Source organism: Homalodisca vitripennis, chromosome 1 (assembly GCF_021130785.1).
Source record: "Homalodisca vitripennis isolate AUS2020 chromosome 1, UT_GWSS_2.1, whole genome shotgun sequence".
In the NCBI taxonomy this organism is placed as follows: domain Eukaryota; kingdom Metazoa; phylum Arthropoda; class Insecta; order Hemiptera; family Cicadellidae; genus Homalodisca; species Homalodisca vitripennis.
The window spans coordinates 43,062,137-43,134,225 of record NC_060207.1 but is presented as its reverse complement, the minus strand read 5'-3'; the positions used below and the strand labels follow the sequence as shown (position 1 = coordinate 43,134,225).

At 33.2% G+C, this 72,089-nt stretch overlaps 1 protein-coding gene across 1 annotated transcript; it reads right to left on the bottom strand.

Annotated features, from left to right (window-relative positions):
* Positions 1-45,106: 45,106 nt before the first annotated feature.
* LOC124360382 (juvenile hormone esterase-like) lies at positions 45,107-66,665 on the bottom strand. The gene is made up of 10 exons (XM_046813965.1): positions 66,502-66,665; positions 65,320-65,466; positions 62,450-62,606; positions 60,718-60,903; positions 60,338-60,540; positions 57,990-58,155; positions 54,925-55,103; positions 51,410-51,578; positions 45,639-45,774; positions 45,107-45,417 (listed from the first exon to the last, which is right to left on the bottom strand). The coding sequence occupies exons 1-10, from the start codon at positions 66,640-66,642 to the stop codon at positions 45,240-45,242; spliced, it is 1,662 nt and encodes a 553-aa protein (XP_046669921.1). The 5' UTR covers positions 66,643-66,665; the 3' UTR covers positions 45,107-45,239.
* Between the last annotated feature and the right edge of the window lie 5,424 nt (positions 66,666-72,089).

Below are 72,089 nucleotides of genomic sequence, written 5' to 3'. Positions count from 1 at the left end.
AGTAAATTAAACAATTTAATTAAACAAATAATATATTTAAATCACATTAAATACAATATCGCACATATTTCTAAAATGCTTAAATTTCCTTAAAATCAACACATAGAACACAATATGAGAAGGTGAAAATAATAAAATAAAAAGTTATGCTTATTGGTTTCCTTTAATTTAGTACCAACACTTTCAAGGGCTAGTAACCACTGTCAATCTCAAATTACAGCCTCTCTAAAACCTCTCTAAATGATCCAGTAGAGAAACGGATTGTAAATTTGTTATCATTACCTGTAAAACTTTATCGGAATTGGAACATTTAGCTGTCTAGTCGTTTCGAAGAAGTGAACTGTTCCGGGAAATAGTTACAGTTTGGGAACGTCTGTCACTACAACAGGCCCTGTGTTTCATCAGTCTGTTTTGCGTGAAATCTAATTTAAAAAAATTAACGTTGTTTGTTAGTCATATTGTGCCTTTATCACCGTACTAAAGACAAAGAGGCTGGTCGAACTATTAAGGAGGTGCTGTGTACGAGATTCTCCATATCATCAACTTCCAAATAAGAAAGGGAGTTGTATTACACTGTTTAATTACATTAGCTATCGCCAATATTAACCTGTCTGTTTTTTTAAATAGTTTTTTTATTAGCCTTGTAAACGATATGACTCTTGTTGGTTACTGTCTTATATATTTGAGAAAGAAATCACGTGAGTTGTTTGGTGCTACCTAATGCTTCCGTGACCGTTTGTCGCTTTTTGGTAAATTATATTTCTGTAGCAATAACTCGGTTCCTAAGACTCAAACTGTAAGAGTGTTTCAAAGTGTGGTCGCCTCATTAAATTAGATAATATTCCAATATTCCTAAACGTCAAATGAGAAAACGTTTCCAATGCTATGGGCTTGTCAATGAAAATACCTATCTTCTCCGTGCTCTCAACTCTTACTAGATCGAGCCATACCTCTCACTGATCATTTAAAAAAAATTTAATTTACTTCGCTTCTTGTGTATTGGGTGGTCTGAAGATGTACCATTTCACAGTGCTTTTAATGCTACCTCTTTAAACATTTTAGCAAATCCTAATTTTTATACAAGGTTATCAAAGAAGTACTTTTTCAAAAAATACTAGTTCTTATCTTCTAGATGTAGTGAAATCCGGAGCATTTTTATTGTCCTTAAGGATCATGAGTACTGATCGTTGTCTGATTCCTGCGTCGGTGGCCACCCTTCTAGATGAGTCTCGTGGATTGAGCTGAACGGCAGCCAACATATTTGGTGCCTTATCATCCCTTACAAGCCTAGTGAGCTGTTACCCTGTGTATGATTCGGTTGAAGTCTTTGGAAAACCTTTCGCGAATGATTTTAACAGCCCTGGTAACGTTGAGTGTACAGAGCAGTTTGTAGTTCTGTAAACATTTATGCTACCTAACACACCATCAACATCGAAAAAGCTTCCTCATTGATGAATGGCATATTTGACGGATATTACTACGTGTCTTCACGGACATGGCAAACTCACTGACTAAAGCACGGTGCCCACAGCGACCGAACCAGCCCCGTCCGGCCCTGAGTCAAGTGTGCTCAGTGCTCCGTGGGAGAGTCCGCCCATTTCATTGCATGCATCTGGGAAAGTTAAAAAAGAGGTTAGTGACTTAGTGTATGAATCAAAGCTCACGACTCGAGACGACATAATGCATCGAATCAGGGCTTCAGTTCAACCAATAACGGAAAGGGCCCTAGAAAGCCAGTTTCAGGGTTAAACTCTGTTTGGAAAACAGCGTATTGCAGTTCGAACATCTGTAAATAAGGTTAGTTTAATAACATAAATGTTGAGCCAAAATAGTAAGAATCTATGCAATAGTAGAAATAATAATTACAGGATGTAACAGTGGAAGAGTTTTTAATAAAGGTAACAAAATTAATTCACTGAGAACTTACTGCAAATACGGGAGTTAAAAAACGCTGCAATTAAACGAAACGTCATGAAAATTAATATTTCTAGCGCAATTTCTCAACGATTTAGGATAAAACCGAACCTCAAAAACAAAAAGTTTTTAGTTTTCAAGGGAGTTATTAACAGGTGTAATAAAAATAATACCTTCCTATTTGAATCTTTTAGATTTTACGAGTTTTAAATATCCTAAATTTCAATTAATTTGTAAAATGAGAATTGTGCTAAACAGTGACTATTAAAACACATTTTTAGAAAGAGCACTTCTTTGGTAACCTTGGATAAGCATTTGAATTTGCTAAAATCTTGAACGAGATAACAATTAAAATACTATCAAACCTAAGAATTCATAAATACTGTAAATTATTAGCAATTATAAACGATTGAAATGCTAGTTTTGATGTATTGTGCACAAGCTTGAACATATACAGGTATAAATGCGTAAATATATCTCGACTATTTAAACTGTGTAATTATACACGACATATCCAAATTCACATATCATTTAGTAAATAAAATTTAGTAATACTAGAAAAAATATACGTGTATAAATTGCACTTTTCAACGTCTAACAGGTTTATATAGTATAAAGGTTATCCAAACAAAACAAGAAACTTGATTGTAGCTTTTAATTCGTCTACCCACTGGAGAAAGTAATTAATAAATTAATTATAATTGCTTTTAATTATAAAAAGGTAAACACATAATATTTGCAACCACTTTGCAAGTTGGAACATTTATTAAATGTGATTTTTACGTTGTATACATAATTTAAATTAATATATATTTTAAATATGGTGTACTGCAAGGGAACAGTGAGACAAGGCCCGAGCCTGTATAAAGTCGCCAGTAAAGTTCAATTAGTTTCCAGCCCGCCAGGTGGCAGTGTGGGTAGTACGGATATTGTGTAGGAAGTGAAATCCGACAGAATACATATATTCCGAGGACCAAAGCATTGCTAGTGTTGGTATTCATAATAGGCCCGACCATACATTGTGACACGAATTACTATCTTACCTACCCCAACAGTTTATTGGCGAAAAGAAGGTAATGTATTGCAAAAATTTGACAAAATTAAAAAATGAATAGAGTTCAAAAAAGTTATGTTAATTAAGGTAACTACGTTCCCTTATTCCTAATAAAATGTTTTAAAGATATATAAGAATATATCACAGACTTAAATAAAACCCAAAAATCTCCTTTAGCCAAATTTAGGTTACATAAAATATATGGAAACCTAATAAATGTCTATAACACTCTTATAATGACAAACTGTATGTATTCAAGCGGTTTACGAGTATTGGATAATAATTTTATAAACAGTTCCTACTTAATGTCATCAGCTTTTTTATACATTTGTACTGTATATAAGCCGTTCAATGTTACTCGGAAATCCAACTTAAATACTGTGGTTCCGTATATAACCTCCGAAGCATTTAGGATATTCTCAAATAATATAAAGAGTTGCTTTTGGTAAAAAAAACATGACTATTACAGAGAATTATACTAACTTCACGTTTAATAAAATTAAATATTGTTGACAGTATATGGTTTGGTGAGTGATGTCTTGGATTACATGACAGAAGAAACCACATTAAAATGTTTTTCAATTCAAGGTGAAAGAACAGGAAAACGAAACACAATTTTACACAATTGCTTAATATGTTTAATATTATGCATGCATTTATAATAGCTTTTGCTATTGGGATCTTTGATTGTTGATTTTATCCTTTACTACATCGAAAGCAAGTTCAAAATATTTCAAAATGTATGTTGTAATTTATTTGAAACTGTGATGAAAATTGTTCGACTTGGTTTGAGCTAAAAAACCCTTCATACTAACTACTTACCATGTGAAAAGCTACAAAAAGCTTTATCTCAATTAAAATTCTGTTTTAATCTAGGAGGAAGATTTTCATGCTTAACGATGAAATATTCCATGCGGGCCTTAAAGAAAAACAGAAAACATATAATTTGAAACGTCAAATAAACATAAATTTAATATACTAATAATTTTAACAGAATTAACTATAGACTAGAAGAGAAACTGCCTTGCTATACATGAGGAATTAACATATGTGTAGTAAGTGTAACATGACGTTTAGTAAAGTTGTTACAAACGAAAGTACATTTACCTGAAATAGCTCGGTGTGGTAGCCTATACACTATTACGAGACGAGTATTTTAGAATGTAGCATTATCATTCAAGTAATAACGTATCTAAAACATTTAACATGAACACAAATTAGTCTTTAAGGATGGCGCATGATTTACATTTAGATAAAACAATCCCGCGCGGCCACGGGCAAAGGAGCTGAGAATAAAAGCAGACAATTTATTAAAAGGATTAACGGAAACCATTGAGCCAGAGTTTCTCTGACTAATTGTCCAAGCAATCAGGGGTAAGTAAGGCTTTTACCGATCAGTTAGTTGAAAAGATAACAGATTTAGATAAGTGGCTCTGCTCATTAGAGGTTATATACTCATTGCGCTAAGCAGGCATTCTTTGGCCAGCAACGTTTATTGGCTGAGCTTTAGCAAAGCCTATCACTCGAGGGGCTGGACAAATTATGTTTCTCTGATTAACGAGCTAACCTGTAGACTTAAAACTTTGTATTGACATTCAATTCTATAAAGGCAACATCGATTTTGATGATGGAGCATGTCACTAAATGTAATTTGGCTGAGCTTTAGTGAACATTTTTACACTGATGTTATGGGTAACCATGTTGAAAAATAAAAAAATGTGTAAAAAAACTGAGTATAATAATATAGCACTTAATCATATGATATAGGTCTAGTTAATTATCAGAATAAAACGAGCTGCAAACGTGCTACCTCAAAGAAGCCCGTTGGCCGTTATACGACACGTGAAGTGGTGGACTCCTTCGTTATAGTTATAGGGATGGAAAATGTATAAGTAAAACACTCAATTAAATTACGCCTACGTCATTGCTGTCAAGCTTTTAGAAAAAGCTAATCTACCTCGGTACCAATATTATGACTCCGTATTGTTAACTAACGCACATTAGCGCGGTATATTGATCAATAATTTATAGTAGGTAAGTCAGTTTCATAGCCAAATAAAAATGTAATTTATCGACAACCTCTCTCCTCGCGAATCCTTTACTGAAACAAATTAGTTTAAAATTTTAAATGGGGATTACCGAGACTTTTCCCTTAAATTTCATTTTCGTATTAAGTGCTAACTTTGTGATACAATGTTTGTACTTATTCATTACATGTTATATTTATCTTGATATTTTGAGTATTTTTATAGTACAGTTCACAATGGTACTAGAATAATTGGCACTGAACATGTTTTATTTCTAATACATCCTTATCCATACCAATTAATATTTAGGGAAAGTGTGTACAATTACTTAATACTAATATCATACATTTGCCTAAGAGAACACACGCATACACACACACAGACACACACACACACACACGCACGCACACGCTTACCGTTTTATAAAGTATACAATAAAATTCTGTTTTATACAAATTTTATAAGACACAAAACAGTTCTATATACCGTTTCATTTCCAAGGATACCTCTTTTGTAAAATTCGGTAGCAAGAAATAACTATCTTAAGAAAGGTTTCGTATTGCACATGCAAACTAAATTCCCATAATTTGACAGTATTTGAACAGTTGTAATTTAAATAAGTTTTTACTGTAATTAAAATGCAACATTGAAACTGACTATTGAAACTTAAACATATAATAGCTGTAAACATAGCCAAATTAACACGTTTGTAAGATCGGTTTGCAATTTATTGAAAACATGTATTCTTTTAAATATATATGCACCTGATGTATGGCCTTGCAAAATTGCAACCATGCTGATGATCGTCGTTTGTATGCAAACATAAATTTCCAAAAAGAAATTTATCAAATGGGAAAACATTTGTAAGACTTCACGATCGTCTTAGGGAGACTGGAACATTTGCACCTTTGACGCACGAGTGGGTAGGCACCTCGCTATACCACTAGAAAATTGGACGTACAAGAGCGAGTGTTGGAAGCAGTTGAGTAAGATCCTAGTGTGAACACCAGGAATCGCGTCAGTAGTGAGAGACATTGGTCACATGTCCGTTTGGCAGATTTTGAAAACTCAACAATTGCATCTATACCACATACAAAAAGTCCAAGCTCTTCTTCCGACTGATTATCCAAACAGGCTTGCTTTTAATACCCTAATATTAGAAAATGTCCTCGCAACTCTTTATTCATGTAATTAGTGATGGTTATCGGTGATAGCTGATTTCATCAGGGACCGAATTTTAGATTTTCACAATACACACAGATGGATAGTGGAAAACCCGCATACAACAATGCAATATAGGCACAGTAAAACTTCTTGTTGAATGTATGGGTAGGTGTTATTGGTGATGTGTTGATTGGTCTTGTCTATAATTTTTCTGCCACCCAAAAATGATTTTAAATATTTGAAATTTATCCAGAATGTATGAATTGAAAAAAGTGGAAACTGGAAAAATGTCTTCCTCATATTAACATTTTTTTGTTCTCTTAGGACAAGAAGCTTAGAAAATTACATCTAGCCCTATAAGGACCTTTGCGCTACTTCCGGAGTGACAGGGTATTCTGGATGGGTAAGGTTGTGGGTAAGGGCCGCCTCCGCATGAGGAAAAAAATGAGGGCACTAATCTCAAGTAATGTCCCCTCGAAAGATGGAAAAGCTAGCTCTAAACCAGCCTCTCCACTCAAAGCAAGCAGAGGGTGGCACACTCTTATGTCTGGGTTGGCAAGAACCTTTGACTCTTAAGGAATGGACCCTACCAACTCCAACAGTCATCTCCCGCAGAAGACTAGACCTATCGAATTACCCTTACGACCCATAATCTCGTCATTTGCGTTTAGTGATGTGCCGCTCCTGGACATCCAAAAGGTTGCCCAGATTTTATTTAAATATCGGTTTATGCTGTACTCAGTGTGGGTTCAACTCGAAGGTGTAAACTGACCAGAAGTGAAACCTCTGGAGATATTTACCTTTTTTTTCTCTTAGGACAAGAAGCTTATAAATTGCACTTAGTCCTGTAAGAACCTTTGCGCTGCTTCCGGAGTGATAGGATATTCAGGATGGGTAAGGTTAGGTAGTAGGGGCCGCCTCCTATCGAGATCCATAAGGAAGAATTAGAGCACTACATCTCAAAGTCATCCCGGAAGAAGGGGAGGTCAGCTCTGAACCAGCCTCTCCAGTCAAAGTAGGCGGGGGGTGCCACACCCTTGTTGAGGTTAACAAGAACCTCTGAGGTAAGGAAACAAACCCCACCAACTCCAACAGTCATCTTCCACAGTAGACTAGACCTATCGAATTGCCCATGAACCCCAGAATCTCAACATTTGCGGTTAGTGATGTGCCGCTACTGGACATCCATAAGGTTGCCCAGATTAAAGTGACACATCGGTTTTTGCTGTGCCCAGTGGTGTGGTCAGTGGTGGACAACTGGAAGGTATAAACCAGCTAGAAGTATATATACATATAAATTAATTTTTAAGTTTAAAATTGTAAATACTACACAGCTGTGTACATCTATTATTTAACTGTTTGCTAGATGCTCTATATTCACGCATATTTTTAAATTTTTTGAAAGTTCTATATTAAAGTTTTATTGAATAAATTTAAAAAATAAGTTATACAGTAATAGCCTATATGTAACTCAGTATATTTTATCCAGAAAGGGACATTAGTTAGTCCGGTTGGTTTTTACTAACAGGGGTTGCCTAATATTAAAACATGAATATGCCCTCATTGTTCTAAACATCAAAATCACATCGATAAACAGCTTCCTGAAGAAGAAGTTCGTGGAAATGGATCATTAATATTTAAACACAGCTCCCTGGAGAAGCAGCGCCATTGACAGTACTTTCCTAATACTTTTGGCCTTGTAAATACAGTTATTTCAATTCACTTTTCTATTCATTCTTAGAAATACCAGCACAGTTCAGACATTTCATATAAAGTTGTAACAATATTGTTCCTTGGTGGATATATCCGGTATAATCTTCAGTATCCGCGAATTGTATAATATGTATATATATATCTTTTTCAATAGAGAACTTTCCCACCAACATAAATAGAAAACATTCTTTTTTCTGAAATACAATAAGAATACTAAATGAGTATTATATACATAATGTACAGTAGGTGTTAAAATGTAATAAATAATACTGATAACTATCACACACAGATAACAGCGTGACACAGATGTACTGCAACTGTACACGATTTACGGAACACGATTCTGGTTTTATATACCCAGTGTAAAAAGTTATAACTTATGTTACAGGCGTATCTTACTGTCTTTATGCGGCTTTGTCTGCAAGTCTCGTATGTGAGCTAATCCTAACCACATCAATAAACACTTAAAATTGTAATAGTCTCGGCTCTCTAACTGAGATATCACGGGTTACAATCCTGGGGAGGGCCAATCATGAATAAGCTGATTACCGGTTCAAAGTAACATAGTATTAGGCTTTTACCTATAGTAAGTAATATGATTTATATAAGGGTAAGCTCTTTCTTATTGGAATGTTGTATAGCCGGAAACAAATAAAACAAATAGTCTAGTAATTTTAAACGTTGTTATTTTATGATATTTGAGATATTTTAAGTATTTATCACAATTACAACACTTTATCTCAGCCGTAACTACCTCTCTCGATCATTTTTCACAACCGCTAGTGGTAAAGTTCAATTTATCTTAGCGTTTGTGTGAAAACGTATTTTTCAAAACACTTAAAATCAAATTTTTCGATGTTTTTTAAAAAATTATTGGAAACAACATTCTATTTGAAATATTACGTGCTCGGTTAAATTCCATTAACTGTCCAAAAAAGTTAATGTTTAAGATACCTACTTGAACTACAACAAAAATAAAAATCCAACCAAATAAAAAGTCTTTATGATTCTTTCTAAAAGAAAGTATTTATCTTTTCTGAATGGTCTGACACTAATGCATTTGACGTTAAAGCAGCCCACATGAATAACGACAAAAAATACATCCTTAGAGCTATTTACTTTCACATGACAAAATAAAATTTTAGAAGGTTGATTATAAATACCTGAGAAGCTATAAAATATTATAAACGCACTTGCACACACGTATTACTAGATAAAATCTTGATTATTAAGGGCAGCTAATTGAATATGATGTGTAAAGATGGATGGTATTTGGGACATTTTAAAAATCTTTTTTTTTATTGGGGTTCGTTAAACAAATACATAATGGTTTACAATCAATTAAAATAAAGAATGAAAATTGAAATAATAAGAGAAGAATCCTAATCTTGGGATATTTTACAAGAAATGAGCATGTATAACCTACTTTTATAGAAACGCAGTAGAAATGTATGTATCCCTTAATTTAGAGTAAAGGTGACAATACATTGCCTTCCTTTCCCTGATACTGTTGGGGGAGGTAAGACAGTAATTCGAGTCACAACGCATAGACCTGTTATGAATACAAACCCAGCAATGCGGTGGTGCTCTTACAATATATTCTGCTGGATTTCACTTGCTCCACAATATCCGTATTTCCCACACTGCCACCTAGCAGGCCGACGACTAATTGAACTTTATTGGAGACTTTATACAGGCTCGGACTTGTTTTAATTGTTTCCGGAAGACGAGCATCTTAAAATTTTTATTTTGTTTAAATTATGTTGCCAATGTAATATTACACAAGATAAATATTGCATTGTAGGTTGCAAACAATGTAGTTTTACGCTTTGTAGTATAAATAGCATTAAAATTAATTTAATAATTAATTGCCACAATAGGTGGCGTAATGTAATGCTACTAACAAGTGTGGGATGTTTGGTAAATGTCCAATGTTTGGTAAAAGTGTCTGTTTTGGTAAATTAGTAAACGAAAGTTTTATCTAACTCTAGATAAACGTGTTTTCTTGTTATAAGTGCAAGCGCAGTTCATTGACACTCATTTAAAATTGTGACATTTGATGGGTAAAGACTACGTAGTTTTGATATTTTAAATATTTTCGCGTATTTATAATTGTGTACTTTTAATTACGTAATTTGTCAAAAATGTTTATTTTTAACCGTTTTATGACACAATATTCTATGGGTTTAGTATGGTTGTTAGAGTGGGTACTGACAGAAACTCTGTACCGAATTATGATTTTTTTGAGGGCACGAAAGAAGGTAACGATCGTATTCCTCGAGCGAAAACTGGAAACTTATCGACATTTGTCGTTGCGCAATGTCAGTTTATTTATGTGGTAATCACATTTTGAAACATTTATGACTTGTGGAAGCCGAGTTATGGATGCAGAATGTCTTATACCGAAAAGCAAGAGGGGACCACTAGAATGATTTGAGGGAATTAATTAATGTCTCCCCTGAGGTATCTTTCAAACGAATTAGCGAATCTCTAGTTTTACTAGTTCGTTACCTGTTATAAGTACCTTGAAAATGATAAGTCACTGAGTGCTTAAATAATAAACAAATTGTTATATTAAAAATATAATGAAACACTCAAGTATTAAACATACAAAGTTTTATGTTTTATAACAATTTTTTGCATTTATTTTGTAATATTGTTTACATTACATGTGATACAACAATCACTGACTTCTTAATATTAAAGTAATAATATTTATACATTTTCATTACTATCGTTTATATTAGTTTCTATAATTTGGTCAGTATTATTTTCACAACAATGTTGTTTTCCAGAAATAACTACTTCATTTTCATTGTCATTACATTAAAAAAATAAAATTATGAGTTTATGATACTGAAGTAATAAAAACTCTGGATTGAAATATTGCTAAATGTCTTGAAAACACAGCGTCTATTGTTGTTCCATATCTCATTGTACTTATGTTTTTATGTTTTTATCATTGTTTAATTTAATTTGTCTTTTAAAACTTATTAAAATCTGTTTTTAAGTCATTTATTTTTTAAGTGAATGTAAGGTAAGGCCAAATTTTATTGAGTAAAGGTTATAATTATAATAAACAGAAAGGATCGAATTATACAATAGAATTTTTAGAAAGAAAAGATATACATATAATACATTAATTTTTAATCCTTTTAAGTCTCGTCAGAACGAAACTAGTAGTGAACTGGAATAGGAATTAATATTAACCATATTGAAATTCAATTTAGAATCCGACGAGTTTTAAATACTGCTATTAAATGATGCAGTAAATTACTCAATTTTACGTTGTATTTCAATAATAAATAAATTAGTAGTTTTATTAAAACCAGTATTTTACCGTATATTTTAGTTTTTTTACAACGAATGTATAGTGTTGGCATTTTTTTAGTGTATTTAACTCAATACAACTACTAATAGCAAAGTAAGAATTGATTTTGTACATTTTTGGTATCTTGTAAGTTGGCGCTTAAGTAATCTAAGCCTTTTACTCGTGCAAAACATACATTCCGTAACCCGCTAAAAGCAGTTAGTCACTTGAACAATAAGTGACATAACCTCTCACTAGCACGCCCTGAATAGTGGATAGGCACTGAACGGTGGACCGACATCCTTGACATAAAAGTGGCCGATGCCCTACAAGTACTTCACAACTGATATCAAGGTGTGCAGGTTTAGTTTTTATATTGTGAGCAGTTACAGTATCATCAACACGGTGTCTCCAAACTTTTTATTAACCCTGTATATATTCACATTTAAGACACTCGATACTGTCGATTGTAACTAAAGATAATTTTTTTGCTTATCTCTTAGTGTTACACAATGCATACGTTTGTTGGTACAGTCCAATGGAATTATGAATTTAACTACAACAACACTATAGGAAAGAATTAATCTGTGGCTGAAACATAATTATACCAATCCCTAATATATTTATGTAATGTAGCAAAATGCATAAAGTTTCATATTTTAACATAAAATCATTTAAAATAAATAAGTATAAAATTGAATATAAAACTTGAAGTGACTCATCGAATTACCCCACAAAATCGTAAAAGTTTACCTATGATGTTGTACAGTTTTGTAAATGATTAAGTACATTTATAGGGCATAATTGTTTTGCTTTACTGCAATTGCCCTTGGAAAATTGGCTCCCAGAGGCAAATTGAGTGATTTGTTCTCTTTGCATCCGGAGTTACGGTGGTCGTGGGGACCGCGGCCCACGGCTCTTCGTGGTCAGAGTGAACGAGTTGAGCGACTTGGCTTATCAGTAACATGAGTTGGAACTTGCTACGGCGATACCACGCTTCTAGGGCTAGTCTGACTTGAACCTACCAAGTGATAGGACATACGAGCGCTGCAACTGAGCTGAGCGACTTGCTTATCAGTAACATGAGTTGGAACGTGCTCGGCGATACCACGCTTCTAGGGCTAGTCTGACTTGAACCTACCAAGTGATAGGACATACGAGCGCTGCAACTGAGCTGAGCGACTTGCTTATCAGTAACATGAGTTGGAACGTGCTCGGCGATACCACGCTTCTAGGGCTAGTCTGACTTGAACCTACCAAGTGATAGGACATACGAGCGCTGCAACTGAGCTGAGCGACTTGCTTATCAGTAACATGAGTTGGAACGTGCTCGGCGATACCACGCCTCTAGGGCTAGTCTGACTTGAACCTACCAAGTGATAGGACATACGAGCGCTGCAACTGAGCTGAGCGACTTGCTTATCAGTAACATGAGTTGGAACGTGCTCGGCGATACCACGCTTCTAGGGCTAGTCTGACTTGAACCTACCAAGTGATAGGACATATGAGCGCTGCAACTGAGCTGAGGCGGCCTTGACCGCCACTGGATTACTATCCAGTAAGTGAAACTACTGATTTTGATTGCTAATTTGTATATTGATTCTCACATTCTGATTATTTTAGGAGCCCCAATTATTTAATGTGAATTAACTAAACCAAAGTTATAGATTGCCCATTTTATAATCTGCTCTAAGAAATCTGCTTGTGTAAGATTGTCGTAGCCTTTTATAATTTGTTGTTTTGTCCATAGATGTTCTCAAGGATTAAAAAAAATACATTACACACACACACACACACACACACACACACACACTCACACACGCACACACACACAACACACACACACACACACACACACACCACACACACACACACACACACATATATATATAATTAAAAACACATTATATATAATGCATTTTTTTAATCCTTTAATCCTGTTTAATTTTTTTTTAAACAGTAAAGTGCCAATTTATCAATATATTACTGCAACAAGTATATTGAAGTAGAGAATCAGTAAGTTTAGGAGAACAGAAGTTTAATACTAAAAACTGCGTGAAAGCTATTTTATTTTTATTATTTGTTTTCAATCAATTTGTTACAAGTGACTTTTTATTTATGTTTATTATTTAAATTATAGCTCTTATTGAGAAGTGTTAAAAAGTTTAGTTCCATTTTACTTTAATAAAATCCTTTATTTTCGAATCAACTGAAGCGAAGTTTTGTTTGATCTTATTAGCAATTAATAAAATCTACGAATATCATTTTGCACTCGAGCTTTGGATATAATGTGGCTCACTAAAATTAAAATATAATGAAATACTCTGAGTGTTTTTTACAGTAACACATTAGAAATAAGAATCTGTATGAGAGAATTGTTTTATTTGAAAAAAATACCCAATTGTATATCTTGTATGTCTAGTATATTTTTACATAACTAGAAGTTAAAAACTATTCTCCTTCAATGGGTCGCTGTCCATCTTCTGCACTGATACACACTGACATCATTCTCAAACTTCAGGGGATATACTTGTGATAAATTTAGACAATTTGAGAACTAATAGTTACCAAGCCGTATCGTCCCAGCAATCAGCTCTGTACAGTAGTCCGTGTATGCAGTGCTGGCAGATATTATTGTCCTCTAGTGGGTCGTTGTCCATCTTCTGCACTGATACAATGACATCATACTCATACTGACTCAAACTTCAGGGAATAAGCTTGTGATAACTTTAGACAATTTGAGAACTAATAGATACCAAGCCGTATCGTCCCAGCAATCAGCTCTGTACAGTAGTCCGTGTATGCAGTGCTGGCAGATATTATTGTCCTCTAGTGGGTCGTTGTCCATCTTCTGCACTGATACAATGACATCATACTCATACTGACTCAAACTTCAGGGGATATACTTGTGATAACTTTAGACAATTTGAGAACTAATAGTTACCACGATGTATCGTCCCAGTAATCAGCTCTGTACAGTAGTCCGTGTGTGCAGTGCTGGCAGATATTATTGTCCTCTAGTGGGTCGTTGTCCATCTTCTGCACTGATACACTGACATCATTCTCAAACTTCAGGGGATATACTTGAGATAACTTTAGACAATTTGAGAACTAATAGATACCAAGCCGTATCGTCCCAGTAATCAGCTCTGTACAGTAGTCCGTGTATGCAGTGCTGGCAGATAGTATTGCCCTCTAGTGGGTCGTTGTCCATCTTCTGCACTGATACAATGACATCATACTCATACTGACTCAAACTTCAGGGGATATACTTGTGATAACTTTAGACAATTTGAGAACTAATAGTTACCACGATGTATCGTCCCAGTAATCAGCTCTGTACAGTAGTCCGTGTGTGCAGTGCTGGCAGATATTATTGTCCTCTAGTGGGTCGTTGTCCATCTTCTGCACTGATACACTGACATCATACTCATACTGACTCAAACTTCAGGGGATATACTTGTGATAACTTTAGACAATTTGAGAACTAATAGTTACCAAGCCGTATCGTCCCAGCAATCAGCTCTGTACAGTAGTCAGTGTATGCAGTGCTGGCAGATATTATTGTCCTCTAGTGGGTCGTTGTTCATCTTCTGCACTGATACACTGACATCATACTGACTCAAACTTCAGGGGATATACTTGAGATAACTTTAGACAATTTGAGAATTAATAGTTACCACGATGTATCGTCCCAGCAATCAGCTCTGTACAGTAGTCCGTGTGTGCAGTGCTGGCAGATATTATTGTCCTCTAGTGGGTCGTTGTCCATCTTCTGCACTGATACACTGACATAATTTTCCTACTGACTCAAACTTCAGGGGATATACTTGAGATAACTTTAGACAATTTGAGAACTAATAGATACCAAGCCGTATCGTCCCAGTAATCAGCTCTGTACAGTAGTCCGTGTATGCAGTGCTGGCAGATATTATTGTCCTCTAGTGGGTCGTTGTCCATCTTCTGCACTGATACAATGACATCATACTCATACTGACTCAAACTTCAGGGGATATACTTGTGATAACTTTAGACAATTTGAGAACTAATAGTTACCACGATGTATCGTCCCAGTAATCAGCTCTGTACAGTAGTCCGTGTGTGCAGTGCTGGCAGATATTATTGTCCTCTAGTGGGTCGTTGTCCATCTTCTGCACTGATACAATGACATCATACTCATACTGACTCAAACTTCAGGGGATATACTTGTGATAACTTTAGACAATTTGAGAACTAATAGTTACCACGATGTATCGTCCCAGTAATCAGCTCTGTACAGTAGTCCGTGTGTGCAGTGCTGGCAGATATTATTGTCCTCTAGTGGGTCGTTGCCCATCTTCTGCACTGATACACTGACATCATTCCTCAAACTTCAGGGGATATACTTGTGATAACTTTAGACAATTTGAGAACTAATAGTTACCAAGCCGTATCGTCCCAGCAATCAGCTCTGTACAGTACTCAGTGTATGCAGTGCTGGCAGATATTATTGTCCTCTAGTGGGTCGTTGTTCATCTTCTGCAATGATACACTGACATCATATTTATACTGACTCAAACTTCAGGGGATATACTTGTGATAACTTTAGACAATTTGAGAACTAATAGTTACCAAGCCGTATCGTCCCAGCAATCAGCTCTGTACAGTAGTCCGTGTATGCAGTGCTGGCAGATATTATTGTCCTCTAGTGGGTCGTTGTCCATCTTCTATATTGAAACACTGATATCGTTTCATATTGATTCAAACGTTCAGCACCCACACAGGAGTTTGTACTCTTATGTTATAGGACTAATGATCTCAATTATAAGCGATAACATATTGTAGTTAAAGTCTTCCAGGCTCGTTATTATTGGTTAGCATTTGTTTCATATGAGGTAAACAAGTTTGTGTTAAATTAATACATGTATTAGTAAAAAAGAGTACATTAATTGGTTGAGTTGAAAAATGTTAGTTTGGAGTAATATATTTTTGTAAAAATGAGCGCTGGGAATTAATCTGGGCCAAAATCCTTGTATACAATGTTTGTATTTTTATTAATTTCTATCCATTCCTTGGGCGTCTTGAAATTTTATATCCAAAAAAAAGGTTCGGCCTTTGGGCTCTGCCTCTTTAATTTAAAAAATATTGAACTAGTTACATTGTCCGGAAATAGTTTAGTAAATATTATTTAAAAATTGCTGGCGTATCTAAGTAATGCCTAGATTTTCTCTTAACCTTGTAAAGGTTTTGTTTTTGTGTTTGAGGGGGAGGGTCAACTATATACATTATGCCAATTAATTTTGCATAAAGAATGTGAGAATGTTTTTTTAAGTGAGAAAATATCATTTACCATACAATGTTTTTGGAGAGGACTGTTACCAAGTGTTTACTAGCAATATCTGTGGTGACGCTTCCTGCGACGATTCCGTCAGATTGTCGTGAGTACCTGGTACTAAATATGAGTACATGCTGTTTTTTACATTTCCAAAAAGCACATGTAGATAGATATAGTAAAATACACATTGCATTTTAAATGTAACAAATGAGCAATAAAAGAATGAACCTTTAATTTTGATCAATACCTGACTCACATGTCGGATATTCGCGTAACTCCCACGTTAAATACTCAGCAAATCTCTCACATCGGATATTCACCATCCTACACTTTCTGTAACAACATGTGCTCAGAGGGAATGATGTTTGATTATTCAAAAACATACATTACATGTGACATTGGATTTATAAAATTTGTTGATTTGATAACAATGGAATAAAGTAACGTATGTAAACTGGTTCAGAATGAATTGAATTGAATTAATTTCAAGATTGAACTTAATTCACAAATTAGTATTAATTTTGTAGTATTTTGACATGTGTTATATTAATTTAAGGATTTTCATAAAAAATTATAAACCTTTATATAATTATCTATATGAAAATTATTTCATGTAATAGTATCTTTTATTACATGCCACAATTACTCTGCTTACCCATAGTGGATAATATGTTCCATTTAATAAATTGCAAAAGTAAGTTCTTTATATTAACTTAGTGAAATAGACGTAATACCCTACAAAATCATGAACTAAAGTTAACTAATATCTACTTGGGTAAAAACCTAATACCCTTTGTTTTACTATCGTTACCAATTCTTTTCAATAGCTATACTAATAAAACGTGATCATACGAAGGTTAATACAAGAATGTATTTTAATTATACTTATTCTCTATTTGTATAGCTATAAACTTATATTGGTAGACGTAATTAAATCAATACCTTATCAAGCACCTCCTGCAGTAACCGGCAGTCCATGTCTCGATACGTTTTTAGTATTACGTCAAAGTTTTAAATATTTCTATGATAAGACAATCTAAACCCTCCCCCCCAAATAAATATATTATAAACTTGAGTGCTCCCTGTCTACGGTAGTCAATGTCTTATTCATGAATTTATAATCTAAAGCTCTTTAAACACTGAATACTGTAATGCTCTAAAACAACTACGCCCTAAAACCATTTAAAAATAATTTGATTAGCTGTCAGTATTCACAAGAGTTTCCATGAATAAAAGGAGAACACAATGTAATGCTAAACATAAAACTACCCGTTACAGTAAAAAAGGAGTCGGAATGAAGAAAACCAAATACTGATACAGAAATAAGAATATAGACGCAGACCTGAGCGGCGACAGACATGTCGCGGCCTGGTGAGAACAGATGAAAACACAACAGGCTTGGAATGTTATCCAGCGCTTTTAAATTATTAAAACATTGATGTAGCTCAAATCGTGTCTAGACTTCTTCATTTAGGCTCAGAACTCCTATGGAATAATACAATTTTCAATTCAAATATTGAAAATGATATTCAACTTTAATAATTCCTGTAATGTTAAAAGGCAGGTCAACGGCTCTAAAGATTAAAGTTTTCCGGGAAAATCACTTTTCCAGGATATGTATTTAAAACACGTTCCATATTTCTATGTGTGGAGGGCATGCGAATTTAACCGGAATCAGAATGATGAGTTATAGGACGCATTCTATAAAACTGATTCATATCCTCTTGGTATAAGTTACTTTTCCTCTTCGTTTTTATTGTTGAAAATGTTATAGTTAGACTATACTATTACTAAAATATAGGTTTCCGTTTCACATTGCTTCGTAACATTGCTCAAACAATTAAAGACACTGTATTAAATTATCTTTTAAAATATTAAATACCCTTTTTCTGTCAATAGGTGTTAAACCGATATTTAAGGCTGACAGATTTACAGAATATGGTTGGTTTTCACAGCTGGAAGATACACATATATTGCACGAATGTAATTGTTAAAGCAAGGCTTCGACGTTGTGTGGACAGGAAAGTTAAATGTTAATTATTACACCAGCCGTGTAAGGCTAAGAACTAAGATCTTATGCTATGATATTATTTTATAAAACAATACAATTTCTCATCATTAGTTCATAGAATTTCGTATGAACAGAAGTGTTAAAATATCGTTTCCAACAATATTTTAAATAAACATACTATATGCACATAAATTTACAAATAGATCTAGTGATTTTTTATCTTTAAAATAATAATATGTGTGGAAACATCCTCCTGTTTTACCAGATTTTCTAAGTGGCTTCCGTAATGTAGAGATCCATTGTAGTAAGCCTAATATCATATAGAGATTAGTGGCATTTTCCTGTCGAGATGTTATGGTACAGCTTCAGGAGGGGTATATTATATACATACCTCAGCCAGGACATATTAGATAAAAAGATCCTACTCAGTTCTAGCCTCTACGGTTAGAGTTAGAGAGAAGTGCCCAATTCATGTTTAGGCTTTTAAAGGCTCAAACACTAAGGACAACCCAAACTGTTGCACTCAGTATTTGGCTCTGTAAATAATACGAAGTAGTTCATCTCGAACTTATTAAATGTAATTCTTTTTGATCAGCCAGAATAGTCTAACCACATCGATAATATGAGCTCTAAGCTGGTATCGCTTGTTTTTACCTTCATATCCCTAGTTCAAACGATCAGTAAAGAAGTCATCTGAATGGATGTGTGTACAGTAGTATAAAACATGTGGAGCCAGATATCGCGATCATTGAAGGCCTCCCTTTAGACATCTCGATATCTTGACACTTTTAAGTATTTATGTATAAGGTGCTGTTATTCTTTAAAGCTAATCCTCAGTTGTTTCAAGATTGCATTGCTCTGCATCCTTACAACCCATATCACAGGCGAGAAATGGGACATGGATTTCCCTATTCAAAGACTTACTCTTAGAGTTAAGACCGTTCATTATTCCACTCTTCGGTTAAACACTGCCTAGGAATGAGAAGAATTTAGAGAGCTGTAAAAAATTCTATAATTGTTTAATAATACTATTCTAACCTTCAAATATAGTGTGACATAGAAAATATTCGCTGTTCTACATTGTATGTATAAATTAGTGACGATATCATATAGAGTAATATGTAACATCGATTAGTTACACGGTGGTTCAATTAGTAAGATACAAGATACAATCAACTACGATGTCAAGTTAGATTACCTCTCTCGAAGACTATTCAAATCAAATAAAATTTATTTATCTCATCACATACAATTTATACACTGTCTATACTTTGGCATGAGAAAGTTCTCACATGGGTCGTAACTTGTGCAAATAGGTCTAGTACAAATAATAAAGTTCAATTTGTGGGAAACACTGAAAAAATGTAGAATAAAATAAAACAATCTAAACAAGCAAAACATATAAATAAAATGTAATCATTAATTGAAATAAAATATTACAATAATACGTACAATAAAAATCTCTAAATGGGGGACTTAGGCTTCTTTATTAGTGCAAAAACATTGTGTTTATAAAATATTCACGCCTTAAAAGACCAATCAAGTAAAAAGGAGAAAAAATTAATTTGAAAAATCATCATAAGGATGCGGGGTGCATCTTACACCTTACTTGCAATTAAAAATTCACGGATTCGTACACGCATTCACATACTAAAGAGGACAAAATTACGAACGGTAGTAATTAAAAGTAATTACAACAGAGTCCTAAGTAATATAAACACACGTTAACGCTACGTTGACACCTTCCCTTCCGATTACAACCAACCAATCCGTTACTTTATCTTTAAACACTGTCCATGCTGCAAGGCCTAGGATTTTAATCTAGACCGTTTTACTGGCACATGAGGGGTTAGCTTTGAAATTTAAATTTTTGTGAGGGTTCAAAAAAGGAAAACGAAAATCTTCTGAAATAAATAAAGTTCAACTTCTCCTTGAAAATAATTACTGGATTTAAAGTTAATTAAAATAAAAACTTCTTGATGACTTTTAAGTTCAAACTTGTAATATATTCGTTACTCAAAATGTACAAAGTTCTTACAGCTTGACTTTTATTCAATTTTCAAAATTCAAAACTTTCACAGTCTAATCTCATCTGGCAATTCTTCACTTTAATTTATCTTCAAAATTCAATTTTATTTGTTACTAATTTTCTTTACTTTACTTTAAATATTACTTCTTTTCAGTGTTAGAATTTTTATATTGCTGAAAGCACCTGTAACAACCAAAAAACTCTTTTAGTATTTTTACATAAAATTTTATATATATGTGCCTACTGCACCAACAAGTTTTATATTGCACAGATCAAAAGGACAAGTTCCTCAATTCCCATTAAATTTAATTTTTACAATATTTCTTTCCGCAAAATTATTCAAAATAACTAAGAATGAATATTGACTGGAACTCCAGTTAAAAAGTTCACTTACCCGCAGGTTCGATGACGATTAGCAAAAAGATAACTCTAAGTACTTTCAAAGACTACTCGTTACTACTACTTCCGATCAACTGAGACGGGAGGTACGGCACCCCACCTCTCAATTTCGTCATCAAACACTGCCATCTGCGATGCGCGCCTCGCTGACAGCAGCCTCTCTTGTACTGTCCAGTCCTTATCCATTCTTCTGGGCCTACTCCTTCCATCGGTAATCCAGTTACCCCAGAATTACAATTTAATACAATCGGTACAAAGAAATGATTGGACAATGGACATAAGCGTAATTCACAGATTTAAATGTAAAACCTGCAATAAGCAAGCAAAAACATATATGAATATTTAATTTAATGTTTGAGTATTGGATATGTGTCACCCATATGAGTATGTTGTCAAAGATAACACTCAAGTTTTTATAACTGACTACCCTTTCAACTTGCACAACTGACAGTTTGCTGACTCACTTCCACAAGCGTGTAATCAGTTGAAGATCTAACGGATCACTCAAAGCACGGAGAGACATGGATATATGTTTGGTTTTACTGATATTAACAGTCAACCGATTTTGGTTAAACTAACTCTTACGGTGATCAATCCACGGTCAGCTCTGCTGTACACTGTGTCCCAGGCACTTCCATGGAGGAGTAATAAGTAGTCATCTGCATAAAGATACATTTCGCCTTCTTCTAAAGTTAATCCTCCTACGTTGTTTATATACTAGGAATAACACTGGACCTTAAGTGCTCCCTTGTATAACTCCATAATTTATAGGTTGTACAGTGCTCTCTGCGTCATTTATACGCACAGTCTTTCCGTTAAATAGCTTTGGAACCACTTAAGACTGATTCCCTTTACACCAATACACTCGTTTCTTAATAAGCAATTTACGGTCTAAGGAGTCAAAAGCCTTTGCTAGGTCAATAAATACGAGTGAAGGGTATTTGCTCCTATCCATAAACTCATAGATTCTATTTAACAGCTGAAACAACACATCAGTATACGTAAGATCTTTGCGAAATCCATATTGTTTACCAAATATGAATTCGTTTTCAAATACATATTTCGCCAATTGATTCCTAACACAATTTTTCTCTTAGTTTTGATACTACGCTGAGTAAAGATATCGGACGATAATTGCATCATTTACCTTTATCCTCTCCCATTTAAATATTGGAATAACTTTTGCTGTTTAAAAACACTAGGAAAGATATATTGGGTTAAACTACTATTTTCAATTTTGAGAACACAACTTTTAATGGTTTCGAAGCTATCTTTTAAACTTTCCACTGTTATATTGTCTACACCTGGCGCTGATCCGCCTCGAAATTCCCTTACGCACTTGAGTTGTTCCTCTGACCGGGACCATCTGAATCTCAGACCTATGCTTCTCAGCGATTACCATAGCATCAACTACAGGTACTCTACTAGCAAACTTCTCACCTGTTCTGACAAAATAATAGTTTAATCTGTTAGCTATATATTTTTCCTTATCCGTAAAAATGCTTAAAGAAACATTTTCAAAATTATCAACAGGAAAGTGTGATCTTTGTCTGCTCACTCTCGCTATCTCCACAGTATCCTAGGATGCCCTAAAGATTGACAATTTCTCCGTTATAGCATTCTGAATTAGCAGCTGTTATAAGTAATTTAGTAAATTTCTATAATTTTTATAATAAACGAGATCGATATTGAAAGGCTGTCAAATAATCGTCTTCCTAATTTTCTCTTTGTCTAATTGATCTAATCAGTTCCTTGGTTAACCTAGGTTTTAGTTTTTTATTTCTACGAGTAATACACTTTGTTTTTAAAGAGGCTTTTATTATACGCTCCACGCTATGTATGAAAGATGTTGCGTGGTCATTCGCACTGGCGTTCGCCGCAACGGCATCTCGCTCTTTCTCGAGAACCAATTATTTAATATTTTGCTTATCGATTATACGGCATTTGGTTGAGATATTTCTGTGGATACTTGTCCGTATTTTCAAACTTACCATTGTTTTGTAATGGTCAGTTACGTTGGATTTTAAGACTACGAGACTACATCTCAATATTTTTAATGTCAACAAAAATATCATCTATGCAATTTTCCGTATGCGAGGTTACCTGGGTTGTTTTATTGATGCCTGGCACAAAACCTGTCCCATAAAGGGCATCAAAGTAATATTCCACCAAAAAATTCATGTTATCACCTAAAATACAACAATTAATGTCACCTATAAACCAATGTGTCCTGTCCCTGGACCTATCTCCACATTACCGTTCGAGATACACAAACATCTCCAGGTCCCGATCACCGGACGGACTGCTGTATACAACCAACACCGCTCACCGCTCACCACACACCGACAAATCTAGCTTGAGACATGTCGCTCCATGAAGTGATATTTCGCTCATATACTTACACCATAACTGGCATTTATATAACAAACTCCATCGCTCTGATTCCTTTTCGGTTTACTACAATGAATAGCATATCAATCTCAATCCAACAAATTATATTCCTCCTCCTCGAGCCAAGTTTCAGTTAAAATCATAATATCAATTTTAAAAGAAAGATTATTTAAAATTACCACCACTTCATTAATATTTGTCCTATAACACCTTATGTTTAGATGTAAAAATGTTAACGCCCCCCTGTTTGTTAATATGTTTTTGGCATTACACACGTCTTCGCACTATTTCTAAGCAAGCATTTCTAAGTTAATAGTTTTTTACACCACAGTAAGTATTCTTCAGCGAGTCTGGGTTTGTCGGATCCTATTCTAAAGAACTCCTTATAAATATACTAATAACCTAAATGGTTCTTCCAAATAGGCCTACTATTTTCGTAATAGCCGAAAGAAGTAAGGAGTCTGGCAATTTCTGAAAGCAAGTTGCAGCTGTGGCAGAAATGACTAAGAGACCCATAAAGACAGTCTGTATAATTATTTTTTACAATATTCTGGTGTCTTGTCATTCCTATATTTCAGCCACTCAGAAAAGACTGACGCTCCATTTAACCTCTTGATTTATAGCACTAACTTTGATCAGTGTAAAACCGTCCTTTTCATAAGAATCGAAAACAAGCACTTTTTAAACATTATACATCATTCGCACACCTGTACTAAAGCTGCCATTGCCCAAAACACGACTGAAATAACGTTAAATCTTGCAAGGATAAAACAAATGTAACGTATAAATCCAACTCTATAAAATTACGAAGGTGCAAGGTGATTACCACAGGGTATAAAAAATATTAAATTACAAGGCCAAAATCTCACATGATTATATTAGATTTAAAGTGTCTAAACAATGGGATATGGACTTAGCATAGCTGTGGCGAAAAAACTATACAGAAATAACTTTCTTACGCAAGAGCAGCTACGCCTAACGGCGAAAATTATGGAAATGTGCAACTACATAGTAAGTAGACTACCGTGATTGTCCACTAGAGTGCAGAAGCGTTGGTGGCCAGGTCAACGTGTCAGAAGGCTGGAATGACTGAGATGAATAAGCTGTACAATGCTGCAGTACACGGACAACTCAGAAAGGCCAACCGCGGACTTGTTACTTTTAGTAAACGCTACCATCGGAATCTTATCTCTGTATCTATTTCCCTGTGGCACAACCAAGACAGTACAGAAAGCGTTTCTTCAGTCGCTCATGAAGTCAGCAAAACCATTTGTAAATCAAATATTTTTGTAATTCACAGCATATCATGAGTAGGTTTAAGGTGTTTAATCCAGGAAAAGGATTAACCTTATGACTTAAAAAGCCAGAGCTAAAAATTCTGAGCTGCAAAATGTAAACCGTTAGAAGTAAGACAGGCCAAGAAGTGAATTGATATGTACGTTATTATTACGTAGTATGAATCTTACATATTTGCACATTAGTCTAGACTGCCACTAATATATTATAAAACAAACAATCGATTAATTGAAAAATACCTCACTATAAAAAAGTAGGATGGTAAATAAAAATCAAGAGAGAATTTACTTATTAGTTTACGCAAGTTCCGATTTCCAAATTCTTCCATTTTCTTCCTGTGCCTATATGATGATTAAAACAACTTCAATTCAGTAGAGAGTTTTCTATCTAATATTGTAGTTTTAATGTATAGACACTGCAATGTACAGTTCTATGTGAACTTGCACATTAATTAATTGGTTGTACATTGTCATTGTAACATTGAACCTCTATATTATGATGAAAAAACCATTCATTTTGGTAGAGAGTTTTCTAGGTAATATGAAAGTTTAATGTATGGAAGCTGAAATGTCTATTCCGATGTACTGTGATTAATTACGACTGTCCTAGAGGGTATATATCACAAGTGAGGTGACACGAGACCTGTCGCCATATAAACAATTTAGATGGATTACATTGGATCCGAGACTTGCTAATTGGTATTACACAATGATGGCCGTCACAAGGTTTCTATGCAAATTCAATTGTTGAACTTATGAACAGTTTTATAAGTTCGTATTTTTTCGGATAAGTTACGTTTTCGTTTTGAAAATTTTAGAATAGTACTGAAACAGCGTTCCTCCTTGGACCTACAATAAACTATGTACCAGGTGTATTGTTTGTAGGGCCTTTCTATCAATATTTATCACACATCGACATGATTTTAAGAAGGCCCTGTTCACGAAGATTATAAAGAAGTTCTTTATAATCACGATCTTCTGATGGTACATATAAATTATAGTTGTGTAATTTTGCATCATAAAACTCATCATACAAACTCGTTATTGAATATAAAATAATGTTAAGAGCAGTTATGTACTATAAACACACACACACACACACACACACACACACACACACACACACACACACACACACACACACACACACACACACACACACACACACACACACACACACACACACACACACACACACACACATGTATTTGATTTTCTATGTTTATCTTCCAAGCCTACATATTATATTCACTTTGCCCTGGTAGTCCGAGAGTGACTTAAGATGTCAAATATTTTACTGGAAGTTCTAGAAATTTTGTTTGTTATAAGATTAGATATTAAGTTTAAATAATATGGTTACTTGTAATTTTCAAAATATTATATCTCATAACATATTCACTTTGCTCGGGTCTCCCTTACAAATTATTTGTTTCAACTATCGACACACTGGACAGCATAGGCAATATTAGATATCTAATGAGAGCTCCAAATTATATGAAGTATAACACGCGTATCAATTATCAGCGAATGGAACAGGTGTAAATGTAAATGCTTAATTAATGTTAGATCCTAATGACCTACTAATGATGTAGTAGTTTATTTGGTTTTAGCTTATTAGTGCGAACATATTACCATTTAGGTAATTATGGACACATACAGTATATATAATTAAATGGAGCTCTCTTGTAATTTACTTGACAATCTGATTCCGAATAAAAGTGACCATGTTGTGAGAATTACAAAGGTAATGCATCATTGTGAGACTTAATAAAAACGTTATCTTAAGGTGTTTTTATTGCGTACTAAATGAATGCTATGTGTTGCCATATTGTGCATATTTATGATATAAAGATGTAAAATTTTGAATTCTTTCGCTGTATCGACTCTGTTTCTAAGTTAGTTAATTATAGTTTAAAACAACAAAACCCTCTTATAATTTTTAGAAATACATTTCTTGCTTAAACATTTTTTTTTTATGGTGGAAGTATTGTGAAAGAAACAAAATAGATTATTTCATTTATGCAATATATTTGTTCAATGCAAAAATGCAACTAATTACTGTATATAAATATCAACTTTACCAGATGTATGTATAGTTGTTTTATAATATGTAACGAGTTTGAAACAAAAATGTATAAAACTAACAAAGAAGTAGCATAACTGTCATAAAGTTTCAAAATATCCATCAGTATATATAAACAATGCAGTGTACTTCTCACTTTAATTGTGATTGCATCAAAATTAGTTCTTAACACATTGACTGAAGCGGGCATTGCTGCTATTAGGCCCGTGTCCTACATTTGGTACATGACTCGTGTCGTACTCTAGGTGTTGATGACGATTAACAATATTTGGTGAAAAGAATAAGGGATCATCAGGTAAGTTTTATGAAAGATAGATTAACGACGAACCAAATTTTTACGATGAAGAAGATGGCCTCAATGTATTAGGAATTTAAAAAAGATGTCCATGTATTACTTATTAACTTTCAAGAAAGCATATTTATTTTATTTTATTTTACATTTCAACGGACATCTCCCATTTTTACAGTTTTGAACAATAATTAATGAACTCAAGACACTGACGTATACATGCGTAAATACTTCGTATATAACAAAAAAAATGTGCGAACAATTGATGATAAAAATTTATGGTGTGTGAAATGAGGGGGTCCCCATTTACCCTTTTCTTTAGCTTTTTTTAAATTTTTAAATTTTGTTATAGCAATATTTATTAAGGGCAGATAAGGGGATTACAATAGTCCCTAATGAGTTACATACAGTTTAGAATGATACTGACATAGAAATACATTAACAAATGGTGTATAATAATATACTAAACAAATGTAACAGCTTGTGGATGTAAAACGTAGATAAACTGTGAAAGTAAACAACCCACAGTGATATATAGAGCAATAACGATTAATAAACTATTTAAGTGACGAAACGGATATAAACTATGAACGACAGTAACGTAATAAATTATTAGTGCACCGTGATTTGAACTATGGATAACACCGAGCAATAACAACAATAAATTAGCACGAAACAATGAGAATAAAACCATGAATAAACAAGCATAGACAAGAATTAACAAGGCACAAATATATAAATAACAGCAATGAGAGACGTACAGGTAAAGTATTAAGTAAAGTATAAGAACGAGTGTCTTGCCTCATTGTGCAACTCCTAGGCAGATAACTCATGCAGACCGGCGATCCTCCTCTTGAGCACTGGTATACTGTCCACAAAAAAGTCAACGATGTCGGCGACGCTACTACCCAGATCTCTGAAGTCGGTACATCGTATTGTTTGCTGCGTAGTTGGTGCGATGTTGCTGCCTAGCGAACAGGTCTCTGGAGCGAGTGGCTGAAGGGGTCCTGAAGAGGATCTGGCTCAGCATATCGGGGACAGTCGATCTTGCCAAGGATCTTTGACAGCAGTACAACGTCCAGCGGAGAATCTGCGATCCGCAAGAGTCAGGAGCCCCAGATCGCGAGATACTTCCCCGATGGGAACCTGACGATAGAGAAGACCACTCCTGACACCCACCATTCGAATAAATCTTCTTTGAATAGTCTCTAGTTCATCTATGAGAAACTTCTGGTGGGGGTTCCACACTGGAGAGCCATATTCAAGGATTTGACGTACCAAAGCACAATACAAAGTTTTTTAAAAGCCTTGTCACTTAAGCCTTTTGAGAAGCAGGAGACAAATCCAAGCATTTTGTTTTGCTCTGCTGCAAATGTTTCGCACATGCAACTCAGGATTCAGTGAAGGTACTAATGTAATACCGAGATCTTTTACCTGCAGTACACGAGTTAAGGGCTCACTGCGCTATATTGTACTCATAGACAACGGTGGAGAGATTCCGATGGAAGGTCATCACTTGGCATTTCTTAGTGTTGAGTTTCATTGTGTTCTCTTCGCACCAGCGGTCGAATCGCACAAAGATCTTCCTGGATTCGTAGGCAGTCCTCTTCAGTGGATACGATGGAAAAACAGTTTCACATCATTCAGCAAATAGAAGTGAGTCGCACTGTAGAGCTTCAGGAAGGTCATTTATGAAGAGTGAAAAGAGATAGGGTCCCAACAGCGATCCTTGGGAACTCCAGAGTATTGAAATGAATTCTGATGAAGTGGCCGAAGCAAACTTGATAAATTGAACGCCGGTTTGAGAGGTAGCTTGTCAGCCACTTAATTTCCGTGCTTCCAAATCCTTGATCAAGCAATTTTCTAAAAAGTAGTGTGTGGTCTTACCGTGTCGAAAGCCTTGGAGAAATCCAGATATAATGGCATGTAACTGATTATTGACGGTGGAGGCTTCATGTATTTTGGACTGAAATAACGTTAAGTTCGACACAGTAGACCTCCCACTCATGAAACCATGCTGCTCTGCGCAGATTAAGCCAGCCAGTTTAAGCTTTAAACGGTCGAGAAAAAGAGGTCCTAAAAAAACTTTGGCAATAGCTGGCAAAAATCGAGGTTGGTCTATAAATTAGCAACATCTTCAACGGCCCCTTTTTTGTGGAGGGGAACAACGTAGGCTAATTTTAAAGATTCTGGGAAGACACCAGATGACAGTGACGCATTGAAAAAGATCACAAATTGGCCCCGCCAACAGACCACCGCAATGTTTCAAAACCATCGGGGGAATTTTATCAGGGCCCCATCCTTTGGTCTCATCGAGCTTCCTCAGCCTGCAAATTGCATATGATTGTTTAAATGTATAAAATATCTGGAAATTAATGAAGAAATATGAGATATCAGGAAAGCTATTTAACTTGGAAAGAATGTGTGTGAAAAACTCCAAATGAACACTAATACTACATACATTTGGTAGCAGCACTAGAGTAAGGCAAGATGACGAGGTCTCTTCTCCTGTTATTGGAAATGCATTGGAGGCAACAAAGAGTTCCGCACTAGAGTAAGGCAAGAAGACGAGGTCTCCTCTTTTGGAGGCAACAAAGAGTGTGCGAAAAGGTCTCATCACAGGAGTGAAAATAAATGTTGTCACATTTGCATACAATTCAATTTCGACATAATTAAAGGAGAATCTTATAAAAGTAACAGAAAGATTTTATTAGGACCGGCAAAACTCGATCTATTAATCAATAAAAAAACTCCAGTATACGGAGATAAGTAAAATACCTCAAAAGAGACATTGGATGTCTTAAATTAAAAGTTTTCGAAAGTTTATGATTTTAAACACCTGGAACAACCTTTTAGGATAACAACGCTGAATATATTGAAATATAGCTCGGGATAGCTGCAGCAGACAGGACCTACTGGAACCTCATGAAGCTACATCAAAGTAAGCTGGCGACCGCTAGAACCAAAATATAATATTTCAAGGTAAGTATGCAGCCTGTTCTACTGCTTGAACCAGAATTGTGAGCTCTTACAAGAATATCCCAGAGAAATTTAATTGTTTTTGATTAAAATATTAATAAGAACATGGTCCTATCCAAGAGAATAGAGAACTAAGAAAAATAGGGAACTAAGAGATTTGTACAGGGCACCAGATATGGTGGGTCGTATAAAAAGTAGAAGATCAAGAATATAAGACGTTGAAGATCAAAATTATCGGTTCATGTCAACAGAATGGAGGAGGAACTGATCATTCAAAAACATGAAAAGAAGATCTGAGGAACGAAACCAAAAGGAAGACCAAGAATGAGATAAGGAAGATTAGACAAAAGCAACCTGAGGAAGATAGGAAAAGTTCTTGGGTAAGCCAAGATAGAAGCACATTGTTGGTGAGGCCAAAAACCTATTGTCAAGTGGTCACAGTAGTAAATAAGTAAGAAGAGATTACAGTACTTGAATTTCGGTTCATAGTAAAACATTGAAGGCGTCCATTTTAATAAAACCTATAAACTCCAAAAATTGCAAAATTTGTCATATACTTCAACCTTTGTAACTTTATAATATATTTTCCACTAAGGCAACTAGTGCTTGACGAATAATGTTTTTAGTGTAAATTGAAAAGTATGAACTTTTTTAGAGAATGTATCTTTCGAAATGCTTTTATAAAACTTCTGGTAATATGTACGACTCATCACTTTAACATTACGCACTGAAATATTTGAGTTTAACCATATTGTACTGGTTTCTGAAATAATACAAACCATTATCATTATTTCAATTCGGAACGGAAACAACAACACTAGTGAAGACGCTTCTCTAATACGATATATTATTTTCTGTACTGCACACTTGCACTGTACAATGTAGTTAATTTGGCGGATCCGACTTGCTTTATATCTGATAATAATGTATTAATTATTAACACAAAAACCTAATAGAGTAATTCTTCATATATTGCTGGTTGTGTAACACAATATGAAACGATGTCAATGTTTCAATACAGAAGACAAACAACACTCTCTGACAGCTGTATATACAGTATGACATGTACTGAGCATATCCAATATTATTCACACAAACAGATTATTTTATATCCATGATAAACCCGTAAAACCGTAGAACAATAGTCCCGTCTTACCATTTTATGCATCTCCATAGATTTAAATAGAACGTTTAACAATCATTATGGTGGACCTCCATATTATATTTTATGTTACTTTCTCCATGATATTCCACTAAGTTCAAACTATATAAATAACCCCACCAGTTTAACACACTACCCCGAATAATAGCGATCTCTTTTATTTGGTTTTCGTTTATAGGAATTGTACAAAATGTGCGGGTCAAAGCTCCTCTTTTAACATATTTTAAACTGGAAATTTTTGGGTATAAATGAAGTCTAAACACTGACATATATCGATTTGGCAATACTGAATGTATCTTTATTTTGGGTAATCTTCAATCAGAGATTGCAAATATTAAAATAATAATTAAAAATACTAAATTTTATCAGATTGATCAATCAATCCCAAAATATGTAGCTCTCAGATATGATCAGTACTGATATCACACTTACCATAATTATCAAGCATCTTTCCTTGAAGGTCTTTTTGCTATTTAACAAGCTGTTTCTAAAGAAAATATAATTGTGCAACGATAAAACAAATACTTAAATATAAGATGATAAGAGCATGATAAAATATGGTTTTATAAAATAAATAATTTTAGAAACTCTCGTGCAAAATAAAAGACTACAGTAACACATTTTTACTATATACACTATACTATAAACACTATCAGTACTATATAGAAATCTGTGGAACAGTCACATATTAAGTGTTTCCAGATTAGTTTTTACATAACATTCTATAGGAGGACATTTCAAGATACAATTTTTATGATGATACAATTTTTATGATGGCGTCGATTTATCAAATTTATTCCTTATTTAACCTACAAATAAATTATATTTTCATGTTAAGAACCAAATTAAAAATGTCTTGCAGGAAAAACATTTGAGGCACCAAACGTTCCTCATAAACTCATTGACGCAATATATGATAGCAACTGTTACCTTCATGTCGCTATTATAACAGATGGACGAACATATTAGGGTTAGTCTGTAACTAACACAATTCAGTTTAACTGGGCAATGTCGTCATGTCGGAGTAGATTCATTATTACAACTCTACCTCGAGGGTCGTATTAATGACTAGGTCTCTCATGCAACGATGCAACCCTCTAATGTTTGACTATTATAGTCTTACACTCGTAAACACAGTTATATTACCAGATATCAACAGATACTTCATTTATAGAGAATTGTATGTTATGTTTCGAACGAACAAATATGTCTTTTAAATGTTTCTAGCACTAAAGCTCTGCAGAAATTTATTGCATTATATAATTATTGTTTACCCCAGTACGGTTCCCTATTGGCTAGTTTATACCTTTCAGATGAAACTACACTGGGTAAGGCAAAAACCGACGTGTTACTTAATCCTGAGAACCTTATGAATGTCCAGGAGCGGTACATCACTAAACGCTAATGTCAAGATATTGGGGTGCAAGGGTAGATTGATAGGTCTTACCGGGAGAGATAACTCTTGGAGTTGGTAGGGTTCCTTAAGTGTTAAGGGCTAGCCTAGACATAAGGGTGTGCCCTCTCTGCCTACTTTGACGGGAGAGGCTAGTACAAAGCTGGCCTTCCCTTCTTTCAAGGAAATATGAGTGAGAATAATGGCCAAAATCCTTCCTCGTGGATCTTGTCAGGAGGTGGCCCTTACCCACAACCTTAATTATTAAAAATGTTCTCTCACTCCGAAACAAAAAGATGTATAGTTTGTTTTAGGAATGTGACTTTGTTACACATGCTAAACAATGCCCTTTCCTGCACAACCATAAGAATGGTAGGATCGAAGTGTCGCAGTCATCTTGAAATATAAAATTAACAAATTCATTGATAATTTTGGTAACAATCAATGGTACAACGCTGATAATGTGACAAATCCTTAATGGATAGATTGAAAGAATATTATTTTTTAACTTTAAGGGTTAGCTAAAGAAATCTTCCTAGCCATGTTTCAGTACAATTTATTACTAAGTTTATATAGATTCAATCACAAATTACAGCTGACCTAGTAATTACATACCCGTAATTTATAATCACTTGCTCGCACACGCAAACTAATGTTTGAAACATTGTTATTGCAGGAATCTGAAGGTGAGTCAAAATGATAAAGATCTAACGTCCTGCAGTGTTTAGGATGATTAAAATCTACAAATTCATATAAAATTTACTAACAAACTATCGGGGACATTATTGAAAATATGTAACGTAATGTTAAATTCACATTCCTTTTACCCGGTAACAAAATGTTAAGTTAGAAATAGTTGAGTTAATAAAAAAAATTCGTAATATATACGTAACTAAATGGAAATCTCATCATAATCTAATATAGCTGTGTCACACGACATTACGAGTATACAAATCACTAAATATCTGGAATTACTGCACTAAACCAATCAGAGGATCTTTAACGATGTTTCGCCCCGACAACTCGCTTCAAAGGACTGTCAGGTTAACTGATTTTCTTAGAATACTTTCACATTTTAATATTTGTAGGAATATTAGTTACTTTCACCACTAGTTTAAACGTCAATTAGGTTTATATAGAAAATAGTTTAGTTTGTAAAGAAACATCGGAACGTTATGTGATAATATTACACTAGATTTATAAAAGGTACGTATGTATACAGTTAGAACCTAGAGCAGTCATTAGTTATTCCAATTGATTTTAATGAAGCTACTTACTAATAATTATTGCACATACGATTGAGGTGAAAAATATAACACTGTTGCAGACAAGGGTATTGATTGCTAAATATATATATATATATACACTAATATACTAAATATATAAACATAAACATATAAATATAAACAGAGAAATCTAGAGAATGCTAACATATTATACTATCAAATACTTAACTTTTTTAATTGCATTTAACGTAAAAATGACAGCTACGTATGTATGGCACTATTTCATTTTTATTATTTAAAAATGAACATCAAATTTCTAAATGAAATTTAATTAATATTTAGGTTTTACAAATTAATCTTATCTATTATTATTTACAGCTCCATTGATATAAGTTCAATGTCTTCATAGTGTTGTTTAAGAAATTAAAGATGGTGAAAATAATTAAAAATATTTTGAAATTACAACAGTCTGTTTTGGTTAAGTACCTTCTTAATACATGCAACTACAATAGTATAATGTTAAACAACATTTTGAAAATTAAAAATGTTTTCTAGAGTAAGAACTTAATCTGCCTGCATCTGCCTCCTTACCAACCAATTTTGCTATGTATATTGTTGGTGTCAAGTAAAGTTTAACACTAAATGAATTTCAAAAAGTATTCACGGATAAAGAATGAACAATGGCTTTGCATTATTCATTTATGAGAATTCTACGAAGGGAAATAGGGATTAATAAGTTTTTACCTTTTGTGTTAACAACTTCCTTTCCTTGTAAAACCTCATGCAAGTACACAATCAGGCCAGAGTTTCAGGAAAAATTTGTGTTCAATTTCATTATACTAAGCAAATAAACCTTTAGTACCTCACAGGAACGTAAGTCATCTAAAAAAATTCCAAATAAATCATTGGAGTCTTAATAATACGTGATAAGGTTTGCAGATCTAAGTAATAATGTTATTGATTAATACTAAATATGTGGGTTTCAACGTAAAATCTATCTTCACTCTGTCCCATTTCCAATTCTAACAATGTTAGGTAATTGAAATAGAATGACGGTCACGTGTTTAAAACCGTGATTGATTGATTTCTAACCACTGATTTCCCTTGTGGAACGAAATAATGTACAACTACCACATCTCTTATGGCTTTTTAATTACCATATTAAACATAGTAGGCCTACATCAGAAGCTGTAGGTATACAAACGTAATACGATTCCGAATAGCATACATTATATACTAATAACTCAGTATTTCCTATTTCAATATATTATACAAGGTGTACCTTGCATCCACTATTTGTCTACAAATAGTAGTTTAGTAGTTAAAATTACTAGTTTGAGTATTTGTTTCCGCAAATGTGGCAAAACCAATTGAGTGTAAAACACTTTACATAAACATTGTTTAGTGTAACTGTAAAAGATCTGTAAGATCTGTGTCATCTGTTAACGTATAACAACACTCATTATCACTCACTGGAGCACTTCTCTGGTTGGGCCCAATTGCCCTCATATTTTATATGGACTACAATGGGTTAACAAACTAGAATAATTACTACAGTGAGGGTTTCATGAATAGCGCCGTATCATTTTCTCCCATTTCATACAAACTAACACACCATCGCTCTAACCTATTCGTAGCGTATCTATAGCATCAATCTATATTAAACGATACTCTCTCGTCCCTGTTTAAGAACACAATAAGGATACATTAACCTTTAACCAATGCCAATATTCTTGCAGCAGCAAATTGTAGTAGTAACTGTTCTAGTTACAGGTGTACCAGAAATTATTTTGCCCATCCTTAATGCAACATACAAATTAAAGTAGTTGAGAAACTTTATAATTTTAAAATAAATTGAAACAATTTAAATCAAAGGTCTTATTTTTAATTTTAACGTAGGTTTATATTTTCGTTAGAAGCACAACTGTCTGTTTTTGAACGGTTTATAAATGGTTACAATTGATCTAATTTCTTTTACAAAACAACTGCTTAAATAAAAGGCCGTAGTTACTTTAAGTTTAAAATTTGGATGGAAGTTGGATTTTTTCATATTACATTTCCTTATCATTTTATAATGTAGGAATGTTTACTTGGAATTTCTTAAGTTTTAGGATTAACCCATTTAATAACGCTGTGTTAAGACTGTAGAGAGTTACTTTGTATATAAATAACTCTTTAGAGTACACATGTTTGGCACTTTATTGATAACCTTAAAGTACCCTGTCATGCATTAAGAATGCATATTTTTACGTCATCGTAAATTGTATAGTTTTAATAAAAATATATCATTGCAATTTTTCCTAAAAGAATATTTTATATCATTTTGAAAAATGTCTAATAAAATTTAAAAATAATTTTTAAGTATACATGTAAAGCCACATAAATCCATTCTTGTATCTAGAGCTATTATGAATGGCAGCAAAAACCAACATCTCTCTTCTTATACAAATATATATAACATTAAAAGAAAAACATTGCCTCAACGACAACCAATTTACACAAGTTTATAAACGTCAGAACGTAGCTTAAAATATCCATTTTGATTATTGTTTCGACGATTTAAGCTGAACTAAGTTATAATAATTTAGAAAGCTATAAAACCTCTAGTTGCGTAACGTAAGATATTTTAAATTGTTAACCTAAGGTTAGAAGGCTATAACACTTCGTAGAAGCACAAGTTGGATTTTTAATACACCAATACAAATAACCAACCAATATCTCTGCATTAATTAACCGATATTTTCCCTTTGGAACTAAGTAGTACCTATGGATTCATAAAGAAAAAATAATTTTAAATCGTGTGACATAGGCAATAAGTAATGTACCACATTTACACACATATTTTATTTATATTTCATCACTGGAATATCAAAAAACCTAATCCAATCTCTAAATTGCAGGCTGCAATGCTTGAATTAGTTATCGTATTTGGTCGTTCAACGCTGTGGTGTTCCATGCTAATGAAAAATGTATAAACAAAAGAATTTTAAAGTGTAACCCATTGTTTTTAATTCAGATAGAGTCTGAGGTCCATCGTCTAAACTTGCAAATTCATACTTCTTTTGAATCAACATTCGACAAGCTTCGAGGACAGAGACACGGGTAATTAGAGCACCCAAAAAGTGTCAAAAGTGGACAAAAAACCTTATTTTCTGTTGATATTTATTTGTGATGGAACTAATATTTATATTCTCCGTCTTTCTCTTTTATATATTTTCCATAAAATACTGTAAATGTTAAAAAATAAAAAATGTTGAAATTAGAACATTTTAATTCCTTTTTACATTGAAAAATTTGTATTTTTAGGTTTGCACCTGTGTTGTTAGGAAATATAAACCACAAATGGATACTATTTACCACAGTTTTTGGGATCGCGGGTTCTTGAACGAATATTTCTGAAATAAACATGAGTATTTTGGAGCCGTCGAAATATATTTTCTTACATTCAAAATAGATATACATAGGCACTTATAGGGTTACTTAAGAATATACCAATCATTCATTAGAAAAATACAGTGATAAGTGATAAGTTTGATACTGGCGTTTTCAGTACACTGCTTTCAAACATAACTGTTTGCTTATTCAGTACCAAAACGGATTAAATGAAGTGTAAGGTAAACCAAATTACTTTCTTTCATAGACATTCTTATTGAAGTAACGCAATACTTTTTGTGTTTCAGTTATAATTAATGTTCCATTAATATAACATGAATACAAAATATTCACAAATTAGGGCATAGAATTTTACCTTTTAGCCTCGATCAATAACATGTATAAATAAAGGAAAAATCACAAAATAACTAAATTTGTAAACAAACTTTGTCATAATGATATTTCAACATTTATTCATATAAGTAAAAGGAGAAATAATATGGTGGAAATTCAATGTTGTACAAATGTTTGACAAGGTTTGATTTTAGTGCACTCTGCATTGTAATACCCTCCCTAGCTCACCAAAATGTTTATTATTGAAACATTTCTATGATGGACATAATTTTGAATTTATAATGTGGCAAGGTATCTTGAGAAAGCTTTCATATGTAAAATTTTAAGTTTGCATAACGTTTTATTTATATTTAGACAAGAATGACGTGTCTGACGTTGCATGTCCTATGTTTCATATCACTCTATTCTATAGTATCTGGCGTAGACTACGTCAGTAACTCGCACTAAACGAGTTTTGTAAGTTAGGTATGTTAGGAAGATTGTACTAGAATCTAAATAATTGGGTTTAAAGGTCTAGTTTAACCAAACATCTGCCTAATCTACCTTACCAACCTAAAGAATGAATGATATAAATCAAATAAAAATTATACAGGAGTTTTTAATTTTACATTACTTTAGAATAATAGTAATCACGATAAGATAAACTGTTGCATGTTTAGCTTGAAAGCCACCAAATCATTTTTAGCGCTGATAAGTAATACATTATTGTACATAGAGACAATAATCGTTCACCATCTACTGTACGGCCCTCTCCTTTATCTCTTCTACTGTTTCACTTCGCCGGATGACACAGATCAGCTACAATCGGGCTGAGCTTATCGTGGAATCGTGCATTCTATATAACAATAAAATGCGTAAACTAAAGCGACGTGGAAAATGAGCAGATAATTTTTGTCAAGAATTCATAATAAAAAACTTGAATTACTAATAAATAGTATTTGATTTGCATTAGACTATGCCATACACTTTAAAATAATATTTATTAGATTGTGTTCAGCCAATAAGTTAAGGGAAATTCAATTGGAATACATTTCTCCCCATCCCCTTCTTTCAGTATTGGCTTAGTAAGCTTGTCTTCCTGTAAAAAGTGTACCGCTTTACATGCCAATCAATACAATGGTACAGCTGTAGTATATTGCACTAACGTCTAACCATGCCACATGTCTGCACAAACTCTTCGTAGTCTGTACCATATATTCTTTTGCAAACATTTTATTTGGGTTTTGAGTTCCTTACCGTATTAAATACTGTAATATACTGCTCTAAATAGCACATAAATTCTTGACTTGAGATTGTGCTTATGCAATATTTAAAGTGTACAGATGAAGTCTTTATCGAAATACCTTAGGGATAGATAAGATATATGTGTCACATGTAACAATTTCATATGATTATACTCAGTTTGCTTCCTAATTTATTTATTCTGCTACTTCCTCGTTGAAATCATGATTACCTATAAGGCTAATTTAAAAATTAAAAAATCTCTAAAGCTTAGCCGAATCCAATCATTGATCTCGTGATCTCTATAGATCATATGTTCTCGAGATTTCTTGCGGACAGTTGGGTAGAGAGAGATTCAAATAAAATTTTCCAGCGCCTCAAGAATAGATTTCGCTGTCGCTCAGCCAATGAGTAGACTTCAGAATACCTGTACCGAACTCGACCATGGATCAACAACTGAACTCGTGTTAAATGTTGTTGGTGGTTGACAGCCGTTGATCCCCCGACACAACAGCACACGTCCAGGCATCTCAGCTGATGTACTCAAGTACGTTGTACTCGTACAAGTTGCGAATACCAATACCACTTCCCGTAACTGTCCAATTCCAAATTATTCTAAAGCCGGCCCATTAAAGTAATTCCCTGACCCTTTGGACGAGTACCATTTAATTTTAAAAATTATTCACCAAAGACCCATACAACACAATCATATCGATTCAAACTAAAATCAGATGTACTGGAGTTAGGAGGGAAAGGTGACTAAAGAAATTAATTATATTTTTCTCTTCAATTCAGAACTCCAGTAAGTTTCCATGTTCTTATTACGTATTTATTCAAAGTCTTACATTACTGAGGGTTAATTTTTATTTATGAACTTCTATATTTTTTATTTCAAAGAGAACACCTTAAGTAAAATTAAATTGAATAACATACGTATATTAATGAATTTTTTTATGATTCATTAGACGAATGTACTATGTTTCTTTTAAAATATTTATTAAGTTATTACAATTATTAAAGTTCTTGAACAAAAACTTGACAAAGGATGTACTACAATTAAGAATACCTTTCAGAAATGAATCATTCAGAAGCGTGTTTAATTTATAATTTATTTACACACATTTATTTACAATCCAAAATGCATCATGTAATGTGTTAACTTCGCTAACGCATACATAACTGGGGCTTAATATGTGTGATTTACCAGATCGTGGTTTCAGTGAAAACACAGTAATCAAGTTGATGATATAAAATCGTATTTGTCCTAAGAAATATATTTGAATCGAGAGTATTAAGCACGTTTTATTGATATTGCAATAAGTAATAACTAGGTCTGTGTAAAAATGTCATATATTTTTAAAGGATATCAGGTTTTTGTAAATTTTCTATCAATATTAAGTATTAAGTATCATTGTGGATATTAGGTCTAAGCATACACAAACATCAAAACTAATCTATGTCATTAACTTATGAATAACAAGAATATGCTAATTTTTTAATTTGCAGTTGTTAGCAATGAAACAATGGGGACTAATAGCTAAACTATGATTAGTTTTGATTCTTAACCTCAACAGTTTCTAGTCCAGACATAGAGTTCTATTTTTTAAACATATAACGATAGGAATTCCTGTTATCCTGTACAATGATCCATTTCCAACCATATACCATCTGTAATCACTGCAAAATACAAACATACTAAGAAGTTGAAAGTGATCGTTACATATTAGAACGAGTTTGTATAACGTCGTAAATGAGTTACAACACATTCCTGGTAGTTGAAAGTGATCGTTACATATTAGAACGAGTTTGTATAACGTCGTAAATGAGTTACAACACATTCCTGGTAGTTGAAAGTGATCGTTACATATTAGAACGAGTTTGTATAACGTCGTAAATGAGTTACAACACATTCCTGGTAGAAGTGACAGTTATTGTTTGGACTGAGTTATAGAGATGGTTTACAGTGTTTGGTCGGACACGGAGCGAGGGACAAACACATAAACTGTCGTGGTCACTGGACGCAAGCTTTAATCGTTCGATTACTTAAAGCAGTTTCTGACTTGCATTGGCCAATTTTAAATACAGCTTGACACGTATGAAATTTTATTTGAGTTATACTCATCTCGTTTTACGATAAACTGTAGTGTACAATATCGTATATTCACCGGCAAACGTTAATATTGGTTACAAATTAACAAAATTTAACATAAAATCGAATATTTCTGTGATGTACTGTAAATCCTTGTCATGAGTATGTTTATTAAAACCTGCAATACCAGGATCCAAGTGACGTTTATCCGTCTCCATGGACAGAACTACTATAGCCAGAGAAATTATAAAACGAAATTACCATTTTTAAATTTTGCTTTCGTATGAACATTTTATAATTAAAATACATTAATATCACATTCTAAAGTATATTCCGTATATAGGGAATATATTAAATAGATTTAAAAATTGTAAAAATGATAAATATGTGTTTACCAGTGTTGCGAAAGTAGCGGTGAGAGTAACTAGGAGCAATCGTTCAACCGAGTAGTTTGCAGTTACTCTTGGAAGAGTTGGGACTCCTGGTGGATCTCAGCAGTTTTGAATGCTCACTGTTCGTATTGATTAGTTATTTTCTGCGCTTGAGAGAAATAAATTGCTCTAGAGGACTGGAAAAGTTCTTTGATGTTTGCCTGTTCACACAGTATCCCGAGAACAAAATGACATACATAATTTTGCTTAAATATTAATTTCTATACAGGCCACTCCATGACGTTTGGCTGAGCATTAACGAACATTTTTATATTAGTCTAATGGAGCCAAGATATCAATGACAATATTGCAGAATAAATAAATTTGTAAGCAAACTTAGTACAATGATATAACAAATAAAAATGTGACATGGTAACACATGTATTTATAGTGTTTTGTGTGCAACCCTGCAGGACATATTCCTACCTTGTTTTTACATACACAAGATAGAATTCGATGTTGCTGCACTTACTTCCACGGAATTTGGCTAAGCATTAGCAATGTCCATAACTCACGATGATATCTAGAGTATGAATGAAGCTATAAACTTTTGCACTTTGTTATCACTAAGGGTTCTGTGGGTGTGGGTATCACAAACATATCCTGTGTCTATCTGTGGGTGTATTTTCCTATGGATATCTTTACAGAAAATGAGCTATAGACTTGCTATATTGCACGTAACTTCATTCATGCTAAGGCAAAATCGTGTTTGATGATGGTAATGTGCCCTATTGGATTTTCCTGAGCGTTTACAGGCCTAACTATCCGCAAAACAACACGAATATAAATACGTAATCTGTATATTGTATACACAACATTAAGCAAGAACTTCATTTTTATATTGAACATATTGAGTTTGACGATAATGCATTTCCACCATGGAATTTGGCTGAAGGTCATTGAACCTGTCACTCTGTAGACTAGCAAAATTTCCCTTCTGTCTGCATTAGGTATGTAAAATTACATTTCTATCTGATTGTCAGTCTGTCTGTCAGTCGACACCTCGAGAACGACATGAACTATAAATTTTAGATGCAACTTCATCGAAGCCTGTTAAGTGACATGTGGTGTTGCGTACTTTTTCCTTATTGTATTTCATGCAGAGGTCATATTCAGTTAGTGATATTAGTTCATTGTAAAATCTAAATGTATGACATGACGATTATATTTTATGTAAACCATGACACTGCTAGCAGTATTGGTCGGTATGAAAAGTTTGCACCTTGTAACTTAGAGTGTAAATTAACGTACGTATTAATTATATGTTGGAATTTTTTAATAAGGACATATTTAATATATTTACACATTTACTTAGTTTACAATAATCTATAACAATTTAGTTTCGTTATTACTAAAAGGAAATTTTTAATTCATTTAAAATTTATACACAGGAAATGTTCCACAAGTTGTTAGACAATAAAACAATTTACCCCAATTAACTCTTGCTTCTTTTCAACTAATTTGTCGTCTATCTCAAAGTCCATGAACCTATATCATGACAGAAAACATTGTCTTTGAAGATATTTAAATTATCTTGTGATAAAAATTTAAATAAATAAGCTAGTATATTATATAGTAGAGTGGATAAAAGAAATTTAACATCACTCATAAAAGTGTGTAACATTGCAATAACAAATGGCTTTACTGGCTGTTTACATTATTTTCGTCTATAAAGTTTTCCTCGATTCTGGTCGGAGGTAATCTGATCGATAGCACTGTTTTATTCCAAGCAGCTTCGGCACAGATTGCCTCTTATATCCTTCTCTTGGATCACGGCCAGGCGTGCCCTACTTACCTCCATTACATTCTCAGGTGCATCTATATCCTGCGGATCATTTGGTAAAGATATGCACATACTTCTGCTATATCCTTTTTTCTTGGATGATGAACAGGCGTGTTCTACTTATCTCCCCCACATTTTCAGGTACATCTTTTTCCTACAAATTATTTCGTAAAGATATGAACATACTGCATGCTATATCCTTCTCTTGGACCACAGCCAAAGGTCTACTTACCTCTCCTACATTCTCAGGTGCTTCTAAATCTTATGAATCAATCCGTAAAAGTATGAACACTGCGTCTGAATATATTTTAGTTTATCGGTATCAGAGGAGATTTTAAATAATTAGAAAACTTTCGTTAATTGTTGTTATAAAATATATTCTGAAATTGAACCCTTCCATACAATTATTATTTTCATCACTTTTGTGCAAGTTTATTTTATGGTCTAAATATATTAAATATATAGATGTCCATTATGTCTGTGGCACCCTTGGTATCTCAACAAGGACTAAATGTACTAATTTTCAAGTATAGTGACCAAAGTTAAAATTTTTATGGAACACCCTACATTTTCTTGCTATTTTGGACATAAAACAAGAGTTTACTACGGTTTGGCTGCGGCAAATGCCATGCTGCCAGCCCTCGGTATCACTTTGTATAGACCTGCAGTGTAGGTGTTAAACTAGCAGAAGGTGTTAAAACGATTTTATTCTTAGCAGTTGTGTTCAACTCATTCTTTCTCTGTTGCAACCAAGTTTTTAATAATGTCACGTTTTGACATGTTCAAGAACCATTATGTGAGCAATTTTAAACCTTTTCAAAGGGTGAATATGTTATTTTCAAGTGATGTTATAGTATTGTGCCTAAAAGTCGTAATAAAACATTGGTGCATTTAATATTAATTGCTAACATAAGTATTCAATTAGAATTCTAAGGAAATAATAGCTAGCATGATAGCAGATAAACACATCAGGTCGTATAAGGACGAATTAGTATTTTTGTAAACTATAAAAATTTTAATTAACAGATAAGGCCCAAACTCGTTTATCATTGCTATCGCATGTATAATACTCTTTTAATTGATACTTCAACTAACCAAATAAGAATTTGATTTGCTGTCAAATCATTTCTCCAATGTTGCAAGTACTTAAACGTAATTTTATTATATTATAAGAATATTCTGTGGTGTGCAAATAGGTACACGTGATTTTTTTATTGAATTTCCTTATAAATTCTTTATAAATGGCATAATAAACAGTCCCGATAATAAGTGATTATCTCTGAAAGATGTACAATTCTACAAATCTACTTAAGAATAATTGAACTTTGAAAGTAGAAGTAGGACAGTTAAACAGTATTTTTAATACCAAATGAAATAAACAAATTCCTCAGTAATTATAATATTTAAATGAATAAATTCAAAAATTTAAGTAATATTTGAGCTACTGTAGGCTAGAGAAATCCGTATTAATCTTAGTGAGGGAAATTAGGATGTGACATGATGGAATCCTATGATAGATCTTTGAATAAGAAGTAGGTTCATTAAATATATATAATATATATATATATATATATATATATATATATATATATATATACAATTTTAGTGTTCATTAATAATACATTAAAGAGTTGAACAAAATTGTCACTGGCTCTTATTTTAGGTTTAGCGAGTCAAGAGGATTTTCTGGTATCAATCAATTATATTTGACGCCAATGTACAGTTTGTCTTGTGACACGTGCAAAATGCCTGAGAAGCCTACTTTAGTCAAAAAGCTTGAGCTTCCGGCCATTTTAATCCACTTCGTGTGTATGTTATTTTCAGTGCCGTAGAAGCGTTTGTTTTATTGCCCGTATCAAAAATATATACATATAGGTGTGAATAGTCTTCTTCGGTTGGAAAGTGTCTATTTCCATTTATAATAACCTACTTTCTTCATAAGTGTACAATTTCCGCAAGGTCAGGAATTGTGAAGAATTGTGCCAATGTCCATAGTTTCCATACAATTATTGTTTATAACATCAGGCAATAGAAGAATAAATTGCAGGCAATGGAAGAATAAATTTCTAATTGTATACTAATATACGGTAATATAAAAGAATGTTTGAAAATAATTATATACTTTATTAATAGTTTTAACATAATTATTTATTCACTGCATATAAAGGTTTTGGAATACTCAAAATAAGAAAAGGATGTATTCGGTTGTATTTATCAGAATAATTAGTTTTAGGTCTCACTCTGAGACCCACCAAGTCTTGTGGTATTTAGAGGCGAGTCCCATCCAGAAATTCGTTCTATCTGGAAGAATGTGCCCACTCCTCGCTTTCCAAGATTCTCCTATTTCCATAAAACATGGGTTCTCCTTAGAGTCCTTTTTCCAAGTCACTCCCAGTTCCTCGTAATTTGGATTACTGAAAAAATTAAAACCCACAAGTAATCATACACCGAGAAAAGTTTCTAAAGAGGCAAAAATATGATCAAATAAAAAACCTGTTACGCCTAGAACAATAATTAAAAATATTTTAATATATTCAATGTTTAAGAAAGTAAAGATAACAAAAGATACACCATAAAAATACACCTTTGAAATAATAATTTTATAAGTAAGTACGGTAAAAATTGAGTCACTCACCCCGTGGACGCAAAAGAAGCCCATGCCTTAACATGTTTCTTTATAGCTTCTTTTTCAGTATGGGTTAATTCGGGAGTTTCTAAACGGTCATCTCGGAAAAGGTATAAGAACTGCAAGTCCGCCCCATGGCACGATTCTGCCAAAGACATACATATTAATGAAAAAAATACTGTATTTTAGGTAATTAACTAAATTGTACGTATTCATTTAATTATTAAATTAAGCTAAGCTTTTGTTATACCCAAGAGTGTGATTCAGCAGCACATTGCTTCCATATGGGTTTGGATAGCAAAAGTTTTCGAGCATTGTTAACTGAGTATATATGTATATATCTAATGTAGTCCTTTTGTTATACCCACGAGTGTGATTCAGCAGCACATTGCTTCCATATGGTTTTGGATAGGAAAAGTTTTCGAGCATTGTTAACTGAGTATATATGTATATTTATATCTAATGTAGTCCTTTTGTTATACCCAAGAGTGTGATTCAGCAGCACATTGCTTTCATATGGGTTTTGGATAGCAAAAGTTTTCGAGCATTCTTAACTGAGTATATATGTATATATATCTAATGTAGTCCTTTTGTTATACACGAGTGTGATTCAGCAGCACATTGCTTCCATATGGTTTTGGATAGCAAAAGTTTTCGAGCATTGTTAACTGAGTATATATGTATATATATATCTAATGTAGTCCTTTTGTTATACCCACGAGTGTGATTCAGCAGCACATTGCTTCCATATGGTTTTGGATAGGAAAAGTTTTCGAGCATTGTTAACTGAGTATATATGTATATATATCTAATGTAGTCCTTTTGTTATACCCAAGAGTGTGATTCAGCAGCACATTGCTTCCATATGGTTTTGGATAGCAAAAGTTTTCGAGCATTGTTAACTGAGTATATATGTATATATATCTAATGTAGTCCTTTTGTTATACCCACGAGTGTGATTCAGCAGCACATTGCTTCCATATGGTTTTGGATAGCAAAAGTTTTCGAGCATTGTTAACTGAGTATATATGTATATATATCTAATGTAGTCCTTTTGTTATACCCACGAGTGTGATTCAGCAGCACATTGCTTCCATATGATTTTGGATAGCAAAAGTGTTCGAGCATTGTTAACTGAGTATATGTATATATATATCTAATGTAGTCCTTTTGTTATACCCACGAGTGTGATTCAGCAGCACATTGCTTCCATATGGTTTTGGATAGCAAAAGTTTTCGAGCATTGTTAACTGAGTATATGTATATATATCTAATGTAGTCCTTTTGCCAATTTTATTGTAACGTAAAACTTTACTTACGTTTACTTGGTGTAACGAATACAACTATCATTGATGGATAATATATAAAACCTTACCAGACCGCTAACCGTGAAAGTTAGATAGTTTTACTGTTACACTCACATGAATTAACATATGACTTTGTTGTGCTATTGCTCTGTGTGTCTCACATTTTCACACTAATTTTTGAACAGTAAGATTAATTGGTATTTAGAATCAATTTCAATCTCAACTGTTATTGAGATTGAAATGGGGTTATTGTTTTAAAAGGGGTTGTAGCCCCTTGTTGGGCACTACAACCCCTTCAAGTCGACTGTCTAGAGTCAGCATTGACATTCCACGCTAGGAATGGACTTAGCTACCTCTGCACCCCTCAGCACCCTCACTATCTTGCATTCTGAAACCGAGTTGGATTAAAACCTGCTCAAACTATCTGGCTTTGCTCAGGTAATCGGGATATTGAGTCGTGTATAACAATGTAAGAAATTAATAAACCATCTTCACTCAATATTATACTGAAGTTATCTCTTGATTAAATACACTTAGAAACCTTTAGTAGTTAACTCTATTACTTAATTTTATTTGAAAGGGTTTCATCATTATTATTGAAATATACAATTTGTATGTAATCATATGGCCGGCAAATATTTGATTTTAAAAGTTTCGATCAATACTTGGTTTATTACAAAGTAATTTGTTATATTCATTGTTTGGATAAAATTACTGTATTATATCTCGTATACTAAGTAATTATTGATACGTTGCTTTAAATATCTGTTGATATATTATATACACGAACTTGTTAACGCTTGTAGTTAAGTTTAAGGCTCAATTAATTAATTTTATCTTATGTTTTGGGCTATTATAGGTTCTCTACTTAATATAATTAAATTAATGTTTTAACACATTTCATAACTGATAATTTGATACATAGTATACAATTGTTTGTCACTTTAAGTTAACGTTTAATTGATTTTTGACAGTGTATTGCGTAATTATTTCTACTTATTTTGCTTTAATTTTCGCAGTTTAACATTGATAATAAAACAATCAAACTATTAACATATGAAAGGTCAACTGCCGTAATCGAGACAAAGGTTGACATCCACTAAAGTAGCTGTTAATGAACTCGCCAATCTAGATGGTCACTTAAGTACAATTTAACTTTAGCTGATTATCTCACTGAAAGCAAGAAGAAGCGCTGTGAATTCAAAGCAAATCTCGCATGCGTCATACGGATGATGTGTTGGAGGTAAATTTAAACCAAGGTGAAAATATCTTAAATGACTTGTTTGTGCAAATATCCAGTGTTAGTGAAACAATTTCCCCACTTATTGACCCTTCATCGTTGTCTCTCGCTGCTACGAGCAGTGAAGTTCCCCCACGGATGCCACTTATGGCCACTCAAGTTCGACTCCCGAAGTTAGATCTACAAAACTTTGCTGGAGAACACACCGAATGGATATCGTCCATTCATTTATTCAACAGTACTATCCATCGCAATGCTTCGCTCTCCAACACCTTCTCTCCACATTCCGTGGCGAATCGCTGGCGTTAGTGCAATCTCTCAACTTGATATGTGCATATTATACAATTGCATATGACCTTCAATGTCAACGCTAATATAATCTTCGTCGTTCAACTGCTCTCTCCACTAACACCACATCATGGAATTTGTCGGATATCTCAGCCTACTCAACAAAAAATATAAGATAATTCGTAAACTTGTTCTTCGAGTATACTCAAGATCTCAAGGCTCTTGAATGTGACACCACTTCATCATCAGAGCAACCCCTTGCTCTTTGCTATGATTCTTCGCAAAATGAATAATAGTTTGAGGAAGAAACTCGAGGTGTATAGTGCATGTGTTGGCAACGAATGTCCATGCATAATAAAATTTCTAAACAAAGAATGCTCTCTTTTGGAAGATGATAGTAAAGTTGACAAACACTCTTTTTCAAAATATCCTTGTTTTTCCTGTGGTAGAAAGTACCACTAAATTTGCAACTGTGAAGTGTTCAAGGTAAAACCCCCTCATGAGTGGTGACGACTTGTAAAAAGGGAATAACTTTGTGTGTCGTGTTTAGGAAATAACTGTGTTGAACAATTTAAATCCAAGCCAACATGCTCAACTTCTCACAAACCTCACCACAGTTTGTTACATTTTCAAACTAAGCCCCCTTAAGAGAATAGGCTCTTTAATGCTTCCAACAAAGTTCTACCGCAAACGGAAATACATCCGCGGTATTATTGTTTTAGTCTCGATATTTCAGCCCTCTGCTGATCGGTCACTCCACTGTTCTTCTAGACACTACGTTATTACAACTCAACTTACCACAAGGCTTTACTCATGTTTTCAGAGAGCGACTTGACTCTGGGAGTACGAGTATGTGTGACTTTATACCCGGGTGCGCTGCTCAGCTTCTAGATAGATTACTCGTCGCTATGTAACTCCAGGCATTCCTTTGGTGCTCAAAATCCTCTGTACTTATTAGACAAAATATCCATGGAACTCCCTAGAGTTGAATTAGCTCCAGAAGTGTTTAAAAAAGTTAAAACCTACACTCTAGTGGACCCTACATTTCACATACCAGGAGATATCTATGAATTGCACGAAGTAAGATTATTTCCCAAAATACTTACTAAAGAAATCTATTCTCTTGGTCCCAAGATGCCTCTGGAAGTTGGAACACGTCTTGGTTTTGTGATCGCAGGAAAAGATTCTTTACATCTTCTGGCCATATTATCTCATCTTATTCAATTTATCTGTTCTCTACCAATGATTTTGATTTTCATCACTCTCTCCCAAAAATTATGGCAGCAAGAAGAACCTCCTTCATGCCGTAAAAAGTTACCAGAAGAGACACTTTGTGATCTACACTTTGATTCAACACATTCTAGAGATCCTAACGATTGCCTTTCAAAAGCAGCCTCTAGGAACATCACGTCTCACTACTGAGCGTAGTTCCACTCTTTAGAAGCGTAGTGCCGTGCTAGCCTCACTTTTATGAACTACACACTATTGTCAAGAATTAATATGAATCGCTTGGACATATGAGCAAAGTTGAAAACTTTGATGAACCCTTGAAACTACTATTTGCCACATCATGTGGTTCTCAAAGAACGCAGTAGCTCCACTATTGCGTACTTTATAATTATGCTAGATCAAAATATAGCAATAGAATCCCTCTCAATGACACCTTTTTTCCTGGTCCTAAATTGCAGACCAACATATGTGATATCCTGCTCCAGTTCAGGAGTCACACAATTATGTTTTGCTGTGAAATCCGGCAAATGTGCCGCATGATAAAAGTGTACCCTGTTGACTATTGGTGCGTGACTTCTTTGGCACATTCCATGACATTTCTCCTATCCCTATCTTGGATCCTTAAATATATCGGAATTTGATCCTCCAAAAGTCTTCAAAAATTGTATTGTTAATTAATTAATGGGTTGTTTTAATTCTCATCTTCACACAACGGTTTCTTTAACACTGCCGTAGAGTATCAGTTGTATTAAAATTAATAAATTTCACTCTTGTACAAAATTATATAGAATTGATGAAAAGCTTTTTAAAATATCTAGTTTGCTTTTAACGTTTTATAAGAATAAATTGCAAACAAAATGACACAACTTGACTTCTTTGTTAACCATCCTATATCATGCTCTCTATTTCACTATTCTCCTTCATTATTTTAGCTATTTTTTCTCTCCTGTCTTACCTTTGATGTGCTCCATTGTGTGTGCTATAACAACGAAAAACGTCAAAACTTTTTAGATTTTAGGTAAAACGATTCATGTTAGTGGGAATGTTGTTAACCGGAATAAACATTGTTGATGCTTCATATTTTTGCTTCATACTACGTAGTTTGGCTGCAAATGAGTTCTGAAGTTGGACGCTTGAGTCGGGCGCCTTCACCATGCTGTAACCTTTGCAATAGTGTACGTCTATAAATTGTTATAAAACTAACCAATTAAGTCTACTTTTTATGTATATTCATTTTGGGAATTAAAGTACAAAAATCTGCAAATGCTAATTTTAAATATATATATCTCTCTGACTTGGCTTCACTTGCCTCTCGCCTTGGCCCAGTCTATTCATTCCGCTGGTCAGTGGTACCGATAGGTAACACGAGTTTACGTCTATGGTTACTTCATTCTCAAACAACAAGATTTTCAAATTATTTTAAGGTTTACGTAATATTATAATAGACATTGGATGAGTAAGTTAGATGACGGTTTCTCACCACACTTTTCTTATACATAAGTACATGACATCGAAAGCGTATGCGATAAAAACCCTAAAAGATTTAATATAATTATTAGTTCAGGATTTTAAAAAACCTTTGTATCCATCGAATTAAAAAAAAACTGTAGGTAAACTTAAATTGTAGAGTGCACTGGTAATTTTGGTACACTTACAACACTAATGTCGAATTAATACAAACCAAAACTCCCAATTTTATTGTAAAACGATATTACCTGAATTAATGACTTTTGAAGCATTTTCAGCGAAAACGGTTTTAAATAATTGACAGATACATCTGGTGTGGTTGGTGAACAGGTATGTGTAGACTGGAGCTGAGGACTTTTCCAGTAACATTGTTCTGGTTTGCTCCATTCCAATATTGAACCGTACGTCACTTTGGCACTGGAAAATGATACAGTTTCATTATGGAACTTTTAACCCGACTATTTCATATCAAATTACTATTATTATCTATATAATACACAGTGTTCAGTTACGTAATATTATAGAACCCAATTGGTAAAACTTATTTCGGTGGGTTTGGTGTCATCGTTTCTTTATTTAGATAAAAATGAGACAAATACGAGTATGATATTTGGAATTCACATAATAAATGCAAAATACTACATTTGATACAAATTTTAACAAATAAGCTAGGTTGCTGTACCAAAAACTATTGATAATTGAACGCTTGTTTCAAAGAAAAAGAAAAAAAAACATCTATACGTAAAACTAAGAAAAGTTACAAATATTTAAAAATCAAGGCATGGAGCCTGAACATCTAAATCAACCATATTCGAATCAAACCAATTTCAATGATTGCAAAATTGTCGACGAGTCACTTCTAGTATGAAACATACATCGAATTTAAATTTAGAGTCTTATAGCAATAGTTTATTATTTGGATTTATTTAATATTCTGGTCTGTTTATATTAGATCAGGGGTTCTCAACCGGTGGGTCGCGACCCCCAGGGGGGTGAGATAGGTGATAAATGAAAAAAAAAAACTAAAAAACTCAGGCCATATATACCATATGAGCGGCGAATATCAAATGAAGCGACCATGTACTTATTTAGAAACTGAGTTGAGTCCGCTTGTTAAATACAATAAGTATATTTAATCAATTTACAATTAATCAATACTATTTTAAAATACAACTATAATTAACAAAAAGGAACAAATGGAGCTCTAAATGACTCAACATCGCTGCTAAAAATGATGGTGCCTGCCGCGCCGCTTGTATCGTAACGTAGGCCTTATTGTTGTGAGACAAAATTTGTTTATTCTAAAAAAGGCACACTACACAAAATACATTGCAAAAAATACATTTTTTTAAAAGTCCAGCAGAATGACTTAATGAGAAACTTGAGCTTGCTTTGAATTAACTAACTGTAGAATGTCTGGGTTGATTTTTGTCAAACACAAAATAATATAATTTTCCAGTGCCAAACGATTTCTTGATTTGGTTTTTAAATTCACCATTGTGGAAAATCCTTTTTCACAATTGTAAGAAGTAGAAAAAGGTATCAAAATCTTCAATGCTACTTTGGTCAATTCTGGGTGTTCCTTCTTTATACTTAGCCAAAACTTGTCGGGACAAACATCGTCAAAAGTTAGTTTCAATGACTGATCACTTGATATATCTATCAGTTCATCGTGGAGGCCAGCATTCAATTCAGCTTTTTGAACAGCTTTTTCGGAAAATGGTTTTGTTATCCACACAGATCCACTTGTATCTTTAACAGGAATATAATCATTCAACTGCTTTATCAAGGCTTCAAGGTGTGATGATATGAGTAATGAGAGAGATGATGTGTCAATGGATGTGTCACCAATACTTGAGACATACTCCTTGAATTCTTGTGTAAGTTGGAAATTTTCAAAGTCTTCATCTTTTATTCTTGTATTCCAAAGAGTAAGTTTTCTTACAAATGCATTTACTCGGTCTTGAGCATACAAAATAGTTGTTTCTGGTCCTTGTAGGGATGAGTTCAAAATGTTGAGATGAGAAAAAATATCAGCTAAGTAAGCAAGCTTTATTAACCATTTTTCATCGCTGAAAAAATGGGAAAGTTCATGTTTACTGTCCATTAAAAAAAGCAACATTTCTGATCTCAATGAAAACAGCCTACTCAACACGTTACCCCGGGACAGCCATCTCACTTCGGTGTGGAATAGCAAATGTTTGTGCAGGGCTCCTACCTCTTCACACAAGTTTTCAAGTAATTTACTCTGCAATGGTCGACTCTTGACGTAGTTAACAACTTTGATAGCCTCAGCCAAAACTTGACGCAAGTCATCCGGCATTCCTTTAGCTGCCAAAGCTTGTCTATGTAAAAAAACAATGCACCCAGTTTGCATTTGGCATTAACGTTTTCAACCTGGCAATCAATCCGCTGTTTTTACCCGAAAGGGCTCTTGCACCATCACTACAAATTGAAACACATTTGTTCCAATCAATTTCAAATGGTTCAGTTGCCTCAATGAACACTTTAAAAAGACTTTCACCTGTGGCATGGTCTGGCAAAGATTTGCAAAATAATACATTTTCCTTAATAGAGTGACCGCAATCATACCTAATAAAACACAAAAACTGAGCACAGTTAGCAATGTCAGTTGATTCGTCACATTGAATCGAAAAAAAAACGTGCTTTCTTTTATTTGCATCTTTAGCTGGTTCTGAACATCTTTCACCATGTCTGATATTCGTCGTGACACAGTGTCATTTGATAGTGGGATTTTTTTTAGCTTGTCAGCTTCTTGAGGATTAATCATATTTGAAACCATATCGATTGCGGCAGGAAGAATTAATTCCTCAGCAATGGTATGTGGCTTCCCCACTTTAGCAATCTTTAGCGCTACCTCGTACGAAGCTTTGAGGGCATTTTTGCTAACATCAGTATGACTTTTAATATTTACCTGTTGACTGCGAAGGGACAGCAGTTTTCTCTGGAAAAACTCGACTGATTTGTTTTTCAGCGCAGAATGCTTAGTTTCAAGATGACGCTTCATTTTTGAAGGTTTCATGCTTTCAACTGATAAAACTTCACTACAAATAACACACTGAGGTTTGTTTTCAAGTTCAGTAAAACCAAACTGTAGATATGCATTATCATACTTTCGGCATTTTGGTTTTGAGACTTCGGAACTACTTTTGCTACATGAAGCTTCTCTTTTTAAAAACTCATTAATACTAAAACTTGAGTGTTCAATTTGAAGATCAAAGTACGCACTATTTCTCAAGACGTCAGGCAGTCGACTGGCACACTGGCACAGTGGCTTGTCGGAGGACGAATTGCGCCGTGCGATGGCTGCGCGCGCAGCTCCATGTCAGGCTGTCTCCTCGGCTTTAAATACACCACGCGTCAGTTCTGTAAATACACTGCGCACAGTCTTTGCCTGCTTTGATATTGAAGAATTGAAAATGATTAAAATTACTTTCGTTACATTTATTACCGGATCGTTTATTAATTATTAAGAAATTAGTGCTCACTAACGTTTTTATATAGTTTTGAATAGTGTTTTTTTATGTTTTTTAAAACTAATTATTGCTGTCTTTTTGCATACAAAGGCTTACTTTACGATGTTACAAAAAGGGGGTCGCCAAAATTCTCAACCTAAAAAGGGGTCGCAGCGTTGAAAAGGTTGAGAACCACTGTATTAGATGAATGTATAATACAACACATTAATGCAATACGTTCTCATCCACGTTGGGCTTTACAATGAAAATTAATAAAAGCAACTTACCAACAAGTAATCATTGGCATTATTCCAAGAGATATGTTTTCCTTTTAAGTAGAAGTCCCAAATAATTTTCGTTGCTTCTTTTTCTTCCACACTTCCATGTTTTAGCCCCAATAATGGTGAAACTAGCCATTCCGGGTTGTCGTTAAAACTTTTGAAAGCTCTATCACTGACTCCATCAACTAGAACAATCAAATATTACGTATACTATATGTACATCAATAATGTGATTTAGTAATAGTGTAATATTCAAAACGTTTTACCGCAATTATTAAGCAGGGAACTAAAACTTATACAGTCCCTACGTGATGGACCAAGAGTGAATGCTCTAGCAAGAAAGACAATTTTATACTCAGCTTTACCTGACATTCGTACTAATATTGCAAAACTCTGTACTCAGCTTTTACCTGACATTATTACTAATGTTACAGACTTCGGTATTCAGCTTTACCTGACATTATTACTAATATTACAGACTTCGGTATTCAGCTTTACCTTGACATTATTACTAATATTACAGACTTCGGTATTCAGCTTTACTTGACATTATTACTAATATTGGAAGACTTCTTGTTGTTCCAGGTATGGTATTAGTCATACTCTAGCTCATAATACAATAAAACACAGTTTAGTGTACAACTTTTATTTAATTAGCTACAAAAAGCTCCTGAATATTTTACAGTATCTCTTACAGTTCAGCCACAAATTAGCTCAGAATGCGTTTAGTCTAATTTAGTTGATATTGATTATCTGGAGTAATCAATGCTATGCTCAATAGTTTGTTTCGCAATAACTGATGAGGTTTCTTAGGGTATGAGCCAAACTCTAGAACAAAAGGTGTTAATATATGTTTTAAGACTCAAATAGTTATTTTATTATCAAAAAATTTTATGGTTGATATCTCATTTAGTGAGATATCACTGACCATAAAACTTATTACTTTTATTTGATTACGATATGAATATACATACAAATGAATTGGAAAAGTTCAACTTTAGTTTAAAAATTAATGAAAATTTTGTAAATCCCTCATGAAAAACTGTGATTCATATTGGTCGTTGGTTGCTTGAGCTTCCAGCCCCATTCAACTCACCGCTTCAGGCATATGAATACAATTGCAGTTTCGGTTTAATAACCATCATTCACTGATGATGGATTTTTGAAACATGATTAACAATAAAGAAATATCCACAAGGTTTCATTCGGATTATATTTTAAGTGTTGCCTGGAATTGGCTCGCATGTTTGATTTGAAGTAAGGTCTATAACACGTTTAAGTCATTTTAACTTTAAATAATTAGTGTTCAAGTATTGCACCAAATCTTTCCATTATTTACCCAAAGCGGTCAGGAATTGAGTGCCCAGGATGAATAAATGTATGGATATCGTTAATATTGGAAATAATTACATTATCAATGGTAGTTACTGATGAGCTGTTGCGTTTTTCGGTAAATTTATGGATCGCTTTAGGCCAAATGTTTACAACATAGTTTTTCCAATGTTTTATTTCTGATTAAGTTTTCCTAGTAGCATACGTTTATATTTTAATATCTAAGAATAACTCATATGACTTAGCTTTCTAGTTGAAAAATATATTTAGTTGGACTGTTGAAGGTAAACCACAGTTAAAGTGCGATTGTTCTTATAAAATATATTTATACTTGTTTAAAATCTTTATCGACGCATTATTTGGTGCATTATTATAAATGCTATTTGCCATAAAATATTAACACACAAGTGTTTTCTCTTATAGTATGCAATTTATATAAATTAAGTGTACCGTAATTTAGAAACTATTCCAGTGAGTTAAATCTTCACAAAATGCTTGTCCTCAATATTTTACATTTATTGTAAGAACGTAGCACGCTTATGTATCTCCTCAACCTATGCTACATGTTTGAGGGTATTGTTCATTGTGCCTTTGACAACTGGAACAAAATTGTCCAAGTGTATTAATATTTGTGTGAATATGCAGAGTGCCCGTTCGTTTACATCCGGCGAATATGAGCAGAGAGATGCTGGAAGTATCTTTTTATGAGACAGCTGTAGGACTGTTTATCAAACAAAGAATTGTTGTCTAAATAACTATTTACATATCAAAGGAAAAGAGGAAAATGTTTAGGAATCGACAATGAACAACTAACTTTTTAAAATGTTGACTCATTTTAACTGCATCAATTGTGTAGTGTCATGATGAAAGAGCTCTCTTTCAAACTAATCTAACTATATAGATGCTCATCAACCTTTTATAAGATTTAATTAAAAATGATTACTTGTAATTAAGTACAAAATGAGGTAGCGTTTTCTTATGGAAACTTGCCTTGATGTAAGTGGTATGTTTATACTCAATATCGTACTTTGACTTTTAAATTTATGCTGAGACTAAAAAATTAATAATTTTAAGCATGAGAAAATAATTCATGAGGGCGTTGGAACTTTGAATGGATTATTTATAACAGTGCTTATTAAATTATAGACAGGTATTTCAATACCGCTGAGAACGTCTGGCCCAGAATGAAAATTTATTAAATAAAACCCTTAAGATCTTGAGAGTAAGATAGCTCTCAATCAAAATTTTCCTCAATTATAAGAAATTCTAATTCTAATAGAATCACACAACGATATTGAATTTTATTTACATAAGGCCTATACACATAGTGCCTAATATCATTAATTAATTCAATTGGAATTTCAAACCTTATTTAAAGAGGATCATAATAGTCTTATAGCGTATTATGTATATTAATTTAAAGTTAAGCATACGTTGTTTTGAATAATTCTACATTATATTTCTACGTCAATATAATGAGAACTCCATATTCCTTCTTCAGCAACCTGTTTTAGAAGAAGGATGCCATGGCATTCTTAGTTCCTTTATAAGTTACCTTTTTCCTAATTACACATTACCTCACCATGTAAAGTTATTCTCACTCTGTAAAGTTTCCTTATCGACAAATGATTGCATGGAAAAACTACATACGTTATAATTATATTACACTTTTTACAAATAAAAATAATGTAAATTTGAGAAAGAGTAGTTTGAAAGTGATTCAAATATAGGCTACTCACAGAAAGCGGCGACTGATCCCTCTTTCACAGTGCACCCAAGAATGACTGGAACCTGAGCAAACTCTCCTCTTTGCATTAGAGCTTCTGGGGTGTCGGAAAGAAAAGGGTCTGAACCTGAGATTTCAACACATGGCATAAAAACCAATGTGTAGTTTCTTGTATATTCCTACAAACAAATAGAAAGGAAAGTTATAAATAACTTGACAATATGATACAATGAAGATTATTCAAATCCAATCTTGTAAACAACTTAGCAAATTTGATCTATTAATTAATAAATATATGTTCTTCCAGTAATAAAACTGTGGGTTATGCACGCACATAAGCTACTTACACCGGGACGAAAAATGCATCATTTATAAAATATAGAACTGTTTACTAAGGGCACATTATGCCTCAGAAAAGTTTCATTTAATAAATCTGTCCTCGTTTATTATTCTAAGAACGTCATAATCGTCTCATATCCCATTATCTCATAACTTTGTTTAGTAATTAACTAAAGAGTGCTTCGTTAAGTAATTATGACAGTTGAAAATTACATACTTATTAACAGGCCGTATTAAAGTATTAGGTAACTTAAATTTTAATCTTTCTCACACATTGCAGTTTTTGCTTGGGCTTTATAGTTTTAAAATGTAATATTGTCAAACTGATCTTAATTAAATATTGAATTCTACATCCAGCATATTAAATCTGTTGTGAATGATATCTAAAATATTCGCTTTCCATTGTTGGTAGTAATATTTAACACCAAAATTGGTAGTTTTTTACACTTACGTCAGCATTTTCCTGAATGCATGTTGGTAAACTACAAAAGACTCATCATCAGTAAAATACCCTTACATTGACTATATTTATGTTTGACTAGTGATCATCATTCCTAAATCTAAGACTTCAATTAGTTTGGGATGCTATCCTAATTATAACGTACTTACCAATTGAAACCAATTGAAATAAATAAAACAATAAAGCGTATCTATAGTTAGGCAAATGTTATTATTTTATGATTTATAATGGTGTGTTTTTAAGAATTTAAAATTAGGTTTGGAAGGCATAAAATATACTGTAGAAGAGAAATGAAAGAGTCAAGAAGAAGTTGAAGAAAAGGCCTACAATAGATCAGTATTCTACTGTTCACGGGATATAATATTACGTCTTACATCGTGAATATTTCAATCACTTCAACATCTTAGTTTAGTGCAAACCAATAAAAAACAAATATTAGACTGAAAATTTACAAAACAGTCAAACGTGTTAAAAAATCATATTTTCTTCAAAACACCCCTCTACTAAACGAGTATCCGGATCATTCCTAGTTGACATTAGATACCTGCATGACAGGCAAGGATAGATTCTACAACGTTGCAAGGATGAATAGATCAGTGTACTGAAATGACTTGGTATATGCACGGGATGTATGGAGAAGGATGCATCGAGGGAGAATCTCCAAAGACATTGGACGACGGAAAAGATGAGTTATCCTCAGTCTGAAATTTATCATACCAATTGCTACGCAGTGGCGAGCAGTACACATTCACCCTTGATGTCATCAAAAATACATATAGGAAGATGGATGGTCCAGATAAACGTCTTTATGTTTGGCAATTTCGTATTATGTGCTAAAGTCTAAATAGATACATGTGAAAGCTAGATTAGAAAATGAATTAAATATATAAAGTCTTTACCGTTATGCATTAAAATATAAATAAACTAAAAGAACTGTAGTAATTAATACATCTCATTTCCTCGAATTTGTAGGGATAAAATATGAAACACTAGCTGTTTCCCGCGGCTTCGCACGCTTTTCGTAAGCGTTACCCGTGTATGTGCACTTCTAGCTCAAGTAAATTATATTTCCAACGCCGATGTAGAGTTTGCTTTGTTGCCACGATCAAGAAAATCTGTATATGTTTATAGCCATTGTACACGTACATGTGTTTTATTATAAAGTGGTCTAACACTCAAGCTTTAAGTTCAACCAGAAATTTATCTTCAAGACAAATATACATCATAACTTAGCGCTTTCAAATAATGTTTGGCTATTAATTATTCGTCACTGTCTCGTAATTGCAGTTTATAATGTGCAGGCGCTTTGAAAACTATTATCTTTGGCAACGCCACCTGGAGGCGAGTTACATCAATAGACATAGCATAGGAACCTTCTTCGTGGAAAAATACATATACATACAAATTTTCGTAATGATCGGTCAAATAGTTTACGATTCCATAAAGGACAAACACACAAACATTCATTTATATATATATATATATATATATATATATATATATATATATATATATATATATATATTGTATAGTAAATAGCATAATAGTCGTGAACATTATACCTTTTCAGCGGCCATTTTCTGTGTAGCTCCAACAATCTCATCTGCAGGCACAGACTGAAGAAACCGAACAATAAAATCAGGATCCTCAGAAGCCTCACATCCTAGAACCTTGGCTAGTTTAATGGCACGAGACTTCGGATCATGCTGTACAGCCCATGGATTCAGTGCAAACCCACTTTGTATGATGGCCTTATGAAACAGTCCTTAAACAAAAACAGTAGTCGCCTCATGCAAGACCCAAATAAAGCACATAGTTTAAAAAACTTTAAATTTAACCAAGAAATATAAGCTAGAAATATTTTTTGTTTTGGTTTCCGGTTGTAATTATTAATTATGTACTAGAGAAAAATTGTTTTAAGAAAATAATATAAGCCAGTTACCTCTTGATAAAGGAGAGATCAGATTGTATGCTACAGACGCTCCTCCAGCACTGATACCAAAAATAGTGACGTTTTTGGGATCTCCACCAAAACTGTCAATGTTGTCACGAACCCACTTCAAGGCCAAAGTCTGATCCTTGAGTCCAGCGTTCCCTGGGACATCGTCACTTTCCAGTGACAGGAATCCTTTAAATTAATATATTTGTTTACTATACACGGCTTATGTTATTGAGATTATAAATTATGTAAAACTTACTGATTAAAACCACGATAACTATTTTTTGTGGAACATTATTCCGTTATACTATGGATTTAAAAATAGTATCTATAGTAAAATACTGAAGTAACAATAGTATAAGATACGCAGTATTTACACGTAGTAGTGTTCAATCACTGCAAAACGTACATTTAATTACTAATCTAACGTAATATCGTATTATCAAAATTCGCATAATTTATTGACCAACAATAACTACTACATTTAGTTTAACTTTAATTTTTTAACGCAGATAATGACATAACACCAATTTAATAAACATTATAATAATTTCTTTACGTCTGTAGACTCAAACGACGGCAAATAGTAAAGTCTAGTTGAGGTGATAGCTTGAGTGCTCGAACAAACTTATGAACATACTGAGCTGTTACAAAGTTTGTTTAAGATAAAAACTTTATTACCAAATAAAGGTAACTAATTTTATATTTTGGTAATACTAGTTTTTTGTTGCTAACATTTAACTCGTGAGTTTTCAATCTTTTAACAATAAAAGTAAAACAAATCGTTTGTCAGACAACATAATATAAACATATATTATTTCTCAATGGCTTAAAATTAAGACAAATCTCAGCCTTAGTTATTTAGTAATGTCTCGTTGAGTTAAAATGAATGAATGGCTTCTAGCGACATTTAAGATATCTGGAAAGAAAAAGCACCCCGTGTAGGGTGACATAATATCTTGAAGGCCACAGCCTACAATATCCAGTAGATAACTCAAGTATAGCTTAACATTTACAAAACTCTTTAGGACCACTTGTCCAATCTTCCAGGAATATATGTATATGGGTCAAAACTTTTGGATAATATGATTGTCCAGTATATGAGAGATCCAAGTCTTTAGAAGCCTTCGGTTTCTGTAGGATCTTGGCTTATGGAAGATGTCATTTACAGAGTGCCCACGATCTCTAAAAGTCTCTCAATGATCCCAGACTATGATATCTTCTATAACCTTATAAAATTATAACTACTATTGGTTAGTGCAATTTTCACAAGAAATGTAATGTGATAAATACAAGTCGGAGTTGTTACTTGAAGTGTAGAAAGCGGTTCACTCTCAGGCCGATAGACCAAACATTTGGAAGGCTAGGTACAAATCTCACAAAAGTCCTTTCCTTATTGCTGTTGTAATATTGATGTTACATAGAATAAATGTTTCTATACATAAACAATAAATTTAAAATCCGATTAAAGGATTACACAATAGTTAAAAAATACATAAATACTCTCTAGTGGTTTTCCTACAATTTTGTAAAGTATGTGTCCCAAATTAATCTTAAATAGACAAGCGAAGGAGTGTTGTAAGGTTAATTTATCATATATCTCATATATCATTATATCTTACCACTTCTCAATTTTTGTTGTTTTCAACCAATGTTTGTATGCAATCAATTAGCTAGATTGTACAACTTGTCCAATAAAATAGAAGTATATATGTATCTTTAATTATTTTCTTACCAAAGGCACCACAACGATAGTTGAAAGTAACGACGATGATGTCTTCATAAAGTAAGAAGTCTGGACCATTTGTTTTTGAGTTGCCAGATCCAAGAAGGAAGCCCCCTCCATGGATTGAAACTAGGACTGGCTTTTTAGATCTCCCTTTTTCTGGAAGCTGAAAATTATAAACAAATATATACCGAATTAAAATATATTTGTATTTGGAAAATATTGTATGGGGTGAAAATGGATATAATTTCAAGTTACATAGGAGATATGTTTCATAACAATCAAGATTTCTGAAGAGAGCGTTACAGCTTTTTCGCAGAAGGACAGAGAAATCGTTGTTTTTTGTTTGCACTCGAACTCTTACCTATTCATCAATGAATGCATTTAATATAGGTTAGTAAAAAAAATAATGGTTTTATCGAGTTGCATGAATGATAAATTGTGACCATACTGCTCAACAGAAAATAAAAGTCGACAAGTCCATCATTTAGTTAATGTTATTACCTTAAATTTTGTATTAAACAATTATCTCCAAAAACATACGGTTTTTAATATATAAGTGAAAACTAAACGTTTGACTTACACCACGATTGCTCAGTATTCATATTTCACTTTGGTATAGAATTTATGAAAGTAGGCATAACATTTAGCTTCTGGGCAGTGTAACTAAGTAAAAGTTCATCTGTCAAACTAGAGATTCTAAGGCGTGGATGGTTATTCTTGAATGGAAGTGAAACAATTTAATTTCTATGTATGGTTTGTGCAGATCAATATCATTGGTTGAGTGCAGGGATATTAATTAATTAGAGGTTAGAAGCAATAACACGCTCAAAGAAATCATGGTAATGAATTAGCAGTAACTGGAAATAGTATGGAGTCAATTTTCATTCTAGCAAAACATAAATATTTATTGTTTTACGAAATTAAGGCTTTACTGCGCTATAGGCAGAAATTTTGAAGGATCAAATTGAAGAGAATTAGAGGTCTAATGGAGCGGTCAGTTTAGACTCTGAATTCATGTCTGGAGTAATTTCATGGAAACAGGAAACTGGATTTTATATGGATTTCAGATTGTATAATCAATCAAATATCTAATTACGTTAAGTAATTCAAAAGCGTGAATTCTTGCATACTTATTGAAATTTATAGACAACCTTGAAACCAAATATGTAGATCTGATTAACCACATTTGAGAAACTTCAAAGAGTGTGTGTGAAAAATGATCATTAAGGTCACCTGGACTATACAGTATATACCAATGAAGATCAAGGTTAAAGTTTTACAAGAATATCAACACTATATATAAAGTCTTACCGTAGAACAAAGGGCACTGCTATATGGTGGCAGATTTCTCCTGGAACTTGGGAGAATGTAGTGATAAAGTTTACTCAAGGTCCACAAATGAAGCTTTAGTGGCGTAGAAAACGAACTTTGTTTTTATTGTTAAAAATCTAAGCTACATGTGTTATTAACACTCTTGTAAGAGCTCCTGTGCTACAATGCCTAATTAATCTAGTGATATGTAACTTTTAAATGGTTACTCTGCAACCAGAAATGAATATATTTGGAATTGAAGATTTTAATAGTAAATTACTTTAACTTTAGAAGTAGAAGATTGACATTATACAACTTCAGAACAAGATTTGTTGTATTAAATATATGCGTGTATGTATGTTAAAATTGCACGAGTGAAAGTATATACAGTGTGTGTATTATAACATTTTTTGTACGTGTATATTGTTATGTTATACAGCCAAAGTAATTTAATTTAACGATATTATTCATACTCAATACCACGATACTAAGTATTTAAACCCGTATATTTCGCCCTCATAAATTTTCCCGGATATAATATTTTTGGAAAGGAAACAGGATTTTTCCGGACATTTGCCATCGTTCAGTGAAACAAGAAATCAGTAACACTACGTTTCGAGATCTGCAATCTCATCTCTTCTTCAGGTGAAGAAAAATCCTGTTTCCTTCACAATCCTTCCATCGTCAAAAAATAACATTCAAACAAAGAATTTTTGGAAATATTCAACTAAACTCTTCCGTTTAAAAAAATGCAATGAAATGAATAAAAATGATGTATTTAAATCAAGGTTGAAAATATATTATATTTTTTGACCAAACATAATGAAAAATATTTAATTTACATTTTATATATGTTTTCAGATCATCAAAACATACAATTTTATCAAAAGATTAGGTGATATCCATTAAAGGAGCCGGTTGACCTTGAGCATTTTCACTATAGCAACAGTGTTAAACTTCATGCACTTTTACGCCCTTACTTTTTTTGTAACGGTATGGAAAATACCTTATTTTAGAGATACCATTATCGTGAATCAAAACTTTTTTAGTTTTGCGATAGAATGAATGGTTTTTGAGTACAAATAAGTTTGAGATTTCTGAATAAACTATAAAAATATCGGAAAACTAAAAGGCGTTTGGATCCGTTTCAATAATATCTTTAAAATTATACATCTTACACTTTACACATGTTTCTATGACTAAAAATAAGGCAATAAAAGTCCGCGAGATTGTTCTTATTTGCCTATCGTAAAGACGAACGGTATTGCAGCCGTACTTTATATTACACCTCTGAACGTATGTGACAAACATTATTTTCAGATATTCGCAGATTAATTTAATTTAACTATGCATATAACGTTTATAAGCTAGTTATATCGCATATTAACAACGAACATTGCTTGTATTTATCGCTGTAAGGATTACATGTGATCAAATAAACGATATGAATTCAAATGCGATTCCACTGGCATACTCAGATATACCGTGGTTGTTATCAAGATCCCCTTTCCGATAATATTAGGCTTACATATCTTGGAATATATTTATTTGTATTTTATGCATACCTGGTTGAAATAAACGTTGAGATAGAGGCAGTCTTCATCTCCGTCAGCTAATACCTGTGTTTCTGTTGCCAAAACAGGTTGTTTAGACGCATTGCCATCTTTAAGTGCATCTCTGGTACCTTCCCAACTGCCAAACGGCTGAGGTGCCTGGAAAATACGTCACTAATTAACCGTACCAGCACGAACAATACATTTATTAATAATCTGACTAGTAACTCAGAAGCACTAACATACTGGCGGAAGTACCGGAAGTACGTTCCTAACCACTATTAGGCATTACGTTATAAAACGTAATGAGTTTCTTGGTATCTGTCATTTATGAATAATTTAATGTTACTTTGAATATATATTTATAGTTTGCGGAGAGTCAGTACGCTCAACAGTGATAACCAGTCTTTGTAGTTTAAATAGAATTTCACATGTAATTAGAGTACATAAGTGACTGTGATTCAAACAATTTTTCCATAATGCATATGGTAGGGCATTCATGATTTAACAATAGGAAGCCCCCTCTGGCAAACTAAACTTAACCAGAGAGCCTTATTTAAACACCAAGATAAAAATTTATAAAACATCACCAAGAGAAACATGTTTATCACCTAATATAAACGTCCGTCATATTAAAACTTTTAATGGCGTGTACATGAAACTCGTTTAACCCAAGGAATGAAATCTAATCTTGGCGTGTTTGGCTGGACTGGAATCAGTAGAATGCTATAATAATTTACGTAATTGCTCTTCTTGCTCTATGTTGTTGTATACTTCTTATGACTTTATACGACCTTCATATTGAAGGAGTATATTAAGTGGGTTTAGAACTTTTTATATGGAGCGTGAAATAGTATAATTTTAATATCTCAATAAATTTTTCTTTATGCAAAATAAAACACGAATTAAATTTATTTTCGGAATAAAAAAAATCAGATGTTGAAATACTGGAGTAAGGGATTTTCCCAAGTTTAAATATTTGTTCAGCCACAAAGAGAAAACGATTTTAAAAATAAAGTATATAATCAACATTTTACTGACTATGAACCTTAAATTTACTAGAACTTACATTTTATGGAGCCTTAACATACAATAGTAAAAACATAATTTATTTCTTTTTATTTGACTACAATCAAAATTAATTTTTACTCCAACAGTTGTAAGTCGTAACCAAAACCAAATCTGAAATGTTACCTTGAATCTGAGTTCTCCAAGTGGTGGTTTTCCATAAGGAATGCCTCGAAATGAATAATAAGGCTTCCCAGTCAAAACGGATTGTTGGACCAAACCTTTCAGCCGGCCTAACCTTGTTTGTAAGATAACTGACTCTTCCATGTTCACTGACACTGTGTAAGAGATAAACACTTGACTAACATATGAGGGCTTATGTTATCTAACAGGGACACTTTGATTCAACTTATCAACATGTTATCTGGAGGATGTGATATGGGTGACATTGCACTACTTTTATTTATTTATTTTAAACTATAAATTTAAAATAAACATCGGCCTTCGTCTTCAATTGTAGCTCATCAAGTAATTATTTATGTTAGAAAATATTACTACTATCATAGAGTTAAATTTTCAACCATAAATACTTACAGAACGGTTTATTAGCCTACCAACCAATATAATTATTAACATTAATTAGATACCACGTAAGATTCATAAACCAATTAAAAAGTTAACTTTGACAATAAATTTGTTTTAGTGAATACGTTCCCAGATACTCACCCGGTTCTCTATTAATTGTTATTCACATAGGAGTTGTAATGGAGTTGTGAAATATTACTAAATAAAGTATTAGTAGTGTTATTTTGTAAAGCTCTAGACAAAGATACTATATGGCGTAAATATAATTTATACGTGTGGTACAGACACAGTCATGTAGGAAGTTTAAAAACTTATATAATGATTATTCTAGTTAAATGAAACTAGCCTCCGTAGATGAGATAACTTCCACACAAACTTCCACCAGTGACAAATGAATGGCATGAAACAGGTAACTATTTTGGTATTTTGGATCCAGCACGTTATTTATGATTCATGTTAAAGACGGATTTATCTATAATTTTATTTCAGTTTATGTTGTTGGGACTGTTCCAAAAAAGCTTATGTTTGAGAGGGTTTCACTTGACAAAGGTATCGTAGCATACCACGAAAGGTCGTATTTCAGACTGTGTATAATATTTCTGTTGTTTCATCACAAAATAGCTTTTAATTCTGAATTTCTATTACAGCTCATTTGTCTGATTCTTGTTTGTGAGATTGAGGCCAAAACGATACTCATTTTGTAAAATTAAGTTAAAATATCTTTAATCAGACAGGCTATAAAGGCACGTTTGTAACTAAGTGAGGTTTATTAGAGAAGAGTTAAGAGTTTAATGGCCTGAAAAATGTATTAATGTTTCGCCTTAGTAACTGCACTTATTTAGCTATACTTATAAGTTTATGATCAGTGGAAATTGGTGGATGGAATTCACTGAATGTATTGTAGTTGAACACTTAACATAAGACAAAATAACTCAGTGTAAACCTGCTTTCTGGCTATTTGTGTACATGACGGCAGTCGAGATGCAATAAACTGCACATATCGATATGCAGTTTCACTTGTCATGCAGTGGAAAACAATAAGTTTCTCCATTCTCCAATCTGTTTGTACATAGTACGGCCTATTATCGTCCAATGTTGCTCTAAAATTTGTTGCCGAGAAGATGTGAATGATCCACATGTCCTTTTATAAAATCTGAGGAGATGTTCCAATGGCATTAGTATAGTATAAGATAAATGAAATTCTCTTAATTAGGTCTCAACCCACACTTTACTCTGCTATGTATACAGTAGGGCTACATATTGCTGAATGAATCATGAATAATATTGATTTTATACGTTATTCTAATGAAATCATTTCAAACAACTGACAAATACTTTTGTTTCTCGTCCTTACAACATGATCGTGTCCCGGAAAAGGCCACTTTTGTTAATACTCTCCAAACAAAAATTATTGTGTTAAATTTGTTAAAATTTACGTTGGTTTGTACCAACTGATAGGTAAAATAATAGTAGTTAAATTAAATTTAGCTTTTTATTAATACTTTTATAAATATAGAGAAAATTATTTATAAACTATTTTTTGTAGTTCTTATGTTTATGAAATCTTAATCTTTTGAGAATTAATAACTTGAAACTTTGTGGTCTAATTCGGACCAAAAATTATATAGCCTAGGTTGATAAACATTTATTGTTTTAGAGTATAAAATTTAAGAATTGTAGAAATGTATTAAAAAAAACTTTACCTTTATTCTTGACTTGGTGGATCAATAAATTTCAAGGTGTGGAGCGCTGAAAGTGGATGTATAAAGAATCTATAAAGTCACTGTCTTGGGCGTTTAGTTTTTCAATAACTGTTTAAAATGTTCTATTTTCAACACAGATTTAATTAAATAGGTTTTGTTAATTTAGCTTCTGCTCACAAGATCGCGAAACCCGTAAGACTGCCCAGGGTGGTGCCAAATTGTAAGTCCTAATATTGGTCTTCTAGTTAGTAGTGTGATTAACGTTCAAACCCTGTACGTATACTTTTCGATCGGAGAGAAGTTGTGAACTATACTCACGTTTTGTACGGTACATACATATAGCTTATATCATTTTTGTATACACTCAATTGTTAGCTCTCAGACTTTCTGTTACTGTGTTTTTCGTAGGATACAACGTTTGAGTGGTTACAGTAACAGTAAAAATCTAAATTAATTGTATTCAGTTCGTTACCTCAAAAGCCCATTCTATCAACTTCAATAGAAATTTACTTAACAATTTAGTTTCATGAACCAAGAACGAACCATACCTTGAATGCTATGTAATCTCCACAAGTGCTTTAAACAAATAAGAAGAATAAAATACCCATACCGCATTTACTTTTTTATTCGTACTATGTACATTTAAAATAAAGAAAATTCATCTTCATGCACAGAATGAGATAAATAAAATTAAAATAAAACAAATACAGTAAATGAACTAAATTAACATGTGTTACAACAAACTCTTAATTTATGTGTAACTAATGTAATTGTTTATTTTATTTACATTAACCTAGTACCCGAAGATGAACTCTTTAAATTTGAAGAGTACATAGTACGAACAAAATAATAAAAGTGTTACATGTGGTTTATACTTATTAATTTTGTATTTAATTTTACTCACACTCCACATACGAATTTCCAGATCCCTCATTATTTCATGGAACCAGAAGCACTTAAACAAGTTTAATTATGGCAAAGTAATTAGTTTTTCGAATTAATTAAAAAGCATTCTTCATTAGGATTCATATAAATTACTATTTACCAGTACATAATTTTCCAAATGACCCGAAGCATGCATTTTAATTGAATTATTACTAAATTTAATCAAGATTCATTTACAAATGGAACACGGGATTAAATACATGCAAGGTTCGTGAACCTTCTTAAGTAGAACCTTCATAAAGTACACAAAGTATAGTTTTGTGCAAATATCAAATATTATGGCAAATGGGCAAATGGAACACGGGATTAAATACATGCAAGGTTCGTGAACCTTCTTAAGTAGAACCTTCATAAAGTAGTTTTGTGCAAATATAGATTATGGCAAATGGAACACGGGATTAAATACATGCAAGGTTCGTGAACCTTCTTAAGTAGAACCTTCATAAAAGTAGTTTTATGCAAATATAGATTATGGCAAATGGAACACGGGATTAAATACATGCAAGGTTCGTGAACCTTCTTAAGTAGAACCTTCATAAAGTAGTTTTGTGCAAATATAGATTATGGCAAATGGAACACGGGATTAAATACATGCAAGGTTCGTGAACCTTCTTAAGTAGAACCTTCATAAAGTAGTTTTGTGCAAATATAGATTATGGCAAATGCAATAAAGAGAAAAAAGTAACGAGTTTATAGAACGGCAACATCAACAGACAGGTTGTCTTTATTCGTCGCAACTAAAGTTGCCACGGGGTATCATTGCTGCTGTTGTTGCCAGATTTATAATTTCGACCTTTAATTTATCAACTAAATGTTCCCATGGAAGATTGTTTTTCCTTGGCGCATACCAAGCTCCTCTCCTGCATTTCGCGAATCACACTTTCAAGTAGTAAAGAAAACATTTTTCTAGATAACAGTAGGTATAATTTAGTTAAGAATATTAAAATATGAAATATTACATGAGTTCTGTGAATATTGTACTTTTAATTTAGTTCTGTATTTAGTATGCACATAATAAAAACACAAATAATAAACATTTCTTACTGTCAAATATGACTTTGAGACTTGTATTTATCCACTATATCTTATAACCGAGATAAAGATAACACTTCTTGTTCAGCAGTCATCAAGAGACTCTCTGCATTCGCAAATTCGTTTAGTAGATAAATCAGGGGAGTTATTAAGCGATTGAAGTCATTCCAGTAGCCCCCTCTTGCTTTTTAGTGTATGACATTCTTCTGCGTCCATAGCTCGGCTTCCACGACTCATACATGTTTCAGTGTTTCAAAATGTAATTACCACATAAATATACTAACACTGCGCAAAGTAGATAGGTTTTCCAGTTAGTTGACTCGAGGGATGGCTACCTTCTTTCGTGCTAAAAAAGACAAATTAATTTTGTTACGTATAGTTTCTATTATTACCTACCCAAACAACTATAAAGATCGTAAACATGCACTTTTTTTGACAAATTACATAATTAAAACCATATAATATTATAAATACACAACAATATTTAAAATATTCAAAACTATTTAACCTTTAGTCATAAAATGTCACAATTTTAAATGAGAAGTATTGAATAGTGCTTCACTTATAAAAATAGAACACATTTATCAGTAGAATTTCATTATGCCATCTATGTGACAAGTTATTAATACATTTTTCAGGATATTTAATTTATACTACATTTGCCTACAAATCCCCTAACTACATTATTCACAAGATACAATGAAATATTTATCATGTATATTTTCACTTTGAAAACATATTTTAAGTTACTCTACGTCCGTGAAGAGTGGGACAAGCTCCGAGCCTGTACAAAGTCTCCAATAAAGTTCAATTAGTCGTCGGCCTGCTAGGTGGCAGTGTGGGAAATACGGATATTGTGGAGCAAGTGAAATCCAGCAGAATATATTGTAAGAGCACCACCGCATTGCTGGGTTTGTATTCATAACAGGTCTATGCGTTGTGACTCGAATTACTGTATTACCTTCCCCAACAGTATCGGGGAAATAAAGCCAATATATTGTCTGCCCCTTTTACTTCAAACTAAGGAATAAATATGTATCTAACACGCTTCTATTAAAGTAATCTGTAGGCATTTATTTTGAAAACATTCCAGTATTAAGATTCTTCTCTTTTTAAATTTATAATTCTGTATTTTTGTGTACCATCGCATTAGTATAACCAGCCATTAAAAGGAAAAGATTTTAAAAGCGTCTCATAATACCATCTATATTTACACATCTTATTCAATTAGATGCCCTCAATTTTTATCTATAAAGATACTTGTGTGCCAATGCGTTTATAATATTTTATAGCTCTCTCAGGCATTAATCGACCTTTTAAACTTTTATTCCGTCATGCAAAAATCACTAGCTCGAGGGATGACTTTTTCGTCGTTATTTATGTGAGCTGTGGTAACTCAAAATACATTAGTGTCAAAGCACTAAGAAAATATAAATAATTTCTTTATAAAAAAATTATAAAGACTTATTCTTGAATTCGATTACTATTTTAGTAGTATCTTAAGAAGCA

Coding starts and splice junctions, on each gene's coding strand:
- LOC124360382 (XM_046813965.1), bottom strand. CDS start 66,642: ATGGAAGAGTCAGTTATCTTACAAACAAGGTTAGGCCGGCTGAAAGGT. Junction 60,904..62,449: donor CTATCGTTGTGGTGCCTTTG/GTAAGAAAATAA, acceptor ATTAATTTAAAG/GATTCCTGTCACTGGAAAGT. Junction 60,541..60,717: donor GATCTCTCCTTTATCAAGAG/GTAACTGGCTTA, acceptor TTTTTGTTTAAG/GACTGTTTCATAAGGCCATC.